Source organism: Musca autumnalis, unplaced genomic scaffold (assembly GCF_047663935.1).
Source record: "Musca autumnalis isolate F117 unplaced genomic scaffold, ASM4766393v1 scaffold_3, whole genome shotgun sequence".
Taxonomy (NCBI): Eukaryota; Metazoa; Arthropoda; class Insecta; order Diptera; family Muscidae; genus Musca; species Musca autumnalis.
The window spans coordinates 64,789,565-64,861,653 of record NW_027411866.1 but is presented as its reverse complement, the minus strand read 5'-3'; the positions used below and the strand labels follow the sequence as shown (position 1 = coordinate 64,861,653).

The following is a 72,089-nucleotide window of genomic DNA, read 5'->3' as shown; positions in this document are numbered from 1 at the left end:
CGAAACGATAGAGAAAATTCAAGAGGAGGAGGAGTCGCAATTTTTGTTCGAAGATGCGTCAAATATAAACTTTTACCAATTATTAACGCTGAATGAATTGAAAATCTAAGTATTGAAATTGCAATAAACAACAAACCGGTTATTATTTCAACTGCCTATTCGCCCAAATATTCATCGAGGTTTGGTAATGATGTAATAAACTTAACTAACCATGATAAGGATTTCATAATTATGGGAGATTTTAATGCCAAACACAGTTCGTGGAACTGTATCTCCAATAACTCTGCTGGGAATGTATTATACAATATCCAATTGAATAACAACTTTTTGTCTATTACCCTAATAGTCCTACGTATTATCCCTTCCAACGTGATCGTAATTCTTCTGTTATTGATATAATACTAAGCAACTCAACATTAGATTTCACTGTAGATGTTCTCGAGTTCGAAATACCTTCTGATCACCGACCACTGCTGTGTTCTATTACAAATTCTGCCGTTAATCCTTCGGAAAATAATCAATACAACTACAAATTAACCAATTGACCTTTATTTAAAAGTATCATTGATGACAGCATATCCATCACCCGCGAATTATACCACAGTAAAAACGAAATTGATACTGAACTTAAAAAATTCGTTGAACTAATATCGTCAGCTTGTCGTCAAACTACTCCAAAAACCGAATTATCAAACAGCTTTCAATTTCCTGAGGTTTTAGTAAAATTAATAAGAGAACGTAGAGCATATAAGAGAAGAAGCCAGAGGGCAACTAACGTATCAGAAGCTAATTTCTACGAGCAGTGCACTAAACTATTATCTAACATGATTGACATAAAAATCAAAAACGAACATATCTCGAGATTGAACAAAATGCTCTCCAAGCTAAAGCCAGGTGACAAATCCTTCTGGAGAATAAGCAGAAGATTAAGAGGCAAATCTCAAAACCAAGTATCTTACCTCTTGAAGGATGGCCGAAAAATTAATTCAGATAACGAAAAGGTTGAGTTGCTAGCAGAAACGTTTGTGAACTCAAACAATCTCACAAACAACTTTAAGCATAGCATTGACCAGACTGTTAATTCAAAATACAAACGCTTCATGAATGATTTCAGTATACCCATGGATCCCGTTTTAACCACGGTGGAAGAAGTTTCAACGTTAACCAACAATTAAAGGCAACAAAATCTACTGGTTTATACAATATTTCGAATAGCCTCATCAAAAATTTACCACGTAAAGCTATAAAATTATTGGTAATTTTGTTTAACAGTTGTTTAAATATTCAATATTTCCCTGAACACTTTAAAATCGCAAAAGTCTTAGCAATATCCAAACCAAAGAAATCAAAAACTGACCCCAGTAGCTACAGACCAATTAGTCTACTGAGCAACATAGGGAAAATTGTGGAAAAAATTTTATACAGCAGACTCAATGAATTCGCAATGGATAATTCAATAATATCCGATGAACAATTCGGATTTAAAACTGAACATAGCGCAGTACACCAGGTTCATCGTATTCGAAACCACGTTATAAAAAATAGGAGACGCAGATATTCAACCGGCTTAGTACTCTTGGATATCGGAAAGGCTTTCGACACCATCTGGCACAAAGGTTTAATCTACAAACTTATAAATTCAAACGTACCAACATATTTATGTAAAATTATCGCAGATTTTTTATCGAATCGTTCGTTTGTGGTATCTATGAATGGAATATCATCGTCCCCGAAATCAATCATCAACGGTTTACCTCAAGGATTAATATTATCCCGTTTATTATATTCCATATATACATCGGATTTTAAACCACCTTCGTATATTACAACGGCGTACTATACTGATGATACAGCACTTATTGCAGTCAGCAAAACTACAAAGTCACTTCTTAAAAAAATGGAAAAAGGTTACTTGCAAGAAGCATTTTCATAAATGGAAAATCAAGATAAACGCAGCTAAAACTCAAGCAATTTTTTTTCCTATATAACAATTCGCCAAAGAGAAACCCTAATCGAAATCTCCAGTTAGGAACTGATAGTGTTCCAATACTAGATAGTGTAAAATATCTAGGAGTTACCTTGGATAAGAAATTAAATTACGGTAAACACATTGAAGAAACACGCAAAAAGGGTTTGAATGTATTGCGAACTTTATGGCCCATGCTCAATAAGAAGTCATCTCTCAATATACTCAATAAAAATTTACTATACAAAAGTGTTATCAGGCCTACATTAACATATGCCTGTCCGATCTGGTACAAAGCAGCTAAAACGCATATTAAAAAAACTACAGATCATTCAAAACAAATGCCTTAAAATAATCAACAACAAGCACTGGAGATACTCCACTGATCTTCTTCACCAATTAAATGAAATACGAAAAAGTCAACGGCTACATAAATAGAATTAGCAACAAATATTTTGAAAGCATTGAAAATTCCACATATCCGCTGATATGGGAATGCCGAGATATATCATAACTTCATATTCTCCTAAATATCATCAAATTGAAAATCATATGGTTATGATAATATTATAGTCATATAATAATGTCATATTCATATAAATTTTCAATAGATTTGAAATAACCAAAAATTTATACATAAAAAGATTTTACCTATTTTTCCTTTAATCTGAATTATTTAATTAAAACTCAAAATTTAAGTTATCAATGATACCTCCGAAATAAATTGTTGTAGTATATATATATATATATATAATATCTCAAACCATGTTTATATTTGTAAATATTAACAATTAATAAAGATGAAATTTTAAATTGAAATTGAAAATTTGTAGGTTTGAAACATTATAAGATACTATTATAAATTACTATTGTGCTAATGAATTTGAGTTGGCAATACTTGGATTAACGGGTTGCCTACTAAATACTTGGAAAGAACTATCCCCTTCAGCAAGAATATAGTTGAGGAATTCAGCATCATGTTAAGAGGGGGCAAGTATTTTCTCATCTAGCCAAGAATATTTCACCAAAACAAACTTTAATATTGTTTTTGCAACTTTCTAATGCTTTGGAGAGGTTTCTTAATTTGTATCTACTCAACTGCTGTGTTTAAATTTTTCGTTCAGTCAATAACACGCTAAGCTTGGCTTTGTATATCTAAAGAGAAAATTAATGATTTGCCAGATGAAAGCAATCTTGTTTTAACAATATCACCTTCTACTTTTTATTCATCTCTACATATTCTCTCAAATGTCGTCTTAGCGGATAAAGTGTTATTACACGTCAACCCACTCACCACTACATTGGAAGACCTGCTTCGTCTCTCAATGAGTTGGATACGGCTAGATAGCTTCTCTAGTTCACTTTTCAATTTAACCTTTTCAACGTTCAGCTATTCTACCTCCTGCTTTATCCCGCAACATCTTCTTTCTTTGCGACATCCTTCAATTTCTTATCCAGCATACGCCCAACTTCCTACATGAGAACACATCTTGTTTGCTGTCCGAGTTCGTTGCTTGAGAAGGTGAAAATTTTTTCAATGTACGATTTGCCGGATCTGGTGATGTCGATAAGAACGTTCGTCGAGTTTGATATTGCGTTTTTATTTTATTTATGTATGCATTAATTTAATCAGCCAACGCCCTTACGGACAACCCCTTGATAAGAATTTATGAGTAACAGAATTCAATATGTATATAATAAATTAAAAAAATAACTTACATTCTAAACCTAACGCACAATATTTTATAACTAACTGTAATTATGATAATGATATGAGAAAAAGTCAGTTGGAATGAGATTACAAAAAAAAATTTATATTATAGCTCGACAAAAGAAGTGCAAATAATGAAGTAATCGCCTTTGGAAAGTATTCGGTTGCAATGAAAAGTTTTTTAGAGAATTTGGCAAACCATTCCAAATCCTGACACGAACAGTGAATGATTTCTCCATTACTGTGTGTGAAAAGAATCTAATAATATTTGCGTATTCCTACTTGAATGCAAAAATGTTATTGAGTTACCCAGTATGATGGTCAATTGCACTTAAAGAAGCAATACAAGAAATAGACACATCTTAAGTTAATAAAAGCATCCAAAGTACAGTCCAACAATTGTGAGCTAAAATAATCACAATTATTTCTCGCATTACAGCCATATATGAACCTTAAGATACAATTAAAACAATAATGCAACTTTCCAATATTTGCAGCCGTTGTATTAGAGTAAATCTCGAGACCATATAGGATGTTAGGCATTAAAATAGTTAGGGCCAACCTGCGCCTTATACTCAAAGGTAAAATTACGTCAAGGCTGTACAGCCGCCTTAATGTATAAGTCACCTTTGAACATACACGCGAAGTGTGGCCTGTAAAGTTGAGGCCAAGATCAATCTCAAACCCCAAACAATTAACAGATTCCAGAATTATTTTGAATTATAATGGACGAAGGAAAGTCACCACGACAAACTTGAAATAGAGTGTAATTAGTTTTTGTTATGTTAACACGTGTTTACGCCGGATTTCGCCAACTGGCAACCCTATTTCTGTTTTTCAGTATTCCGAAATATTTCTATTCGGCATCCCTAATTGTACCTTGTATGCTCTCATTCTTTCTCTGAATTTCCTTACTAAACATACATTGTATTATTCTTCATAATAAACACATGTCAACTAAGCATCAACCAATACTGTTGTTCTTGGTAAGAAGTCGCTCCATTTCAACGTATTCAATAAAGAACCATTACCGTTCTTATATCCAAAATCCTAAAACATTGCATTTTCTTTCCTTTTTTAAATTTAATTATTCCTTGGTGGATGAATCTTAAGGAAAATATTTCCACCATTGAAATATTTTCGAGGCTCACGGCAAGAAACCAACCACCCTTCTTTCTGGTGAAAATCCCCACAATTGGCGTTTTCAACACTGATTTTATTGAGATCGCACCAGCTAAAGATTCTTCCGATGTCAGTATGTAGAGCGTTTATACAGTTTGCAATTGCGTTACCCGAAGTAGTGCAAAATAACACTGTGCAGCACTGGAAATGCAAACAGCTTCTAATGGGCATTTTCTGAAAGTACATATTGAGACTACAAAAACCTTAGTTGGGTTTTGTGTTCTTAAATCGGGATTAGATTTTATGGCCACATCTAAACCGACCTAAAATGAGCCGTTGTTCCAGTGATCGGACCTTTATCTCCGAAACAAATAAGAATTTTGCTTTGCAGTCTTCAGCAATATTGTAGCACTTAAGTAGTAGAACTTATGTGTCAATCATATGAACTAGGAAAATCTGCATCTAGCGCATCAAACTCGTTAAAATATAGAACAATTTGCATAATTTCTGAAATTCTGGTCAGTAACAACTAAACTGTTGGGAGTTGAAACAAGTAAACATTCTAAAAATTTTCCAAATAAAGTGACCATCAAGTCTTCAGAACATTCTGAAACTCTAAAATGGTTATTTCACGTTGCTTAAGGGGTATTTCATAACATACCTTTTACAAAACTTATTTCAAACAATGTTCACACAGGCTGTTTATTCTCATGTTGGGGATTTCAATGAATTATTGAAATATTTACCAAAATGTTGTTGAAAAATTTGCTATAAACATGGCATTTTACAAGAATATAATGTCCTGAAGAGTTGTGTATTACATTCCCGTGAATATTTTCTCAAAAGTTAGCATTAAGAAGAATTTAACATTTTGGGAGATACGCTGCGAAATATACACAACTTATAGAATTTTTAGATATAGTATAAAATTTGAGGCAATAAATGTAGTTTTTCGAGTTCACTATTCCTCCAAATATTTTTTTCTTGCTCTTATCTACTAGTTTGCTGCAGATGTCAAAACAAGATTCGTATTGGTTTCAGAGATACAGCCCCGATTTATTTTAAAAAATCGAGTTTTAAAACATTTACGAGTGAATTTAACATTATAATGTATTATTTTAATTTTAGTAATTTGGGTGAATTAACAAAATGATATTATGGTAAAAGTAATATTTTAGTTATTAATTATCGTATCAATAACTAAATTATGCTTGCTCCCGGCATCCGCCTAACTAACCTCTGTGTTTACCAGGAATCGTGGATGCATAAAAGGAACTGCTAGGAATGTTGTTTTGATCCACCAAAATACCAATGGGGGTGACAAATAATTTGTATTTGTCCTGCATTTAAAATATTTTGTACAACGTTCCTTCAAAATTTTGGACTGTGTACAAATTTAGGAGTAAAATTTTCTGCGTAATCTGCAATGCGCACGACTGATGACTTTTCATAAATATATTTTTTTGAAAATCTCCTGTTTTCCGATTTATAGTTCTTCCCAATAAATTTCCGAATAATATTTCTTTCAAAAACTTCCATTTGTTTCATAACGGTTGCTGAAATGGTGAACCAAATCGGAAAAGCATAGATAAGGACTGGTGTTATACTAACCTTGTATAGGAGTAATTTCGTTTCAGCCGAAAAGAATTTGTTATGAAACAATATAGCAAACAACGCCTTCATTCTATTAGCTTTTCTTATGTTTTCCCTCGCGTGATTATTAAATTTTAACAATATATTGAAGTTAACTCCAGAATATTAAAATGAGTTTTCAAATTTAATTTCGTTCCCCTGAAGAAATAATTTCAAATTCTTGATTTGTGGAACCACGAACCGTTTGCATTTTCCGTATGCGTTTCGTAAGCATAACGCTTTACTTTTCGCCACATTTATTTTAATTCCCCAATCAAAATAAAAATTATTCACTTGCTCAAGGTAATGGTGAATATCGTAAAGTGTAGGTCTATTGTTATGAAGAACCTCAAAGTTACACCTTGTAAGATATGGTCTTTTCCAGTACTGCAAGAATCTACTAATTTTTACTATTTTTTTCGATAACAGAATGGATAAAATGTTATCGTAGTAAAAAGTAGTAGCTTCTTGCAGGTTCTGGAACAGAGCAATAATAGAAATCACCAACAAGAAGAATATCGTTGTATCACTAGACCATGGCACAATAATAAAGGTACAACGGCAAAAACAGCTGATTATCACATTAGTTGTCAAAATGTATTATTGTTATTCATTATGGTGGAAGACCTGCTTCGTCTCTCAATGAGTTGGATACGGCTAGATAGCTTCTCTAGTTCACTTTTCAATTTAACCTTTTCAACGTTCAGCTATTCTACTTCCTGCTTTATCGCCGCAACATCTTCTTTCTTTGCGACATCCTTCAATTTCTTATCCAGCATACGCCCAACTTCCTACATGAGAACACATCTTGTTTGCTGTCCGAGTTCGTTGCTTGAGATGGTGAAAATTTTTTCAATGTACGATTTGCCGGATCTGGTGATGTCGATAAGAACGTTCGTCGAGTTTGATATTGCGTTTTTATTTTATTTATGTATGCATTTATTTAATCAGCCAACGCCCTTACGGACAACCCCTTGATAGGAATTTATGAGTAACAGAATTCAATATGTATATAATAAATTAAAAAAAATAACTTACATTCAAAACCTAACGCACAATATTTTATAACTAACTGTAATTATGATAATGATATGAGAAAAAGTCAGTAGGAATGCGATTACAAAAAAAAAAATTATATTATAGCTCGACAAAAGAAGTGCAAATAATGAAGTAATCGCCTTTGGAAAGTATTCGGTTGCAATGAAAAGTTTTTCAGAGAATTTGGCAAACCATTCCAAATCCTGACACGAACAGTGAATGATTTCTCCATTACTGTGTGTGAAAAGAATCTAATAATATTTGCGTATTCCTACTTGAATGCAAAAATGTTATTGAGTTACCCAGTATGATGGGCAATTGCACTTAATGAAGCAATACAAGAAATAGACACATCTTAAGTTAATAAAAGCATCCAAAGTACAGTCCAACAATTGTGAGCTAAAATAATCACAATTATTTCTCGCATTACAGCCATATATGAACCTTAAGATACAATTAAAACAATAATGCAACTTTCCAATATTTGCAGCCGTTGTATTAGAGTAAATCTCGAGACCATATAGGATGTTAGGCATTAAAATAGTTAGGGCCAACCTGCGCCTTATACTCAAAGGAAAATTACGTCAAGGCTGTACAGCCGCCTTAATGTATAAGTCACCTTTGAACATACACGCGAAGTGTGGCCTGTAAAGTTGAGGCCAAGATCAATCCCAAAACCCCAAACAATTAACAGATTCCAGAATTATTTTGAATTATAATGGACGAAGGAAAGTCACCACGACAAATATGAAATAGAGTGTAATTAGTTTTTGTTATGTTAACACTTGTTTACGCCGGATTTCCCCAACTGGCAACCCTATTTCTGTTTTTCAGTATTCCGAAATATTTCTATTCGGCATCCCTAATTGTACCTTGTATGCTCTCATTCTTTCTCTGAATTTCCTTACTAAACATACATTGTAATATTCTTCATAATAAACACTTGTCAACTAAGCATCAACCAATACTGTTGTTCTTGGTAAGAAGTCGCTCCATTTCAACGTATTCAATAAAGAACCATTACCGTTCCTATATCCAAAATCCTAAAACATTGCATTTTCTTTCCTTTTTTAAATTTAATTATTCCTTGGTGGATGAATCTTAAGGAAAATATTTCCACCATTGAAATATTTTCGAGGCTCACGGCAAGAAACCAACCACCCTTCTTTCTGGTGAAAATCCCCACAATTGGCGTTTTCAACACTGATTTTATTGAGATCGCACCAGCTAAAGATTCTTCCGATGTCAGTATGTAGAGCGTTTATACAGTTGTCAATTGAGTTACCCGAACTAGTGCAAAATAACACTGTGCAGCACTGGAAATGCAAACAGCTTCTAATGGGCATTTTCTGAAAGTACATATTGAGACTACAAAAACCTTAGTTGGGTTTTGTGTTCTTAGATCGGGATTAGATTTTATGGCCACATCTAAACCGACCTAAAATGAGCCGTTGTTCCAGTGATCGGACCTTTATCTCCGAAACAAATAAGAATTTTGCTTTGCAGTCTTCAGCAATATTGTAGCACTTAAGTAGTAGAACTTATGTGTCAATCATATGAACTAGGAAAATCTGCATCTAGCGCATCAAACTTGTTAAAATATAGAAAATTTGCATAATTTCTGAAATTCTGGTCAGTAACAACTAAACTGTTGGGAGTTGAAACAAGTAACCATTCTAAAAATTTTCCAAATAAAGTGAACATCAAGTCTTCAGAACATTCTGAAACTCTAAAATGGTTATTTCACGTTGCTTAAGGGGTATTTCATAACATACCTTTTACAAAACTTATTTCAAACAATATTCACACAGGCTGTTTATTCTCATGTTGTGGATTTCAATGAATTATTGAAATATTTACCAAAATGTTGTTGAAAAATTTGCTATAAACATGGCAATAGAGGCATTTTACAAGAATATAATGTCCTGAAGAGTTGTGTATTACATTCCCGTGAATATTTTCTCAAAAGTTAGCATTAAGAAGAATTTAACATTTTGGGAGATACGCTGCGAAATATACACAACTTATAGAATTTTTAGATATAGTATAAAATTTGAGGCAATAAATGTAGTTTTTCGAGTTCACTATTCCTCCAAATATTTTTTCTTGCTCTTGTCTACTAGTTTGCTGCAGATGTCAAAACAAGATTCGTATTGGTTTCAGAGATACAGCCCCGATTTATTTTAAAAAATCGAGTTTTAAAACATTTACGAGTGAATTTAACATTATAATGTATTATTTTAATTTTAGTAATTTGGGTGAATTAACAAAATGATATTATGGTAAAAGTAATATTTTAGTTATTAATTATCGTATCAATAACTAAATTATGCTTGCTCCCGGCATCCGCCTAACTAACCTCTGTGTTTACCAGGAATCGTGGATGCATAAAAGGAACTGCTAGGAATGTTGTTTTGATCCACCAAAATACCAATGGGTGACAAATAATTTGTATTTGTCCTACATTTAAAATATTTTGTACAACGTTCCTTCAAAATTTTGGACTGTGTACAAATTTAGGAGTACAATTTTCTGCGTAATCTGCAATGCGCACGACTGATGACTTTTCATAAATATATTTTTTTGAAAATCTCCTGTTTTCCGATTTATAGTTCTTCCCAATAAATTTCCGAATATTATTTCTTTCAAAAACTTCCATTTGTTTCATAACGGTTGCTGAAATGGTGAACCAAATCGGAAAAGCATAGATAAGGACTGGTGTTATACTAACCTTGTATAGGAGTAATTTCGTTTCAGCCGAAAAGAATTTGTTATGAAACAATATAGCGAACGACGCCTTCATTCTATTAGCTTTTCTTATGTTTTCCCTAGCGTGATTATTAAATTTTAACAATATATTGAAGTTAACTCCAGAATATTAAAATGAGTTTTCAAATTTAATTTCGTTCCCCTGAAGAAATAATTTCAAATTCTTGATTTGTGGAACCACGAACCGTTTGCATTTTCCGAAAGCGTTTCGTAAGCATAACGCTTTACTTTTCGCCACATTTATTTTAATTCCCCAATCAAAATAAAAATTATTCACTTGCTCAAGGTGATGGTGAATATCGTAAAGTGTAGGTCTATTGTTATGATGAACCTCAAAGTTACACCTTGTAAGATTATGACGGAAATTCATATAATTCCGAGAGATGGGTATATCATATGGTCTTTTCCAGTACTGCAAGAATCTACTAATTTTTACTATTTTTTTTCGATAACAGAATGGATAAAATGTTATCGTAGTAAAAAGTAGTAGCTTCTTGCAGGTTCTGGAACAGAGCAATAATAGAAATCACCAACAAGAAGAATATCGTTGTATCACTAGACCATGGCACAATAATAAAGGTACAACGGCAAAAACAGCTGATTATCACATTAGTTGTCAAAATGTATTATTGTGAATAATTCATTATGGTGGATATCATCATATTTACATGACAGATCTCAGTCAGTCTTATTGGAAGGCTGTCACTCAAAATCATTAATCGTTCCATCCGGTATTTCTCAAGGAAGTCAACTCGGACCAATTTTATTTATTGTTTTTGTTAATGACCTTCTACCATATTAAAAATAATGTATGCATACGATGTCAAGTTATTTATGACACATAAGTCTCAATATCAATATAAGTGGATTTGCTTAAAAACGATTTAGATAGTCTTTTTCAGTGGTGTAGTATAAACTGTATGAATTTGAACCTAAAAAGTGTAAGCTTTTTTCGATCGGCTCCTTTATTTTATCAGTATTGTATTAATGGACATGCATTATCATCAGTAGAATCATACGTTGATCTTGGACTTTTGATGGATCCGAAGTTGAATTTTAATAACCACATTATTACTATGGTTAATAAAGCTAATATGTTTCAAAAAACGTTGGGCGAAAGAATTTTCTGATCCATATGTAACTAAACAATTATACACATCTCTTGTTAGGCCAATTTTAGAGTATGGTACTGTGGTGTGGAATCCTCATTATGCAATCTATGATAAAATTGAATCTGTACAGAAACAGTTATTACTTTTTGCATTACGAAATCTACATTGGAGTAGTGATTCCAATTCAAGCCTTCTTTTACTAATAGACTAAAACATATCCGCTTACCTACGTTAAAAAGTAGACGTATAATATTTAATGCTATTACAACTCTGAAAATATTAAATGGCTCTGTACCTTCTGACTTTTTAATATCGTTTTTAGAAAAAAACATACCTTTTAGATCCAGTAGATACTACCAATTTTTATATTTACATTTTCGCCGTTCAGACTATGCAATGTGTGATCCCCTCTATAGAATGAGTGTTGACTTTAATTCCTTGTATAGTATTATAGATTTTGGAATGAGCACAGGCATTATTAAATCTAGAATAATTATGTTGTTGAATGAGTAGTAAATTATACAATATAGATATAGTTATATAGCTGATGAATTAATTTTTTGTAGCTGGTCTTTAAACGAAATAAACAAATAAACCACTATGTGTTCACGGTCCCTACGTATGGGAATGGTCACCTTCTCGGTCGGAAGGGGTGGTTGTGAGTGGCTTTTGGAACGTTCGTAAAAAAAGCCGCCAAAAAGTCAACAAAATATGCGTAAGTTCCTTTGTTTTTGGCTTGATTTAGATTAACTACGCTGACCAGGTTGAAAATATTACCCATTGTAGAATAATCTTTTCTGAACACAGCCTGAAACACATTTAATATATTATGTGTTGAAAGACAATCTGATATCCTATTTAAAGGAATAACGCATTTAAGTTGCTTGGTATGTTTATATCTCCCTTTTTATGAAGTGGCATCATAATGGATTCTGCAAATGATTTTGGTGTAACTTCTTTTAGAAAAATTTTATTGAATAAGTGTAGATGTTGCTGTAGGAAACTTCTAGGAGCATGTCTGTAAAATTCAAACGGGATGCCATCTTATCATGGAGATTTGTTAGGATTCAATTTCTGTATTACGTTATGCAATTCATAGTACTCGAAAGGTGAATCTAAGAACGGGTCCACCGAGCAGGGAATACACCAACATATTTCTTGAGCTAGTTCAGTTCTTTCTAGAAGAGAGCTAAAGTAAAGTTTAGGGTCTTCTGAATCGAGATTGCCTCTGGAGATGTTTGATTTGTTTTTAATAGAATTAGATAACTTTCACCACTCTTTGCTACAAGTTACTTTATCTGACTTCTTCATGTTATTTTTAAAATATTCTAGTTTTTTTTAATTCCACACAATTTTTTTAAACTTTTTCTTGAGGTGTAGTAGAGTTTTCTATTATATTCAGAGTTTACACTTCTGCAGAGTTTAAGTCTTCTGTACATAACTGATCGAGAACGATAACAAGACCATTTTTCCGCTTTATGGACGAGCTTTGTTTATTTTATTTGAAATGTTCTCAACCATTTTGTTCCCAATTTTATTTTGTTGAAACAACAACGAGTTAAGATTGTGTATATATAGTGTTTGTATCTGTTGTTCGAAAAAAGTCGATATTTCGAGCTTTTGATGTGTTCTATAGTTATAGGATGTGGGGTTTTAATTTGAAGACAAGTAGGAATGTGATCGGAATATGGTTTAGAGGGCATTACCAGTTTCTCAACATAATGCAAAAAGGCAATAGAGCAAATACAGTAATCAATAACAAGTTTCCCATTATTCACCATTTATCCTGCCGTTCAAGATAATGCCACCAATGTTTTCTACAATGTCCAAAAGTTGATTTCCACGAGAGTTTACAATCATATCTTTGGATTGTCTATTAAGACAAATATCCGGAATGTCAGTCGCCATGCTGTCGTCTAAAATTTGAATATTCCACATTCTGGCATTCATATCACCTACTAAACAAAAGTTCGTTAAGTTAAAATCCGCTTAAAAGGAATAACTTTTTTCAGCGTCATGCTTCCATCTATTCAATGGTCATACGCGCAAAATTTGCTGTAAAGAAAATTGGCAAATTTTGCGCGTGTGACTACTGATATATCGTAATTTAAGTAAATTGGAATTATATAAATTGTATTACCACCAAATTTGACCGACAATAATGGATACGTGCATGACGTTATAAATTGCATTCGAAATTTATTTTTAATATCATTTTGGAAGCCATATATACAGTCTCAACAACCAAAAGCGTAGTTGTTGTAAAGTGGCGCTCAATGCATTAGTTACTCGTTAGAAGTTTGACAGTACTACTTTGGGCCGTAAGCACAAAGTTGTACTTCAAAGTAGCAAAGAAATTCTAACGTATGCAAATTTATGAAAATTAGTAAAACGAAAACGAAACAAAAGTTTGATTTTTAAATTAAACATTGCTGCCAGCATTGCAACATCTAGCCATGTTGCAACAAGATAGAATTATATAAATCTAAAACTATCTATTGCTTCAAAACTATATACTTAAGCGAGCTCGTGAAGCACGCAGGTCGCGGGACACCGTATGGCTGCGATCAAAATAGGGGTCACATGGGACAAGTGCCGGAGACGACCCAACCAAAGATGGTGAGTTGTGCCCATGGGAAACCCGGACTCGAATAGGTTTGAGGTTTCATTATTCGGGGATACACGTCAGGACCCAGAATCATAGCCACACGTCCAGCCCTGAAAAATTGAGGATCAGCCAACATCATGCCACCGTAGTGGTCCTTGATAGTCTCCGAAGCTGTTGCTGATGGAGTTATGATGTGCTGCAAGTCGGAGACCCTTGCAGACACTAACAGTCTCTCACCTCGACTGTAAAATGACTCCAAGTTGAGGGGACAGTACTGGTCCTGCTCAACGTGAATGGAGGACAGCCGCATGGACTCTACCAAGGATCGACAGATACGACTGTTACCCGCACACGGATCCAACAGGGCCCGTACTGGATAACGCCTGTCATCCAACACCAAGTTAAACACTAAGGTTGGACCTAATGTTATAATGGGCTGGACACTGAATGTGTGTACAGGGTTGTACCGCACAACGGACGGACCAGGTGTTGGTTGCGGACGCGTAGAGACGGACAGACTAGAAGATGGACGCGTCTGTTGAATCTTCTTTGATTCCTCTTGGGATGAGCAGGGGTGCAGAGGAGTACGGTGCTTCTCGTTGCATTCTCGACACTTCTGCTCACTGGTGCACTCTCGAAAGGAGTGGGATGCGCAAAGGCAGTTGGAGCAGATGTGCCGAGAGACCAACGTCCGGACCTTTTTTTCCAAGGACATGCCTCGGAATCTTCTGCACCTCCTTAATGGATGCGCCTTTTGCCAAAGTGGACATCCGGTTGCCTTTAAACCGCCACTTGAGCCAGAGCTTCTTGGTTTTGTACCCTGTGTTGACCCTTGATGTGCGCCATCAGGTATTACACCAGAACCCACGATCTCCTCTGAGGGAGGAACGGATTCAGTGCTCTCGGCCTGCATCGGCTCTTCTAATTTCTGCGAAGTCGGTGCTGGTGGAATCTCCTGCATGGGAGTATCAGCTTCCGTAGCCTCAGTCGTAGAACCTGGTTCTGTTGAGGTCGTTTCCGCCTTAGGGTCTGACATTACCTCCTGAGATGGTGCCAATTTTCCTCGTCAGACATGGGGTTGAGACCCTCATAGTTGGGAAGAGTAGCAGCCATCTTACCAATATTTTCCATTCTGTGAAAAGATAGAGAGGCCGCGAAGTGAAGAAAATGAAACAATTTATTTATTTTAATTGGTCAAAATGAACAATTTGACTACTTGTCGTCTTACAATTCCGTTTTCGGTTCGTACATCGGCGACTCGAACGTGACCGTCGCTACCGGGATAAACGTTAATTATGCGAGCTAATGTCCACGATGTGGGAGGTAATTGTTCGTGACGAATTACTACGATATCATCCGTTTGTATATCGCGCTGTGGATACTGCCATTTATACCGCTTATGGAGGCTTTTTAGGTACTCTTCTTTCCACCTTTTGCAGAATTGTTGAGTAAGCGCTTTTATTTTACGATACCGATTCACGATATGCAACGGAGCTTCGTCAATTAATGGCTCTACAGGAGCAAGTATTGGCGACCCTATTAGACAATCACCGGTGTTAGCGCTACCGCGTTTTCCGGACTATCATTCATCGAACATCGAGGGCGAGAGTTTAGGCACGCTTCAATTCGAGCGTGTATCGTTGATAATTCTTGAAAGTATACTTTTGGTTGCTAGCGTGTCTCCTAAAGTGCAACTTAAAACTTTTAACCGCAGCTTCCCAGAGCCCACCCATATGTGGTGCTCCAGCTGGGATAAATTCCCATGCGAGTTCCTGATAGCTATACTGTGAACAAACCCTATCACGACCTTCATGAAGTACAGTCTTAAAATCACGCTCTAACTATCTAGAAGCGCCAACGAAATTGGTGCCGTTGTCCGAGAAAATTGTTCTTGGGCAACCACGGCGTGAAATAAATCTATGAAATGCCTCTAAAAATGTTGTCGTCGACAAATCTGAGTTGACTTTAAGATGTATAGTAGGCAGGGGCGATTTGAAAACCTTAATGGGCCCTTCGCGTTTCTGATTCCTGGGGTTGAACTGAGCAAAAAAGTCTACTGGACCATATGTCTACGATGAAAATCGAGCCTCCCGATTTTGACTTTAAGTTTTTTATTGACGTTTTTTGGATAATTTGGCATATAACAGCCAAACCATTGAGATTTTCGATCCAACACAAAGACAAACATTGTAGCCAAGACATTAATTGAAAACTCTCTAATACATCGCAAAAGCATAGGAATGCTCCTTCAGGCAGTTTTGGCCTTAAGAATGTGGAAACTTGTCGGAAAATGTCGACAAATGACATTGTGCTACAAAATTTGACCCGAAAAATATTCAAGTGTTCTGATGCAAAATTATATCGTGTTGGGATCCATCGACAACGACAATGCCTTTATTTCGTTTGGGTCACTTCGTTTTATTTTTTTATAACGGTAAAAGTAGTGAAAATCTGAGTTTCTTACATTTTCAAATTGAAGCGGACATATCTTCTTTTTTTCACAACGGATTTCTAGTGATCCTTCTTCCTTTTAAAGGGGTGAATAATATCTTTAGAACAAGTTATTATTTGTTTAAATTGGTTAACAAATGGCTAAGTTATAGTGGTTTATGTCTGAAACCCCCCACAAAAAACCTATAAAGGAATTTCTCATAATTTTCAAAAATATAATGTTTTTTTGTTTTGTTCAATATTTATTTTGAAAATTATGAGAAATTCCTTTATAGGTTTTTTGTGGGGTTTTTCAGACATAAACCACTATAACTTAGCCATTTGTTAACCGATTTAAAACAATAATAGCTTATTAAAAAGACATTATTCACCCCTTTAAAAGGAAGAAGGATCAAAGGAAATCCGTTGTGGAAAAAATAAGATGTGCCCGTTTAAATTTGAAAATGTAAGAAACCCAGATTTTCACTACTTTTACCGTTATAAAAAAATAAAACGAAGTGACCCAAACGAAATAAAGGCATTGTCGTTGTCCATGGATCCCAACACGATATAATTTTGCATCAGAACGCTTGAATATTTTTCGGGTCAAATTTTGTAGCACAATGTCATTTATCGACATTTTCCGAAAAGTTTCCACATTCTTAAGGCCAAAACTGCCTGTAGGAGCATTCCTATGCTTTTGCAATGTATTAGAGAGTTTTCAATTAATGTCTTGGCCACAATGTTTGTCTTTGTGTTGGATCGAAAATCTCAATGGTTTGGCTGTTATATGCCAAATTATCCAAAAAACGTCAATAAAAAACTTAAAGTCAAAATCGGGAGGCTCGATTTTCACGGTAGATATATGGTCCAGTGGACTTTTTTGCTCAGTTCAGTCCCAGGAATCAGAAACGCGAAGGGCTCGTTAAGGTTTTTTTGCTTCCACACTAATCGCCCCACCCTAATGTATAGCTTTCGTAGAAAAGCCAACAAGTACACAAACGTAGCCTTGAGATCGAAAGGACCAGCAAAATCTATACCTGTAGTGGCAAATGGTCTGGTAATGACAGTTCTTTCCGGAGTTAAAGATGCCATAATTTGAGAACATGACCTTTTCTTTTCTAAAATGCAAGGTTTGGATTTTCTTGTAACCTTACGAATCAACGATGCTGCTCTAGGTATCCAATATTGCATGCGTAAGATAAGTAAAACTAATTGAATTCCTCCGTGAAAGGAAATACGGTGGAAGTATTCTAAACAGAAGAGAAAATCTGCAATTGTAGGGTAATACAATTGGATGTTTCTCTGCGAGAGGCAATGTTGGGCATTGCGCTAAGCGTCCATTGAACCGCATAACTCCATTATCATCTAACATAGGATTTAGAGGGAGCAGAGAGCTTTTGGAATTCAATGTCCTTTTATTTAGTAGACAATCGTACTCATCCGGAAAATGAACTTTCTGAGCTACTATAGCAAGATGCAATCTTGCATTTTTTATTTCAGTGGCTGTATGATATTTCCTATCGAAATTATATCGACCTCTATGCGAAGGATAAACTTTATGGAAGTAACGGTAGACCATTGCAACAGCGCGTAGCGCCCTATCTAGATCTGAAAAATCGTCCAATATATCCATATGTTCCGGAAATGAAAGAAACATGGCACCTTATTTGGCGCATTTCAATGTTCGTATCAGGAACAGGAGTAGACTGAATATGCCACAGAGAAAAGTCTTGACGAAGCCATTGTGGTCCATGCCACCAAATTTCTGACAATGACAACTCCGACGGTGAAAGTCCTCGGCTGCCTAAGTCAGCACAATTGTCTTCAGATCGTACGTGATACCAATTACTTTGACCAACGTTTTCATGTATTCTACATACCCTATTTGCAACGAAAGTGGACCATGTCGAAGGGGTTTTCTTTAACCATGAAAGGACGATCGTAGAATCGGTCCAACAGTAAACTTTTCGAAAAGATATATCAATTTCAGCTACAATCGATTTATACAGTTCTGAAGCTAAAACTGCACCACATAATTCTAATTGAGGCAGTGAAATTGATTTGATCGGTGCTACTTTTGTTTTGCTAGAAAGCAAAAATGTAAAAAGTTCACCATTGGAAGCAATGATACGGATGTACACCACCCCGCGTATGCCTTTTCTGAGGCATCAGAAAATAAATGAAGTTCGGCTACACAATCAGGCACATATTTGACCCAACGAGGTATTTGAATCGAATTAACGCCATGATAAGTTTCAACAAAGCTATGCCATTCATGTACCGTCGTAGACGCAAGCGAATCGTCCCAATCAATCTTATCTAACCAAATCCACTGCAAAATAATCATTGCTACTACAATTACTGGACTCAACCAACCTATAGGATCGAATAACTTAGCAATTGCAGACAAAACTTCCCTTTTCGTATAATTATCTTTAATGGCAAGGGGCTTGACACTAAAATAGAACATATCCAGCTGAGCATTCCATCTAATACCCACAGGCTTAGAGCTACTAGCATCCACGAAGATAAGAAGTTTAGAGTCTATCAAATGTTCAACGGGAAGGGGGTCTAGGATGGAGCGATCGTTAGATGTCCATTTTCTCAACTCAAATTTGGCGTAACCTAATGCATTAATAAGTTGGTACCTAGACCTATGCGCAGTCTCGAAATCATGATATCCCGTCAGGACATCGTCAACGTACATGCACTCACGTAATATGTGTGCCGCCAGCGGAAAATCGGATCCAGTATCTTGAGCTAACTGTAACAAAGTCCGAATGGCTAAGTCAGGGGCACAGTTAACTCCGAAAGTTACAGTTTGTAACTCATAATCCTGTATAGGATTATTGGAAGAAAACATATTTATATAATCTCCATCGAATTATGAGGAGGACCAAGTCCAGTTGTAAAGTCGGACCGACGTGAAGAATGTCGTTGAGGCTTTTTCCATTAGATGTTTTATTGGAGGTGTTTAATACTACCCGTAATTTAGTTGTTTGTTTATCGGGATTGATAACAGGGTGATGAGGCAGATAACAAACCGAATAGTTTGTCGACGTTGTCGAAACTGTCCTCATATGATCTAACTCTAAATATTCACGAACCACCCCATCGTATATTTCCTTAACTTCCGGTTTTCTAAGGAGTGATGCCTCATTACGAAGAAATTGTCTTGTCCGAGGTCGATTTGGCCTATGAATTCTTGTTTAAAGGGAAGTTATACGACGTATCTTCCGTTAGAATCCCTATATGTGGTTCATTTAAAGTTATCCTCACAAAATTGGTCTGAAGGAGACAATAATTTGCGCTTTGGGACTTCTTCTAGTTCCCAGAAACGAAGTAGAGTCTTGTTGAGCTTCTCTTCGTGGGAATATTTCACATTTTTTGAAAATGTTGTGACGTTACTAGAAGAAGCGATATTACTATTAGGGACTGGACCTGCCGAAAACGGTGTTCTGTGCAACTAATGAACCTAATATATTGGATTCTATTCCCTGTAGAAGTATTTTTGGATATAAATCTGCAGCAAGCTCTGTTTTTTGTTTTGCAAAGTATGGAATACCTGCCTATTGGAGCTCGAAATCTGACCTGATGACGTTGTAGCGATATTTGGGCTAGCTTGATTGGATTGGGAAGTGGTTGGAACAAATTCTGATTGCAATGGGGGTTGTGACGTCGTCGTTTTATTATTGGAACTGTTATTTTTTACCGTATCATGATGGAGTAAAGTATGATGACGTTTGTTGTACCTTGAACAACTGTGGGAGCTAGTACAAATCCTAACGTCATGACCTCGAGAAAGACGATTAATGCAAAGCTTGTGTCGCTTTGCTAGTGAGAATCGGTCGGCCGAAGAGCGCTTTCTAAATTCTGGACATAATCTTAAATGATAAAATTGCCTGGGACACAGTATACAACACTTTTCACCAGAGGATTGTGATGATTTGGGTGGAGCCGCATTCGTAAAATGGGTCCTAACTTTCTTCTGCTCTGATTTGTTCGAATCGATTCCTTTTATATCCCTAAGACAAGTAAGTGTTTGAATTCTTTCCGTTAGAAAGACATCCAAATCTTTCCATGAAGACAACGCAGATTTATCTTTTATGCTTTGCTCACACAGCGTAACTGTAAATATGGGAAGCCGTTGCAGACAAAGGAAAACTAATATTGGGTCCCAATTTTCAGTAGCAACTTCATAAATTGCCATGGCAGAAATGCACCCATTTATACCTCGTTGTAGACCTTTCAAACCTGCGCTCGTTTCGTTGTCAAGAACTGAAAGATCAAAAAGAACCTTGAGTTGGTTGTTAACCAGAATGCGAACATTATCATAGATTTCTTTTAAGGATTTTCAGGCTAAACTAAAATTTTTATGAGTTAGAGGGAATTTTGATACAATATCTCGCGCATCGCCACTCGTTTTCTTTAGCAGATGACACAATTTTTCAATATCGCTAAGACGAGAATTATCAACATAAATACCCGAAAAGAAGTCCCTTAATGTTGGCCAAGTAAGAATGACACCGTTAAAGACATCGATGTCACGGAAGATTAATACTATGGCGGAAGATTAATACTATGCAAGCAACTATCAGCATTGGAAACAAAAGAACCTTCACCAAATATACCACTTTGACGCGAAACGTTCAGACCAGAAGCAATGTCTTCTTCTAGAGGCTGTGCTGCACGTGGAGTGCTTGCTTGATTAGATACCCTAGCTGGAGTTTGATTCTTCAAAGAAGGACGCAATTTGTCTATTTTCTTATTGACAGCCGATAATATTCTAACATAGGACTTAAATGCAACATCATACTTGCTATTAAGGGACGTGAGTTCATTAGCCGAAGGCTGGTCACTTGACTGAATCTCATTTAGGCAGTTGTCAAAGAGATCTTTAACCTTATTCCAAAGTATCTTAGCTTCATCCCCATGAATTTTCAAGGAATACGTGTCAAGCTCTTCATCTGGAAGAGTTTCAAAGTTCGTAACGAACTGTACCAGAGAATCAGTGGCTCTGATAAAGGAGGAGAGAACTCAAACGCATTTTGATGGGTTAATTGATTTTCAAAACCAAATCAAAGATTAAACCACAAGTATGCAATAAATTTCCAACAAAATTTGTCGAAAATTCAATAATTGACCAAAAAACTGTAATTGAGACAAGCTTGCGAAAAAAATAAACTTGAATTAAAGAGTAAAATATAAAAATCAATGTGATTTGTATCTCAAACAAAGAAGAATTGGACAAAAATTCTATTAAAAACCAACAGAAATATTTAATAAGCAGCAAAAACCAATAAACTGCACGGTAAATATGAAATGGAAGAATTTTTTCCTTAAAATGTAGCGAAAACTACACCAATTCGAGACAAAAGTAAAAAAATAAAATTTCACTTTTTTCAGTGTGTGAAAAAACTATAATTTTCTCTCAGTGTATGCGGAACATACAATCACTGATTAAAAACACCAAAAATTTTCAAAAAATTCAACACTTTTTCAAAAAAACCGAAAATTTCGTAGAAAATTCAAATAATCACCAAAAACACTAATTGATGTAGTATGCACGGATTGTAAGATGCACATGACCAAAACATATTTAAAATGTTTCAAAAAAGTATCAAATTCAATAAAAAATCAAAAGCAAAATATATAAAATTATAATTTATGAAATGAAAAATAATATAATATATATTCGTAAATATCGAAGACCGACTGTACAGTAAACCACGATTTTCCAACAATTTTTTATTCGCGTACGTATTCGTAAAAATAAAATATTTTACATTTTTTTTTTAATTTTATTTGACAAAAAATTATAACCAAAAAATTAATCACGCCGTGTGCATACAAAGGTTCAATGTGGGAACAGTGAGAACACCATCCAGCATTAACAACAACAACAGTACTGGCTAATGCAGTCAATGTGGTTATGTGGTTCACTGAGTGCCTGTATATTTTGTTTTTGTATTTTTCTAATTTCTTTTTATTCTTTAGCCTTTATTTTTTGTGGTAAAACACTATGTAGGCTTTTTGTATATGGATAAAAAAGTATTAATAACCACTGAACGATATTTAGGCACTTTTTCACTGTTCTCACTTGTTTTAAATTATTTATTTTGTTATTCTCTTAAGGGAATATCACTTTGTATGCGACCGATTAGGTTTGACGGGAAAATAAAACAACAACAAGCCGCGTATTGTAAGACGACCGACTCGCGATTGCACTCTTATATGCCATTTAGATATGACATCATTAGCCGGATTTAACACATTATCAGGTTTTATTTGCTAAATCCAGCAAAAATCTACCAGATTTCCCATACAAAAATAAATCCTCGTATTGAGTGGATTTGTTTTAAATCTGGCATAAATCCTCGTATACAACTCTGTTTTTTGCAACATGTTGCTAGAAAATACAAAAAGTTGCAAGTAGAGTTGTATAGTTCATGAATCAATGTGAAGTGTCAACCCCCATTGTAATAAAAGTAATTTCTACATAAAGAACATTGTTGACATAACACATCCCAATATATCGAATCCATTATCATTCAATGTGCCTTTTTTGGATAGAAAAAAAGAAACATACATACATAAAGCTTTTTCGCAGTTATAATTTGTACAAACACACAACATAAGATTTTTTGCCAGCCACGTAAATGAAATTCTAATTACAATTTTTTTCCGAAGGACGTTTTCTTCTAAACTTAATACAAACTTAATCTTTATTTATGAATGGTGTTCATAATTATCCGAAAATTATTAAAAAATGTGTGCTATGTTGTCGAGTTAAATAGTGTGCTATTTATTTGGTACACTACTGTATCATAGCGGGATGCGTTAAGACATACACACATACATATATGCTAGTTAGAATATTTTTTGCATTCTTCTTTATGCATTTCCAACAAAATTGGAATGCCAAACTGGTTTTGTGTGACGATGAAAATTAGAAGATCGTCATTCGAAGTTTAATGTTTGCAACGATCAACACGCAGTACCCCCGCCGCGACGAAGTGAAAGTTAAGAAAGTGTTAACTTAAAAATACTAAATTATAGTTAAAGTACCCTAAAAATCATAGACTTGAATTTACCTAAAAAGAATAAAACTGAATTTGCATATCTTTGGTGTAAATAGAAATTTGTACATAATCACATGAAAAGAAGAAAACATAAAAATACTCACCTTGTTTAAAAACTCATACCTTGAATACTTACCTTGTGAAATTCTTATACTTACCATTGTACATAAACACTCTACTTACCTTAAAAAACCAACCCCTTGTACTTACCTTTGAAAGCCTAAACAAAAAAAACCAGTGTAAATACTTACCTTGAACTTCAATAAAATTGTGAAATAAAATTAAAATAAAAATAGAGTCTTTTGGTGGCAAAATAAAAAGTGTAAGTTTAAAACATTGGTCCTAGTCGAGCCGAATATGTGTGGTTAAGAAAAATCTTAACATTTACAAAAACAAACATAACATAAAAGTGGAATCTCTTAAAAAGTTTTTTTCTTTCGTAAAAAGTTTTTTTTTACTGTGAAACAAGTGGCATTGAAAAAAAAAAGAAAGAAAAATCGAGAACAGTGAATAATTTTGGAAAAAAAAGGAACAGTGTAATTTGAAAAATAAAAAACACAAAAAGTAAAAAATACAGTGAAACCTAGAACGGAACAACAAACAAAAAATTTCAAAAATATATATTTTTTAAATAAAGCAATAAATTTACAAACTACACAGTGGACACAAAAACAACATATTTAAACAAAATTATTACAAAAAAAAATTTCAAAACTACAAAAACAAAAGTGAACATTTAAACACCAAAACAATTTTTACAACACACAACAATATCTACAAAACGATAAAACCTAAACGCGATCACGGTACGCGTAAATAACAAAACAAAAACTTACCTTGGAGGAGCCTGGAGCTAAGGAATTGAAAAGGCGGACGGACGGACGTAAGCCAAACTCCCTTATACTTACCCTAGACCCTTTGTAAGCAGATCAAAGTTTTTCCTCGCAATTGGAGAACTTTGTCAAACTCTTGGTCAACAAAAATTTGAATAAAGTCAGACCCAATTAACCATAAAGATGGATAAACTTAATCGAGAAAAATTTAAAAATTGCCTCAATGATTTACAAGATTACGTGTCGATTTTGACGATTGCAAACACAGAGGACGACATCCATAGGCTGGAAAAATCGAGAGTACAGTTGGATTCTGTTTTTGATCAAGTCAAAAAAGCATATGTGGAATGCAGGGATTATGTTCCAGAAGAAGGAGAAAAGGCAGTGGACCAAAACAAGCTGAGAACTCATTATTTGGAGGCTATTGAGTCATATAAAAATGCAGCCGGAGCCATTAATGGACAAATCCAGACTGTTAAACTGAAAGAAACAGAAATGAAAACCAAAAGAGAGACGGAATTAGGGTTAAAAATGAACACTGAATCAGATTTCACACCAGCATCCAGATTACCACCGTGCGACACGGATATATTCAAGGGAGGATATAGCGAGTGGCCTACGTTCCGAGACCTCTTTACAGCGATATATATCAAAAGTTCCAAACTAAGTAAGGTGGAAAAACTTTTCCATTTGACACAGAAGACGACAGGAGAAGCGAGAGAGATTGTCAGCAATGTGCCTCTAACAAATGACGGTTTTGATTTGGCGTGGAAGAATCTCACCGACCGTTATGAAAACCAAAGAATGCAAGTCAACGAGCAGATAAAAATTCTCTTTAACTTACCCAATGTAACGTTTGACTCGAGTAGTACAATACAAAAACTTCAAAGAACTATAAATAGTTGTATTCAGACTCTTGAGACTCTAGATGTTGATGTAAAGGGTTGGGACCCGATTCTTATTTATCTTTGCTCCTCAAAACTTCCTCGATCCTTCTTAGAAGAATTTGAAAATTCGTTAAAGGATGTCAAAACTTTGCCCACGTGGGAACAAGTAAACTCCTATTTGACTCACAAATTTAAAACGCTAGAATCTGTTGGGAATATTAAGCCGACAAACCCAAAATTCACTCATCAAAAACCAGATTTTGGTAGAAAATCAAAATTTACCAGTAGCTTTCAGACCAATACATGGTCTAATTCTCAATCACAAGGGGGTAGACCAAATAAGCAAACTTTGAATCAATCGTCAAAGACTCAAAATACGCAAAATTGTCCACTTTGTAAGGCAAATCATTTTATTCGAGATTGTTCTCAGTTCCTAGGAAAGTCAGTAAATGACAGAATTCATTTAGTCAAGATCTCACACCTTTGCTACAATTGTCTTTCGTCGAATCACGGCGTCAAAGAATGTAAAAGTCGGTTTGGTTGTCGTACGTGCAATATGAGACACCATTCCACGTTACATAAGGGAACAGACACCCAACAACAAACCCAAAATTACAACTTAGCAAGAGATGAAGTGCGCCCTAGTACTAGTGCTTCAGCTCTCACAACCACAATACAGTCCACAGAACCACAAAACGTTACAACCTTGACTCTACAAGAGCATAGTGTTTTCGAACATAACCCTAGTGCAACTTTGCTTTTCACTGCTATAGTACAGGTCGAAAATAGAGGACAATCATATGATGCCAGAGCAATTATTGACCCTGGATCACAATCTACTTTTATCTCTGAAAAACTTCGAAACAAATTAAAATTGCCTATCAAGAAAAACCTTGTTCATGTTACAGGACTTAGCCAAATCGTCTCAGAAACTTCTACAAAATCTTGTCTTTTCACTTTGCGTTCTCGTTTAGACCCCAGCTTTGAATTAGATGTATGGGCACCAGTTTTGAAGACCCTTCCTTCTAATTTGCCTTCACAAAATATTGAAAAGAGTAAACTTACAGATATTATTGGTCTTAACTTAGCAGACCCGAAATTCCACATAAGTCAACCTGTCGATCTTCTCATAGGAATGGATATAGGACCCTTAATCTTCGAAATAGGGACACCCATAAAATCTTTTGGCTCATTCTTAGCGCAAAAAACAGTATTCGGTTGGATAGTAGGCGGTCCAATACCCGAAACCACTAGAAATCCACATAACATTTCTTTGTTTAACACCACTTCAATCGAAAAGATTATTACACGTTTTTGGGAGGTGGAAGAGCCCCCAAAAAGAGTTTTGAGGTCAGAAGAAGACTCATTCTGCGAACAAAACTACCTAGAAACAACAAAACGAAATAAAGATGGGAGGTATATTGTTACCCTGCCCTTTAAAAATTGTGAGGAGCTCGGCAATTCTCGTAATATAGCCCTCGCACAGTTTTATAGAATGGAGAAAAAACTTTCAAAGACTCCAGAAATCAAAGACTCATATGACAAAGCGATATTAGAATACTTAGAGCTGGGACATATGAGAAAACTTTCACCTGAGGAAATAGATCAGAACCCAAATTACTATTTGCCGCACCATGCGGTCATCAAACCCGATCGGTTAACTACTAAACTTAGAGTAGTATTTAATGCTTCAAGCCCAACTTCCAATAAAAGAAGTCTAAATGATAATCTTTTCGCCGGACCAATACTCCAACAAGATCTTGTACTACAAATATTAAAATGGAGGTTCTTTAAATATGTTTATAACGCTGATGTCACTCAAATGTATCGACAGATTCTTTTGGATAAAAATCAGACTCGATATCAAAGAATTCTGTTTAGAAAATCCCCTTCGGACCCTGTTGAAGATTTCGAACTTTTAACCGTCACTTTCGGAGTGAATTGCGCTCCTTTTTTAGCACTTCGAACTTTAATGCAACTCGCAGAAGACATCAAAGAAACATACCCCAGAGCAGCTAAAATTATCTTAAACAATTTATATGTTGACGACGTCCTAGCGGGAGGTCACTCCATACAAGAAGCGCTAGACTCTCGCAAAGAATTAGTTTCTGCCTTTGACTCGGCAGGTTTCCAACTTAGAAAATGGACTTCAAATGAGCCCAAAATAATTAAAGATTTGCCAGATGATCACCTTTTGCCCCTCAATTGGCTACATTTGTCTGAAAACGATTCTACTAAAACTCTCGGTATTAGATGGAATATCTCAGGAGACTGTTTCTCATTCACGTCGCCTTCTATCGAAAACAAACTCAATTATACCAAAAGAGAAGTCCTGTCTACCATAGCTAAATTGTTCGACCCGTGTGGGTGGTTGGCACCCATAATCGTCGTTGCAAAACTAATTATGCAACAAATATGGTTAGATAAGGTCGAATGGGACGACACTCTCAAACCCATGACATTGATGAATTGGGAAAATTTTGTGAAAAACTCTACCTCCATTGAAAGTTTGACTATTCCAAGATGGGTAAAGTTCACTCCAACAAATCACGTTGAGATTCATGGATTTTGTGACGCGTCAGAAAGCGCATACGGCGCAGCTTTGTATATTCGAGTAGAAGATCCCAATAATTGTGTTGACACATTTCTTTTAGCAGCGAAAACCAGGGTAGCGCCGATAAAAAAGATTTCGTTACCACGGCTTGAACTGTGTGGAGCTGTACTTCTGTCCAAATTAGCCTCTTCCATAATAATAAATCTTCAAATTTCGAACATTGACTCATATTATTGGACAGACTCCACAATCGTTTTAGCTTGGCTCAAAAAACCACCATGCCATTGGAGCACATTTGTAGGCAACAGAATAACTGAAATTATTGAAAACGTTGGTAATGAAAGATGGCGTCATGTTGACTCGGAAGCAAATCCAGCGGACGTAGCAAGTCGTGGATGTTCACCGATAGATTTGAAAACTCACAATTTGTGGTGGCATGGACCACATTTTTTGAAACACCCAAAATCCAGTTGGCCATCAAATAATATAACAGAAGACACTAACTTAGAAAAGAAATCAGTGAAGTTGTTGACCCTAACTACCCTAACAGCAGATGTCATGAACGAACTCATAAAGAATGATCCCCTGAAAAACTTCTCTATCTTGTCGAGAGCTTATAGAGCCTATGCGTACGCTAGACGATTTTATAAAAGAGAGTTAAGAACTTCTTCCGAATTTTCACTTAATGAGATTCAGCATGCTAAAAGACTAGTTATAATGGTTACTCAAAAGTATTACTTCGAAAATGAATACAAATTGTTGCAAACAAATACAAAACTTCCACCAAGTAGCAGTCTGTTGACACTAAATCCCTTCATCGATTCTAGCGGCATCATAAGAGCAAATGGCCGTCTTGTACAATCCCCAGCCTTAACATACAATGAAAGGCACCCTATCCTGTTACCCTACATATCGAAATTATCTCAACTTTTAGTTGAATTTACTCACAAAATAACTTTGCATGGGGGAAATCAACTACTGACCCGTGTTTTACGTTCCGAATTCTGGATATTCAAACTCAAAGTTCTAGTAAAAAAGTCTATTCACAATTGCAAAATATGCACTTTGTATAGAAAACATAACCAACATCAAATTATGGCTTCTCTGCCGCCTGAAAGAACTTCTCTTACAAGACCCTTTTGCAACACCGGGGTTGATTTTGCGGGCCCTTTCAACATTAAAAGCTTCACAGGTCGTGCTTGTCTCATTACAAAAGGTTATGTTTGCGTTTTTATATGTTTCGCAACCAAGGCGATTCACTTAGAGGCAACTAGCGATCTTTCCACACAATCCTTTTTAGCAGCTTTCGCCCGCTTTATAGGCCGCCGAGGGTGTCCTGCATGTGTATATTCAGACAATGGAACAAATTTTGTCGGTGCGTCCGAATTACTCAAAAAAGACAGAGCAGAATTTATGAAAAATCTTACGACTCAAGTCGTTCATCAAAATTCTAATCAACATTTAGAATGGAAATTCATACCTCCTGGCGCTCCCCACATGGGTGGATTGTGGGAGGCCGGCGTTAAGTCTTTCAAGACACATTTACGTAAAAGCTTTCCAAATCTTAACTTTACTTTCGAAGAATTCACTACCATATTGATTCGTATTGAAGCCTGTCTGAATTCAAGACCCCTGAGTCCTGCTAGTGACGACCCTAACGAAATAGCTCCTTTAACACCAGCTCATTTTCTCATCGGGGCGCCTATGTTAGAGCCAGCCGAACCTGATATTTCCGACTCCGATATTTCATTCGTAAATCGTTGGAAGAGACTTAAAATCATTTCCCAACATTTTTGCCATAGATGGAAAAATGAATACTTGACTGAACTTCATAGAAGACACAAATGGAAATATCAAAAAGATAATTTGAAGGAGGGGGATCTAGTTGTCATAAAAGATGATCGTTTGTCATCAACTGAATGGAAATTGGGCCGTATCATCCGAACATACAAGGGGGTTGATCAAAACATTAGAGTCGTAGACATTAAAACTTCAATTGGCATAACGAGTCGACCCATTACAAAAGTCGTCAAACTATTTACCGACTGACTAGTCGGACCCCATTTCCTTACAAAACTTGGTACTCCTCTCTCGCTTTTAATTACAGATATGGCGGCCTACCTCCCAAATAGAGATTGGGAAGAAGAGGAAGAGGAGAGACCCCCAAACAGGCGCCAACAGCAAGAGCGCCAACAACAACCACAACAACTAGCACTTCAACAGCAACCACAACACCAACCCCGTCAACAACAGCAGCAGCAAATTCAACAGGTCCAAAGAAGACAGCAATCGAGGAGCAGGTCTGGTCAGCGGGAGAACAGAGGAGAGCGGCCCAGTTTTTGGCAATTTTCTTGTGGGCTATGCCAAGACGACCACGCCATCAACACTTGTCCCAAGTTCCGAGAACAAACCCCATACCAACGATATGAAACGGTCGAACGAAGAGGTTACTGCCGAAATTGCTTGGCAAGAAGTCACTTGGCGCCTGATTGCACAAGTTTGACGGGCTGTAGAAGGTGCGACCACCGACATCATACCCTATTACACGGGGCCCCTCAGCTGGGGAATACTCTACAACCAGCCCCAATTGTGGTACCACCATTTGCCTGGGACTTAGTTTTTGTACCCACGGCTCTGGTGAGGGTCGCAGCTGACAGTGTAGATGAATGGAAGACGGTTCGCGCGTTGGTCTGCCAGTCGGCAACAATGTCAAAAATTGCATACTCAACATTCCAGAGGCTGGGGCTCAGGTCTGTCATCTACCAGAATCGCCGATTCGCCACTTTCAAAATTATGGCTAGGCGCATGAACAACTCCTGGGCTTTGAAGGTTAATGCGCTAATCACAGATGAGTTGCCGCGAAGACCATATTCCGACCCACTTTTAGAAGACCCCACATCGTATTTTACGCCGCAAGCTCTCGCTGATCCAGACCCACGCAGCAACATCCCTATTGACTTAGAACTGGGGGCAGATACCTACTCAGCAATCCACCAGGAGGGCTGTACATCGGCAGGAGTTGGAGATGTGAAGGCGTTTAATTCAAAATTAGGATACGTATTTTCAGGCCCTATCAGAAATATGCCTACTAATTAACTTTCTTTTTTTCTTTATTCACAGATGTCACGGCGGGGGAGGCATGTTCATAATTATCCGGAAATTATTAAAAAATGTGTGCTATGTTGTCGAGTTAAATAGTGTGCTATTTATTTGGTACACTACTGTATCATAGCGGGATGCGTTAAGACATACACACATACATATATGCTAGTTAGAATATTTTTTGCATTCTTCTTTATGCATTTCCAACAAAATTGGAATGCCAAACTGGTTTTGTGTGACGATGAAAATTAGAAGATCGTCATTCGAAGTTTAATGTTTGCAACGATCAACACGCAGTACCCCCGCCGCGACGAAGTGAAAGTTAAGAAAGTGTTAACTTAAAAATACTAAATTATAGTTAAAGTACCCTAAAAATCATAGACTTGAATTTACCTAAAAAGAATAAAACTGAATTTGCATATCTTTGGTGTAAATAGAAATTTGTACATAATCACCTGAAAAGAAGAAAACATAAAAATACTCACCTTGTTTAAAAACTCATACCTTGAATACTTACCTTGTGAAATTCTTATACTTACCATTGTACATAAACACTCTACTTACCTTAAAAAACCAACCCCTTGTACTTACCTTTGAAAGCCTAAACAAAAAAAACCAGTGTAAATACTTACCTTGAACTTCAATAAAATTGTGAAATAAAATTAAAATAAAAATAGAGTCCATGATACAATGATACAAGGTAATCTCATTTCAAAAAACCGTCCTTGAGCTGTCACATACAACCCTGTGTCGAGTATACATAAATGTTGTTTTTGTAATTGTATGCCAATGACAACAAGACTGTTTGTTTACATTTTATTTATTGTACATAATTGAATGATGATTGTGGAAATAAAAAGTCAAGTGATATCGCGAAAATATGGTCGTAATTGGGGAAAATTTGTGTTAAGTTTTCATTTTCGATCTTTTATTGGTAAATGGTGGACGTTTCTGTGGTTGCAAAATGATACGTTTGGAAGGACTTGCCAAGAAAAATGGTGAACAGCATGCCCAAAACGGTCTGTGAAAATATAGGTAGAAATTAAGAAATTGTGTGGAAATTCGCTAAAATTAAAGCTAAATGTAAACTCAGATCGACATTTCGTCCTGACGACACGAAAGTAAATTGTGGAACACAACATTAAACAACATTTATTTTGTTATTCTAGCTAAGCTATTGCAGAGTTTAGCAAACGCAAGCAAGGTCAGTTTTCCGTATATTCGGAAAACAAGCAAATCAAGGAAGACAAACACTGTCAAGTAACCCATTCCCCCTGATATCATCAACAACAAGAAGCCGGTAAGTAATTATGCCGAAGAGATGATAAATGGATTTATATTTATAAATTTATTGAATGTGTGCTGCTGCATAATGGTGTACTGCTCGTGTTGTTGCACGTATTACCCGTTTCCGTGGCATGTTCTGCGGCGGTCGTATGCTTGCCCCATTCATGCCCCAACATTCATGTAACAACGCGAAATATTCGTCGTAATTCATATCTCGACGAGATAAAGCGATTTCAGGAAGTGTGTCCGTCCGTCCGTTAAAAATTGTACGCACGCTACAGGCCGCAATTATGAACCAATCTTCACAAAATTTTGTATGGAGGTCGGGTTCAGACAGGAATGGACCCCTAAAGTTTCTGCCGATGATCGTGGAATATTTAGGTGGTGAAAGTGACCAAAAACAAATTTTTATCCAATTTTGTTTTGACTATGCCGCCATGGTAGTATGATCGGCGCGAAATTTTAAGTAATGTTTGAATTTACGATAAAGAATATGCCTGATAATGGTCAGATTATATTTAACATGTTAAATGGACCAAAACGTTTGTGTTAAAATTGGTAAAATTGTTAATATAATGACTATATCTTTATTTTCACCCACGGAAGTTATATTTGAAAGTGGAACTCTTGACCTTTCCATTGATACAAATTAGGTGATGTATGTGGTCAGATAACAGTGTTTTTAATGCTGGGACCCCACAGTTTTAATTGTGCAGTGGAATAATAATCACGGTAAATATCGCAGTTATAGCTCAATGCTGAAACATTTTTGCACGAGGTAAGAGCTTTGGTCAATGAAAATGCCAATCATCTTGGATAATAATAGGTCAGTAGTTAGCGGGTGAAATTGACCCTCATTTTGGTGGAAAAATATTTAAATTTAGTTTTTGTTCAATATTTTGAATTCTTGGGGCCATATTCCAACAAAATAAGGTACGCGAAACTTAATTTCGAAATCATTATGATTGTCCTTCTTTCCGGCGGTACAAGTTAAGGCCATACTTCCTGAGATAATGCCCTAAAAGCATCAAGAAACCTTGACGACACCAACTAAAATGACTAATCAGCATGATAACTCTAGCAAAGAGTTTCTGATTTTTGCAAACTTTGTATAATTTATTTGCCGAAGGTTGTTTCACGGTTCATATTACAACCGTACATTTTTTTCCGGAGTAATTTCATAATTCCTGACTGATGCTCTCTTTGGTCAATTCGGCAAAAGTCACATAATGCTATTTTTAAATGCTTTTAGTTTCGTTTTGAATACAAATTTTAAAACAAAATATTACGTGACGCAATAATATAAAATAAATTCCGTGCAAATATAATGTTCAGGCAAGTGGTGTAGGGTACAACATGGTCGGCCCCATTCGACTATAGCCCTCTCTTACTTGTTATACCCTACACCACTATGTGGTAAGGGGTATTATGTGTTAGTGCATTTGTATGTAACATACAAAAGGAAGCGAGATAGACCCATAGTTCCTTCTAGGGATATACATAGAATCACTTTCTGAGTCGATTTATGCATGTCCGTCCGTCCGTTCGCAACATACAGGTCGCATTTGTTGACCGATTTCGCTGAAAATTGGGGAATACCATTTTTTTAGCCGTCGGAAGATCAAGTTCGGAGATGGGTCCACGTTTTGGTATAGCCCCCATATAACGGTACCCCCCGATTTACGGTATTTTGACGTTTTCAGCTACATTTTCAGACCGATTTGGCTATAATTTGACATTTAGGGTTCTTAAGTGCAAGTAAACTTATATAAAAAAAGTTGTGGACCTAGGTCCACGTTTTGGTATAGCCCCCATATAACGGTACACCCGATTTACCCCATTTCGACGTTTTTATCTACATTTTCAGACCGATTTAGCTATCAATTGACATTTAGGGTTCTTAAATGTCAATAAACTTATATAACTAGTGGACATAGGTCCATGTTTTGGAATAGCCCCCATATAACGTTACCGCTCGATTTCAGTTATTTTGAGAATTTTACCAACAAGTTTTAACCGAATTATCTGTAATTTGAACATTTGACATTTGAAGTTCTTAGTGGTCACAACACCTCTCCATCAAAAATTGTCAACATAGGTCCATGTTCGGATATAGCTCCCATGTAACGGTACCTCCCAATTTTCAGTAATTTGGCAATTTTAGCTAAAATTTTTAACAGAACTAACTGTAATTTGACATTTGAAGGTTGTAGTGGTCACCACACATCTGCATCAACAATTTTCAACATAGCCCCAATATAACGATACTTCCCGATTTTAGATACTTTGTGGAGTTTACTTAAAATGTTAACCGAACGTAGGTCCATGTTTTTGTATAGCCCCAAAATTAACCGCCCGATTTTCCGTACCTTAGCTTTATTTTTTGGACGAACTTTCTGTAATTTGAAATTTAAAAGTCAACAAAAATTGTTCATTTAAGTTCATATTTTCGTATAGCCCAGATACCTCCGAACTAGCTGTTAATAACATTTGAAGTTCCCACGTTATGTACCGATTTTTGATATTTTGAGGATTCTTGCTAAATTTTTTAACCGAATTAGGAGTTATTTGACATTAAAGGCTCCCATCAAAAACTGTCAACATAGGCCCATGTTTTATTATAACCCCTATATAACAGTACCTCCTAATTTCTAGCCCACCAAAAATTGTCAACAGTTAGATATAGGCACCATAAAAAAGGGCCTCCCGAATGAAGCATTTTATGTACATTTTCTGACATTTTAACGTACTCACTTAAAGTTGGGGACAGGAATGAATATTTTATGGTGGAGGGTATGAAAAGTTCGGCCCGGCCGAACTTAACGCTTTTTTACTCGTTTTTATTTAGGATTGATTGTTGCTTGCGATTGAACGATCAATGATTTATTTGTACCGGATTGTCAAATGTTTTACGGTCATCGGCAACACTGCATCAAATCTATGCTGCCTCAACAACAACAACCGAGTCCATCTACACGTTATTTTCACGCTACACTGATTTTCGACAGTAATAAAATATAAAACATATAACAAAAGGCATCAAGTTATAGCTATATTTAATTTTTGGACTTTCATTGATTGTTTGGTTCCATTAGCATTTGTTAGTGTCTCCTAAAATAAATGTTTACCAGTGAAAAGCTTATACACTGTGGTCGTGGTATATGTTATTACATAGCCTTTTCCCACTCGGTTTATGAAGACGTTCCTTTATAAAATAATTTTTTTTGAAATTCAGTTTTGGAAATTATTTATTCATTTTCAAACGATCTCTTTGTTAGGTGTACAAATTTGGACGTCTCCGTGCTGGCCGTGGTACCATACGCGATTATAGCCGAAGACGTTGGCGCCTTACCGTATACCACGACGGTGAAGATTTGCTTTGTGCTTTCCGTAACATCCCCGGCATTGAAGTTATAAGCGTTTACAAGATGAGCTTGTTCATATTCGTGGCCTTGTTACTTTGTCATTTCAACCTAATCTACATTCACTCGCCTCAACAATCCCAGATGACCAACACAAGTTTGTGTGCGAGGCGATCCGAACATTGTACATTGTTCGTCAATCATCTGCTTTGTTGCTGACAAGCGTACCAAGACTCTCGCTAAGAAAAACAACATTGAATTGGATAAGAAATACCTTGCTGTTATTATCAATAAAGGTGCTGCCAACCGTTCTAAAATGCTGCAGAAGGCCTTTGAATATTTAGGAAGTTTTTAAGTTAATTGTGAGAATATTTTCGCCATAATGCAACAATACTATAAAATCAACATAATCTCTTTGTCTAATAAAACAACTTTTATTGACAGAAATAAAAATTCAAATCTCAGTCCTTTTTATGGTGGTCTAATATAAAAGAGATTCACATTGCTGAAGCAGTGTAAAAAATTAAAAAGATTACATTATTTGGGCACCAACAAAAGTCAGAACTATCCCTCCTTGGTCGTTTTTATTTTTTTTAGTAAAATGAGCTGTTTTTATTAGATGCGAGTCTTTAAGAAACCATGTAGATATTCTATACGACGATATTTACCTTTTATATCTGAAAGCAGTTAGCAGATATGTATGCCTACAAAATGTAAAAATGAAAAACGATTAAACTGTATTATATTATTAGCAATTATTTAATATGCCATTATAGAAGAGATGAGAACGAATGTTGAAATACAAATTAAATTAACAGTAGTATATTTTTAAGATGGAAAAATATTATTATTATAAAATGAATGTAGATTAAGTTTTAAGGTAATAAAGATAATACATTTGAAAATTAAATTTACAATGGTTTTGGTTAAATTTGAAAATTAAATTTACAATGGTTTTGATATGCAAAAAAATGTGTATAACTATAGCTATAGAGTACGAAAATCTACAACATCTTTTCAAAGTTTTATTTTTTTAAGTTTTGACTGACTTATTAATCTATTTTTTGCTTTAGTAGTTTTTATATTTTGATTGAGATGTTTTATCCTGAAGTACATTCGGCATTTAAAGAAGTACTTCTTAATTTTATCTGACAAATTAACATTATGACTCAAATTTAAAAGCCGGCTTTGGAGATTAAAATTATGATCTATGGTAGAGCCGTTTATAGAGATGAAGACACGTTCAAGACTCCGTATATTATTTAAAAAAAATTGGGATGGTTTCTTCAATGATCCTTTTGAAAGTGTGTCAACGAACGAATTTGTATTAATATTTTCTTCGTAGTCAACTAAATGCAGTTGTTTAATTATGTAGCCTGCCACATTTTCAAGAGCGTCCCCTTGGGTTAGCCCAATGTCATTAATCTGAGATGATACTTCTTCAAAATTTTCATCTTCAAATTCTTCTTTTTCAAATGGTGCCGGTGTTTCGAGATGCAATGGATCATTTACTGTATCGTTCCAAGTGGCGCTTGAGCATGAAAGTAGTTCTATACAATCTTCAAAATTGCCATCTTCAAAATCTTCGTTGTCTAATGGTGCCGGGGTGTCGAGATGTAATGGATCATTTACTGTATCGTTCCTACTGGCGCTTGAGCATGAAGGTAGTTCTATACAATCTTCGAATTGAAATATTTCCTTCTGAGAGCTTCGAAGATCCAGATGATCGTCAACGGTTTTGAAAAAATTTACATTTGCTTCAGGCGATAGGGGTACACAATCTGTCGAATCATTTGCTACATTCTTACCTTCCTTCAGAATTTCCGTATTGCGTGCTGAAATATATTAATAATATCGTATCAACATATTAAAAGTTAATGAGTTTCAGTAAGATTTGCCGACAGAGATATACCCTGTAAAAAACAACATATTCCAAGCGATACGAGACTTGTCTTTAAAATCACTTGTGCGACAAATTTCGAGTGGGAGAAGGTTCGATATAGTTCATATTGGAAGAAATCAGTTCATCCGTTTGAGAGTTTTCCTGCGCTCCAGCTGGACGGACGGAAACAGGTTTCTTCCAATCATACTTGAGGTTTGCAACCATTATATCGAAGATGCATATAGCCTGAGGGCATAAAAAGAATGATTTAAAACTTGCCTAAAATATATTTTCTCATCCTATATTTAAATTGTTTTGGAGATGGATGATCATCCATACCTCCTTTGCTTCGTATAGCACCAAAAAAATTTTCCAATACATCCTGATTGAGGCGGTACGTCAATATATATTGCATATTGTATTTTTCTTTTAGGTATCCGTAAAGCATTTCTATTGCATTACTTGACATTATTATTCCCTTTTGAAAAAATTCGAGTGAGTTCCTGTTTGGTAATATCGGCTGTGCCATTATATCTTTCATTTTTTTCAATATTTCGGTTTGTTGTTCAATTTTAAGTCCAAACGGTTCCTGAAAGGGTATTTAGAATGCCACAAGGGAATATGTATATGTTTTTGTTATATACCTTTCCGGGATAATTGAAAGTGTTAATGTTGGAATTCATCAAGTCAAACCAGTCATTAACCAACTCAAAAAATTCGGCTGTCTCTTTGGGTTTATATATGTCAAATCCATGAAAATCGCAGCGTCTAATTGCTTTTGCGGTCGTGTTTGAGAAGAGTTGCGCTGCCAGCTTCACTTTTTGGCGCGCTACCAAAAGTAGAATAAAATTACAAATTCTAATAACACAATGAAACAATATACTAACTTGCTAAAATTACAGAGAAACAAAACAGATTATACATATCGCTCATTTACTAATAAAGTGGCACATCTCAAAAAATCCTGTTTCGAGAAAAACGCTTTTTAAGTTGGCGATTGAAATTTGACTTCCCTACCTAAAAACATTATTATTACACAAAAAGTAAAATAACTACTTGGCCCTTAATTTTCAACCTGATAGCCAGATATCGTTTCTGTGCAAGATCAAGCATGATTTGAAGTGTTTTAGTGCTTCATAACCTCAAAAACGTTTGTGTTGAAACTCGTAGTAAAAGAGCTGCAACTCGTCGAGTTTTAGAGATATCGGAAGTGGTAGAAAGAATAGAAATACTGAAAACGCATTTTTTGAGTTACGTCACTCTTTGAGTAAATGAGCGACTGTATGTAAATGGTGATTTGAGTATAATTACGAAAGGAAAATAGTACGTTTAGATTTACGAAATCCACTCGATTTCAAAATGTGTAGCGTATACGTCAAATATGATCTTCTGGGTTTATAAATTGATGATTACACTAGTACTTGGCGAAAACTTTGTTTTGACCACTAAATTACGGTACAAATTTCGTAAACGTTTTAATACTGCTGATTTTTGACGGTAACCAAAAAATGAGTAAGAGATTGTTACTACAGAGAAGTTTGCCTCTATCGGCCGAACTTTAACCCTTTTTCTTCTTTTACATAATCGTTTTGTGTTTCATTAAATAATTTTTAAAAATGTGTACATACCAGTACCAGACACAGTAATGTGTTCCTTATTTATTTTGTATGCTATTGACATATCGCTACAGGATGTATGTTTTAACAAATCTACAATAGTCCTTGTAGTTATGAAATCATCATTGATTATGAATCCTTCATCAATGTAATGATTCCTTATCAATTTAAGGAGGTGGGGAGCATCGGCAAATACAAATATCCTTTCCTGGATATTTATTGGATTTTGGAAATATGGACGATCTGCAGGATATATTATTATATAATGAATACAAACACTTAAAAGAATGACCATACCTTTATTGACACCTATCTCATTCCAAAAAGCTCTATTTGATGAGCCCATATCAGAAACTATACCCACTACAATATATCCAGCGTCACGAAGTTCTTTCAAAATACACTTTAGAATGTCAGCTTTCATTGGTCTGTCAAAATCATAATAAACGGGTTGTTTCCACGATTTCCACAGACCTCTGGCCATGACGACTTGGACCGTTTCACAAGGTTTTCTCACGAAATCACCAACATTGTCATACTCGTGCGTTTCTAATATTTTCATTTCATCAAAGGCGAGTATACAAATTTTATCCTCTTGGCTCATATTTGTTGCATGGGCCATAAATTTCACTGCAACTTTTAAAATACCTTCATTTATATTAATTTTTGAGCACCAACGATGTAATGTGGCAATTGATGGCAATGGAAATCCTTTTTGATATAAATGATTATAAGCTCTTGGTCCCGCTGCATGCAGACAAATTGCATTTGAAATATCGTCCAAGGTATAATGAATCGCCTTAGGTGTGATAATTTTTTTAATTTGGCCTTCGGTGAAAACTGATCGCATACATTCAACAACTTTATTGGCTTGTTCTAGTTGAATCTTAACTTCTGTTAACTCCCTTTGCAACGAAGTTGCCAAGTCCTTATACTTTTTCAACTCCTCGTTCATTTCACAATAAAGGTGAATGGGTCTAAATGGACATTGGTAAATAATAATATGCAACAAAATATAGCTCAAGTTCTGAGATGGAAAATTCCTTTTGGTGGTCAAAGTGCTTGGTGGGTATATTATGAATTGGTATGCACGCAGAACGTCGGGGGTTCGATTCCCCGGCCAGGCAACATCAAACATTTTTTAACGGTGGCAAAATACTACTGAGTAATGTTGACGACATTTCCTGAGTATTTCAGCCATGTAAACCTTCTCTACAAAAGTGGTGTCTTAGACACGCCGTTCGGACTCGGCGATAAACAGTAGGTCACATATCATTGAGCTAAATACGAAACGGGGTGCACTCATTGATATGAGAGAAGAGTCCCTTGTCCCGTATGGGATGTTGTGGAACAATGTTTTTGTTATCTCTAATTTTGGTGAATATTTCAATGAAATTGGAAATGGATTTTAAAAATATTATTCAAATAAGTTGTGTTTGCGAATCAAAACTGTTTATATCATCAATGGTACTCCGATTATATACTATTTTCTTTTTTGAATATCAGTATATGTCTCCCAAAAAGAAGAAAAGAACAATGACGTTAACGTGTATCTTAAAAGAAATAGTGGAAAAGGACTACTAAATCAATAGTATATCGACTTCATTGATTGATTTGACTGAAGACATGTCCTTTCAGAAATCGCTAAAACAACAGCGATCAATAATATAACACTATGCAACACTGAAAATGCAAACAACTTCTAGTATGTATTTTTTGAAAGTACATATTTAGACTACAAAAACCCTAGTAGGGTTTTGTCCTGTCAGATCCAGTTCGGAGTTTATGGCCTCATCTAAACCGGGCTAAAACTGAACTTTTTGCATTTATCAGGCCTTTATCCCAGAAACGAATAGGAGTTTGACCTTTCACAACACGTATTTCAAACACCATTTAACCATGTTTAGATGGGGTCATAAAATCCGTGCTGGATCTGACACAACAAAACCCAACTAGCATTTCTTGTCGTTTGGATCTGTACTTTCAAAAAATCGTATCTTCGTATTGTTTGCACAAGGTTACCTTAAAAATGTTGCACAGTGTAATGCTAATAATTCCTGGTGCCTTATATGCACTATACAAAAAGTCAAAAGTTCGTCTCACGGCTGGTCTGTTCTTCGGATGTTCTTTATATACACGCCAAGGGCTTTTGTCCCCAAAAGCAAATTTCGTCCGTAATTTGCTTGTTATATAGTGGTTCTACTTACTCAGTTTGAACTTCCTTGCTTTCAACATTGATCCGATTTTCATAAGCAAAGATTCTAGAATTGCTTTCAACATTGATCCGATTTTCATAAGCAACGATTCTAGAATTAATTGTTATGGACGTATATAAATAGGTTTGTAAGTAAATATAGTGGAAAGTGAAAAGCTGTTAACGTATTTGTTGCCTAGATATGTATTAAGAAATATCAATAGAGTTTTTTTGCACTTTGAATTTGATGATCTGTGTAAGTAAAGTCGAATAGATCAAACGTGTGGACTTTAATCATATGTATTTTGCATTTTGTATGTTTTGAGTTAATCTTCTCACAAATTGTGTCACTTGTCACAACCTTAAGTTCCGCTGTAAGCGCTACAGTTATACTGAACTATCGGCCTTTTAACAGTATCGGACACGTTTCCCGTGTCCACAGTGTCTAATGTAATACTAATGTCTGATGAACTACTTCTAACTGATTCGTTTAGTTGTATTTTTGTCCTAAGTAAAGCGAACACAGCTTTTCAGAAGATTTTTGCACAATCGATGCGTTATAACTGCAGAGAAAGCTATCATATCCGTCTGTGGTGATGGAGTATCACTGTAGGGCTTACAACAGAACTTGAGATTCTCCTACTATTTATTTTTGTTGGGAATATGAAAAAGGACAATGGCCCTAAACGTATAGGTTTCCTTCAAGAAATTCCCAAACAGGGCAAGTTGAAACTCGATCAAGATCACCCCATATTGGCTTTAGAATTCATAAAAGGACATAACACATGGAATTTTGTCGCTACAGTTGTTGTATTTGTAGATTACCGATTTTTGTGGGTTTCACGATCCAGTGTAGGTTGGACTTGTCACTATAAGTACTATAACTGTCATTATCAACTGTCATTGATTATCTTAAATACAGATTTGGTTTCATTTTGTTAAAATATATCAAAAATATTTTTACAGTTTCACGAGGATTCTCTGTTGTATACCAATTTTTGCGATATAAATTTTGGTATTTTTGGGTTCGAAAAGTACATTTCCTAATGTATGCAAATATTGCGCACTTTTAATTGTTATTACCGAAGACAACCTTCGTGTCTATCAAAAAAAACTAATTGTTTGTTGTTTTCAATTAGTTATAGTGTTTTTATCCCTAATACATTTTGGTTTCAACGTCGTATACTAATTTTTGTGACAGACTGTAACTGCGGTCACATGACTGTCTCCATATCGAACAACTAAACCAGGAAGGAACTTCAGCCTATCAAGCAGGTTTAAATAGTATTCGCACTGATGTAGTCGCAGATGTCATCAACAACTCTCTATCGCAGCTGCCACGACCAAACAGAGTGGTTTTGGCTAAACTACGCTAGGGATAGTGAAGCCCCTTTAATTCCTGTAGGGCAAGGGTTGATGACACCGTGCAAAGCATATGCTCAGCATGTGGCACAGGCCCCCACAACACATTGCACTATTTCAACTGTCCTTTCAAACCTACTGAACTCAGGCAGATAAGCAGGAAATCGACTTAGAAACGTTAAATAAAAACCCGGTTACAACCACAGCAACAAGATCGTCCTGTGATAGACGGAAGGAGCTGAATACGTTTACCATTTTCTTTTACAGGCAAGGATCACAACAGAAGTGTGATATAACAAAAGATGGAAGCCGAACTTAGTAAAAGTGCAAAAAATGACAAGAGAACACTCTTGAAGGGACATTTTAGCAAGTAATTACCTGAAGTACAATGACATAGCAGAAATTGAACAGCGTATTAACAGAATTCATGCACTGGGTGGGAGGACGAATACATACGGATTGAAACCTCAGCCTGCTAGGTCTCTTGCAAGATGGCGAAGGTGTTGCATAAGCAGCTAAATACTTCAAAACATAATGGGGGTTATTCTGGATGTAAATTCCCCATGAGTGTTCCCACTCTCTTCTTTAAAGGAAGCGGCGGAAAGACAAAAAACATTTTTCATCATTATATTGACCCAATTATTTTAGATTTCGACAGCGAACATAAATTAATGTCTAATAAATAATAAAAAATATTCGATTTCGACGACTGGGCTAATTTCTTCCCATATATGGCTTCATATCTGGCAAAGATCTGTATTGGTAAACGAGCACTATTGCTTAAACAAACTTGTCTGACTCACACTGCCTTCTGTATGTGTACAGCACGTATGTATTGTATTATAAACTTAATAAAATCTTACTCAGATCTGCCAGGAATGGTCGGGATTTCAAATGGTTCATTATAATCATTGGAGCCCACAACATCTTCAATACTGCAAATACATTAAACAGTAACTGAAATAAAATATTTCCAAAAACTTACTATTGGACTTCGGATTCATCTGTCCTTGATACCACAAAGGGTAAGGCACCTGACTGCAAGCATTTCCGTTTTGGAAAATTCATAACATCCGAAGGTAAGAAGTGGTCTCCACATATATATTCTTTACCTGTGAACTTCATTCCACATGCCTCTGACCATTTCCTTTTTAGGTCTTCGCATTTCGGAATGGTAAAAAAAGAACCATTACCACCACATTTCTTTTTTTTACATAAAACACACGTCTTCATGTTATTTTTTGTGAATTTCCGTTCAAAATAAAAAAATCATACAAGAAAAAAATATTTTTGAATTTGAAAATTCAAATATAACTGTCATGCGTATGTATATTTTAACATATACATACAAAGTTTGTCAAAATCATTTTGTCAATGAAGGGACGGCATAGCGAATACAACTCTGTGAGTTGTGAGCGTAAGACTACCTTGTATCATTGTATCATGAATAGAGTCTTTTGGTGGCAAAATAAAAAGTGTAAGTTTAAAACAAATGGTATAAAATTATCTAAATGTAATATTTTGGCAGTAAGTGTGGTGTAAGTGTGTGTGTTTTCATCAAGCGAATGATAAGAGACCGTGAACGATTCTGATCCGAATGATTGAACTGGATAGTGAACTATGAACTAGATTACTGAACTAGTTCAGTTAAAAGAGCTGAGCTATTGAACTAGATCTTTCAAATGAACTAGATTGTACAACTCTAGTTGCAACCTGGCACAAGAAACAAGGTAGATGCATCGGTGAATTGCTACACTAAAAATAATTTAAAATGTAAAAATTTGTAAACAAGGTGGAAAAATTAAATTTGTTTTGATGTACAAAGTTGATTTTAATCAACCAAGACTAATATTTACGATGGCTAAACGATAAAATAATTCGTTTATTTATTTTAGATGGGCAAACTGTGATAAAATAATTCTTTATTTGCTCTTTACTAAGCATTAGTAGCATAATGTGTGACCATTTTCAGTATTAAACAATAAATTTTTAATTTGACGTATGTTTTTTGAGACGAATTCAATTTACAAAAATTTTTTTTTACGTTTCAAATTCGATCAGATGGGCTGATGCATCTACCTTGGTAATTGTGCTATGAACAAAAATCAGCTGACTGCCATTTAAATCCTCCAAAATGTATATCTAAATGCAATGAGATTTGTACTGGATTTATTAAATCCAGTCGAGGATTTATGGCTAGTCTAAATGAGCTATTAAATAGAGATACGTACCTTGATTTTTTACTGATTTTATGAGGGAAATGAGGGTGAATTGATGAGGTGATGGATTTGTTGTGGTTTGATTGCTTCTATGGAAATAGAAGAAGAGAAAACATTTTTTTAATGTCGAAAACAATTTTCTATGCGGCTCGAAGGACCAAATGTTTGCGTAGCAAATAAATATGAAAAAAAGAGAAATAAAACACAAAATTTTTGGCAGTAAATAATTCAAAATATAATTGGTTTTTATTGACAAAATTGGTTTGTAATATTATCGTAGATAATATTTACCTTTGTATAAACTGTTGCTTAAGCGAAACTCAAGAACGAAATAACAAGTGTCAACAACGAAAAGCGTAGATGTTGTAAAGTGGCGCTCAATGCATTAGTTACTCGTTAGAAGTTTGACAGTACTACTTTGTGCCGTAAGCGCAAAGTTGTACTTCAAAGTAGCAAAGAAATTCTAACGTATGCAAATCTATGAAAATTAGTAAAACGACAACGAAACAAAAGTTTGATTTTTAAATTTAACACACATCAAAACTATTTACAAAAGATATAAAATTTCCAGAGTAAAGGTAACTTTGTAGGTTTGAAACATTAGTTGTGTCTTTTTACTTTTTCAGTAATAATTTTTCAGTAACTTCTTTTCAGAGAGTAAGACAGATTTTACTCTTTGATACGAAAATAGAGAAAAACGTAAACAGACAGCATTTAGTAAACTTTAGCAAGATAACAGTTGATAACCAAAACAAAAATATTGGCACCAATACATGAACGAAAAAATAACTCCAAAGCAATGAAAAAGTTCTTCAATTTTAAGCAAAATAAATAAAAAATAATTAATATATTCTTAAAATAATCAATAAATAAACCTGAATCATAATATTTATAATATTTTTCCACCAAAATAAGATAAACATTGAGCAGCTGACCATTCGCAGATGATTAAAAAACAACTGATCGAACTTGCTAAATGTTGCTGGGAAAAATTCTTTCAGCAACTTTTAGCAATTTCTCAGCAAACATCTGTCAAAATTGTTCTCCCACTTCGCTCCCTTTTACTGAACTTTTGTATAAAAAGACCCCGCTTGGGCGATGGGCTGGTTCGGCATCGGAAACTCGTCGATTCTCAGCGTTACAGTAACTAGTTCCACTTCTGACCCCTCACAGTGCAATCAACTGTAAACTTTAACATGGGGATGTCATAGGAGGTAACCAATTGACACTCTATGCATTACCTGTAGGTGGTATTGTACTAGTTCCAGGTTTACAGTCATATACCAGTTTATTTATAAAAAAAGTGGTGGGAAATAGTCACACAACTGACGCTTCGTCGTTTACTTGGGGATATATAGGTGTCAATTGGTTCCCTTCACATTACTTATGGGTCAATTGTGAACTAGTACCACCTACCTCTAGTTTAGGACTATTTAAATTGCGACAATTGGAATTGCTAGCGGGTAGAGGGAAGAAGAGGGCGATTTGCATATTTCCGTCGTATTCCTTTTTTATACCAGAACAATATGAATAATATGAACGAAGATATCCATTCCATCAACACTAGCTTCTGTTATTGGATGCTTCATTTATATTAAAGTTATGAAGAAAATGTAAATGTGAATTATTTATACAACTCGTCGTTTAAGTTAAGTTAATTAAGTCGCAACTGACGCCTCCTCGTTTACTTGGGGATAAAAAGGTGACAATTGGTTCCCTTCGAATTACTTAGGGGCCAATATTTGTACTAGTACTGATTAGAACTAGTTCTGGACTACTTAAATTGCGACAATTGGAATTTTCGTCCCCACAGGGACAGCATTTAGTAACATTTCGTAATAATTATTAGAAATTATCACGTAAAAAGACACACCTATTATAAGGTAGTATACGACACGAATCAAATTACTACTGTGCTAATGAATTTGAGTTGGCAATACTTGGATTAACGGTTTGCCTACTAAATACTTGGAATGAACTATCCGCTTCAGCAAGAATATAGTTGAGGAATTCAGCATCATGTTAAGAGGGGGCAAGTATTTTCTCATCTAGCCAAGAATATTTCACCCAAACGAACTTTAATATTGTTTTTGCAACTTTCTAATGCTTTGGAGACTTTCTAATTTGTATCTACTCTACTGCTGTGTAATCATTTTGAATATAGATAGATTTTCCGTTTAAATTTTTCGTTCAGTCCATAACACGCTAAGCTTGGCTTTGTATATCTAAAGAGAAAATTAATGATTTGCCAGATGAAAGCAATCTTGTTTTAACAATATCAACTTCTACTCTTAATTCATCTATACATATTCTCTCAAATGTCGTCTTAGCGGGTAAAGTGTTATTACACGTCAACCCACTCACCACTACATTGGAAGACCGGCTACGTCTGTCAATGAGTTGGATACGGCTAGATAGCTTCTCTAGTTCACTTTTCAATTTAACCTTTTCAGCCTTCAGCTATTCTACTTCCTGCTTTATAGCCGCAACGTCTTCTTTCTTTGCGACGTCCTTCAATTTCTTATCCAGCATACGCCCAACTTGCTCCATGAGAACACATCTTGTTTGCTGTCCGAGTTCGTTGGTTGAGAAGGTGAAAATTTTTTCAATGTACGATTTGCCGGATCTGGTGATGTCGATAAGAACGTTCGTCGAGTTTGATATTGCGTTTTTATTTTATTTATGTATGCATTTATTTAATCAGCCAACGCCCTTACGGACAACACCTTGATAGGAATTTATGAGTAACAGAATTCAATATATAATAAATTAAAAAAATAACTTACATTCTAATGCATTGTTCAGACTGACGGTAATTCGCTCTCTATTCGTTGTTCGACCCCAAATTTCGATGTAATTACTTCATTTCCCATAAAAAATTTTGAGAACGAACAACGATTTTTGTACATTGTTCAATTTAAACTATTCTCAGAACGACGATAAAATATGTCCCATCTCTAACAAATGAGAGAATTTATCGAAATAAATTAATTATGTCAGGAAAAAACAAAATTTAAAAATTTATTAAAAACCCAAACATTTTTAGAAAAACTGCAAAATATGAATGAAAAGTAAACGGTTTAACAACTAGTATACCTTCAAATCATAGCAAATTGTGTCTTCTCTTTCATTGCACGTGCATTTCTTGTCCATCGTTTCAAATTCGCGTGCAAATTTAGAAACAAAAATCAAATGCCTGCCGGAAAGTCTGTATACCAAAAAGTTATTTTGGCAGGTTCCTCTCTCGTTAATTTTTAAAATAGAAAAATTTGAATATATTCTGAAAACACCAAAATTGTTAGAAAAAATAGAAAACATGAATGAAACTAATATAATTTAATATTAAATAGATATCTGAAAGAAGGACAAATATTTTTTCAGTTCACATCATTTAACTTTACTCGTCTTTTGGCGGAAACTTTCTTTAAAATCAGTAAACAAAAACTATGAAAATATGAATCATGTTGGTATGAATTGTGTACCATGTCGTTTGAACGGGTTAATTCGTGTACGTAATTATGAGAACGAACGACGTTATTCAAATGCTGGTATGAACATGGCATAAACCTAACGCACAATATTTTATAACTAACTGTAATTATGATAATGATATGAGAAAAAGTCAGAAGGAATGAGATTACAAAAAAATTATATTATAGCTCGACAAAAGAAGTGCAAATAATGAAGTAATCGCCTTTGGAAAGTATTCGGTTGCAATAAAAAGGTTTTCAGAGAATTTGGCAAACCATTCCAAATCCTGATTTGGAATGATTTCTCCATTACTGTGTGTGAAAAGAATCTAATAATATTTGCGTATTCCTACTTGAATGCAAAAATGTTATTGAGTTACCCAGTATGATGGGCAATTGCACTTAATGAAGCAATACAAGAAATAGACACATCTTAAGTTAATAAAAGCATCCAAAGTACAGTCCAACAATTGTGAGCTAAAATAATCACAATTATTTCTCGCATTACAGCCATATATGAACCTTAAGATACAATTAAAACAATAATGCAACTTTCCAATATTTGCAGCCGTTGTATTAGAGTAAATCTCGAGACCATATAGGATGTTAGGCATTAAAATAGTTAGGGCCAACCTGCGCCTTATACTCAAAGGAAAATTACGTCAAGGCTGTACAGCTGCCTTAATGTATAAGTCACCTTTGAACATACACGCGAAGTGTGGCGTGTAAAGTTGAGGCCAAGATCAATCTCAAACCCCAAACAATTAACAGATTCCAGAATTATTTTGAATTATAATGGACGAAGGAAAGTCACCACGACAAACATGAAATAGAGTGTAATTAGTTTTTGTTATGTTAACACTTGTTTACGCCGGATTTCCCCAACTGGCAACCCTATTTCTGTTTTTCAGTATTCCGAAATATTTCTATTCGGCATCCCTAATAGTACCTTGTATGCTCCCATTCTTTCTCTGAATTTCCTTACTAAACATACATTGTAATATTCTTCATAATAAACACTTGTCTACTAAGCATCAACCAATACTGTTGTTCCTGGTAAGAAGTCGCTCCATTTCGACGAATTCAATAAAGAACCATTACCGTTCTTATATCCAAAATCCTAAAACATTGCATTTTCTTTCCTTTTTTAAATTGAATTATTCCTTAGTGGATGAATCTTGAGGAAAATATTTCCACTATTGAAATATTTTCGAGGCTCACGACAAGAACCAACCGCTCTTCTTTCTGGTGAAAATCCCCACAATTGGCGTTTTCAACAATGATTTTATTGAGATCGCACCAGCTACAGATTCTTCCGATGTCAGTATGAAGAGCGTTTATACAGTTTGCAATTGAGTTACCCGAACTAGTGCAAAATAATTGTATATCATCAGCATATATACTCAGAATTGAAAACACAATCACAAATGTCATTAACATATAATATGAAAAGAATAGGACCCAAGATTGAACCCTGCGGAACCCCATAGCCTACACTTCTGGAAACAGAGCTTCGACTACAAGAGACCACAAACTGGAGAGAATCCATGTTAATACTGTTATACTCTCTAAACGTTACATGAGAGGGTTCAAGAACACGGCATAGATTATATTGAATTAACAGAAATGCATGGTGGGAGTTTACAGCAGGAAAATAAAACTGATTGCTCTTTAAAACAGAGTCCCGATTCGTTACTAAAGCGTAGTCAATGAGAGAATATGAATCATGGCGGAGATCGTAAAGTTAAGTTAAATTTTATTGGGACTTATAAAAAACATACAATGCAACAAAAGTTTTAAAACATTTACGAGTGAATTTAACATTATAATGTATTATTTTAATTTTATTATTTATTATTATTTTTTTTTTTTTTTAAAGAGTTTTCAAATTTAATTTAATTTCATATTCTTGATTTGTGGAACCACGAACCGTTTGCATATTCCGGATGCGTTTCGTAATCCCCAATCCAAATAAAAATTATTCACTTGCTCAAGGTGATGGTGGAGATCGTAAAGTGTAGGTCTATTGTTATGAAGAACCTCAAAGTTACACCTTGTAAGCATATGACGGAAATTCATATAATTCCGAGAGATGGGTATATCATATGGTCGGTTCCAGTACTGCAAGAATCTACTAATTTTTACTATTTTTTTTTTTCGATAACAGAAAGGATAAAATGTTATCGTAGTAGCTTCTTGCAGGTTCTGGGAACAGAGCAATAATAGAAATCACCAACAAGAAGAATATCGTTGTATCACTAGACCATGGCACAATAATAAAGGTACAACGGCAAAAACAGCTGATTATCACATAAGTTGTCAAAATGTATTATTGCGAATAAAATTACATACAAAAGATAAACAAGCAATCCACAGTAATGCGTTATTTTGACGTTTGGTGTGGTAAATGGCCCGATTATTGTTATCGATGTAACACCTTCTTATTTCGCCATGCACTAGACTCAAAAGATGCTAAATTGTGATGTGATTTTATTCACAATAATGTATCTTGCCAACTAGTGTGATAACCAGCTGTCTTTCCCGCTGTCCCTGTTTTATTGTGCCATGCACCTTTTTATTCCACCATGGGTACAACGCAAAAACAGCTGACTATCATAATAGTTGTCAAAATGCATTATTGTGAATAAAATCACAAAAAGGTAAACAAACAATTCACAGTAATGCGTTATTGTGGACAAATTTGACGTTTGGTATGATTAATGCCACAATTATTGTTAATGGTGTAACACCTTCTTGTACGGTACGAATCAAACAACATTTTCTAGTTGTCAGCGAGCAAGCCGGTAAGTACTTAGGTTGTAGCGAATAGGGATGCGTAATCGAAGTCAAAAGTCGACTTTTCGATCTTTCGATTTTTACCTTCAACTGAAAAGTCGACTTTTCGATCCTTCGATTTTCAACACTAACTAAAAACTCGACTTTTCGATCTTTCGATTATGATCAAAGTCGACTAAAGTCGATTTTTCGATTATGATCAAGGTCGACTAAATCGATTTTAGAGCTGTTTTGATAGATATTATTGTCAACAGAGGGTGTCATTTTAAAAGTTGTTGTGTTAAAAATCGTGTTAAGGAAAATCGAAAGTCGACCATGAAAAGTCGACTTTTCGATTTTCTCTACATTCAAAAGTCGAGATCGATTTTTAGATTTTTTAAACCGAAAAGTCGACTAATCGATTAATCGAAAGTCGACTTATCTACCCCTAGTAGCGAAGGTGAATGGGTTTATATTTATATATATTGAATGTGTGCTCTTATTACAGGTCACCAAACCCTATACTGAATCATGGAGTACTGGTCGTGATGTTGCATGTATTTTTCGTATCCGGTAACATTTGCGGTTAGACCCATTTTATCCTATGGTTCTCTTGTGAGGTGGCACTCACTGCGCCAAAAATCGACATCGGGTAGGCTCGACAAGGTACAAAGAGCAGCCTCGATCCTCATAACTGGAGCCACAAGGAGCACACCACAGGCTGCTCCGAACGCAATGCTGAACTTAAAACCGCTAAGTCTCAGCATTAAGTGTCAGGCAACTCGCAGTGCCCTACAGCTGCATGAACAGGATCTCTGGCGCAGTTGTGCCTATGGGCATGGTTGTATCCTGAATGAATCAGGCATAAATGTAAACCAACGCGGAAAACTGAGCGACTATATATCACCAGTCCTGAAATTTGACGGTATAGACGTCGTTATACCTAGTAGAGATGACTGGAACCGCAGTAACCCCCCTTTGGACGGTCTGGCTTTCTATACAGACTGCTACAAGATGGTGGAAGGTACCGGGGCTGGCGTCTACTGTGAAAGGCTATCTCTTGAGTACACCTACAGGCTAGACAGCAACTGTAGTGTCTTCTAGGCTGAAATCTTCGCGATTTGGAAGGCAGCGGAATTGATAAAAAGTTTGGATGCAGAAATCTTTGAACCGGTGACTATCTTTGTGGATAGCCAAGCGGCTCTTAAAGCCATCAAATCTTGCAACATCAAATCCGATGTCGTCCTTAAGTGTAGATCAGCCTTGGGAGCGCTAACTAACGGCTTCCGGCTATGCTGGGTACCAGGACACCGCGACTATCTGGGTAATGAAAGAGCAGACGAATTAGCTAGGCGAGGATCGCAGTCCACAGACCTAGCTATCGCTGACTCTATCAAACCACCCATTTGTCATTTCTTTCAAAATTTTAAAACGTTCTCTGGCGAAAGAGCCAGTGAATTGTGGCATAATGAACCTAGGTGCATTGTGGCAAGATCCATATGGCCGTCTCTGTCAGTCAAAAGAACGAACTCTCTGCTGAACCTGAGTAAAGCTGAAGTTAGAGTAACGACGGGAGTCATTACTTGACACTGCTACATCAGGGCCCATACCAACAAATGGGATGAGGATGTTACTGACTACTGCAGACTCTGTGAGGACGAGGAGGAGTTGGAGACGATCGAGCACATCTTGTGTCGTTGTCCAGCAATGGCTGGTAGACGGCATAGGTAAGTAGGTGCTCACTTCCCACCGTGTCTAACTTTCTACTCAACTGTGGAGCCTGCTGTGATCTACAACATTATCAAAAATCTGAAGTGGCTTGGACAGCGCAACCTGAACGCGTAAATAAATTCAACTATTCTGCCTACCATTAAAAATAAATTTTTCTTCTACTCTAAAACGATCACTCCACTCTTAAACATTCTTGTAATCTACTCGTTCTTTCACTGCGCTAACAACTTTCTCTTTTTATTTTTTCCCCTATCCTCCCTTTTTTTCACCTCCTTTTTCCTGTAGATCTTTTCTACTGGATGATCACAATGGACCGGAAGGTCTCCGAGTGACGCAGTCACAATTAGTGACTGCACATCCCCTAACCTAACCTAACATTTGCGGTGGAGGTGGCATGATCGGTCCTACTAATATTTTCGCCGTTGGCACCCATAGGTCAATGTAAACCAAAGCCGACACGCTTTGGACCGTGCCATTACTGCTTCTGGCATCCCAGCCCTTGTCCAATCTAAGGGTCCTACCAAGCAAGCTGTTATCTTTCTCAAACGCATACAGGTCTAAACAATAGCCCTACTTTTAGGTTTGAAAATGACGTATTAATTGCTTCTGTAATATAACCGGCATTGAAGCTACGCGTGTTAACAGGAAGAAGTTTTTGAAATGGTATCCTGGGGGCCATGTTGATTGTTTCGTCATCTTCTTTCGCTCGCCTTAATGAAGTCTTTCTCAAACCAAGACGGCAATCGCCGATTTGTCCCGCATTCTTAAATTTAAAGAAATCAGCGGGGCAATCCTTTGTCCACACAAGAAGGTCTTTAGCCTTGTCCGTCCTATGCATCCACTTTCCAAAGTGAAGTAAAAGTAAAGAAAATGAAGATTCCTCTGACGATGAAGCAAAAAAAGAAATAAAAAGGTATGTATGTTATAGGGTCAAGCTGGTTTCACAAAATGATATAATATGTTAATATTTCTTTTACAGACGCAAGTCACAGCAAATATGCCAATGCCCAGAAAACCGTCTTTTTCCACGCGAGGGATATGCAAATATCCGCCACTAAAATTGTAAGGGTCACATTCGACAGCATGTTCATGTCGTCCGCTGATGTCGACAATACTTGGGATGCAGATAATGAAACATTTTAGATCACAAATAACACCATGAATAACATCTGCACAGTCCTGCCAAACTTACTCTACTAACCCCACTAGATTTGTGGTTACACCCATCGAAGTAGCCACATTCCTTGAACTGGAGATAGACCGAGATCCAGAAAATGATAGTACAAACATAAATAAAAACACTGCTGCAGCCAATCCGGACACTAATCTAATATCAATATTATACAACAACCAATGACTGTCAAAAACGAGAAAATTTGAACCACACTTAGAAAAAGGAAATCTTTAGTAACGAACCCTCTTTGGGCAGTGAATCCCGACTCATGTCGCTTCCTCATTAATGCGTTCCTATGGAATACAGTAATAAAAGTAGGCGTTCCCATTAATGTTAAAACTTTAATTTTATAATTTCTTGTATTTTTGTGCTGTAAACATTTCCATGTACGTACGTACATATCGTCACCAAAAATGCCCGAAGACGAAACTCACACGCAAATTGAAATTCGTTTTTTGTTGGGATCTGATACATAAAGTTAAAATACATGCTATGGCAATTTCAAGCTTCTACATTCAAAAACAAGAAATGGCATTTAGAAATGGTAATATTGCAGAATTTGTTGTAATGACAGATCCAAAAACCAAGCGTTTCCGCTGTTTTGGTTTCATTTATTACTCCCATTCGTATAGGATTGATAATATCCCGAATACTCGCCCCCATAAGAATTATATTCCATAAAACAGTTTTCATTTTATAACGTTTTTTGCTTCTCCTGTAAAGTTTTGATTTTGTGGGTAACGCCTTCGGGCATTTATGGTGACGATATATAATTTAGAATACATTTCTAAGATACAAGTATACATATGTATGTGTATGATTTAAATGTTCCTTGGTCTAGTAAGAGGCATCTCCTTATAAAGTGGATTGTTACGAATGGGGTTGACATCGTTGAATATAGTGTTCGCGTTCGTCGACTTTGCGACTTTTGCGATGCATTTGCGATTTGAGTTCTGTAGTCTTCGCTAAGTTTTGAAAAGTTCCACAACGTGAGGTAATAGTCCAAACCTCCAACTGGAAGAAATGTGTCTTACTATTGAAGTGACAAGCTGGCCATGAGTAGTCTTCGCTAAGTTTTGAAAAGTTCCACAACGTGAGGTAATAGTCCAAACCTCCAACTGGAAGAAATGTGTCTTACTATTGAAGTGACAAGCTGGCCATGAGCCAACCTAAAACTTCAAGGTGTTTTCGAAGCTGCTCGGTAGTTTAAACAAATTCCAAGTTTCCAAATTTTTAAACAAAAAGCCAAAAAAAAAACATTGTTAAGAACGCTGTTGCACTAGTTACTTGAACGTGTCACCGTTGAACGTTTGGCCAAACAGGGTGCCCGTGTTGTCATGACCGATTTGGGCTCATCCAAGAGTAATGAAGTCGCCAAGGAATTAGGTGACAATGTTTTTTTTTTATACCCGTAGATGTTTGTTCTGAGAAGGATGTAACCACTGCTCTTGAATTTGCCAAGTATATATTTGGATTTGGCTGATTAGTGTGACGGTACTACCTCAGGCTACTGTTGTTGGTATGACTTTGCCAATTGCCCGTCATTTGAGCACTCAAGGTATTCGTGTTTGTACCATTTCTCCTGGTCTCTTCAACACTTCCATGTTGGCTGCTTTGTCCGAAAAAGTACAACCTTCCGAACCTTCCGAATATGCCCACTGAGCACACAAATATCAAAAAATTTATTTATTTTGGTTTTAAATGTAAATACAAGAACATATGTTTTGTTACTGTCATAACCTTCACCTTCTTATTCTGAAGGAGTTCGAATATGAATTTTTCCTCGACTCTGAGCGCCATCTACCATTTAATCATGGAACTGGTTAAAATATATTTTTGTTTCAGTTGGCGTGACACTATTACCTTGGTAATTGTGCTATGGTTTCATGTAAATTATTCTTAAATATTTCCCATCCAATGAACTAATGCACTTGTTTCTGCCATATATGCTATAAATACCGACTTTTTGTCATTTTTTGAGGGATGTTCGAATATGAGTTTTGCATACTGTATGTCAGCCACAGACAAGCTACATATGTATAGCTTCTTCGCTTGAAATTTGTAATTCATGAAAAATAAAATAATAAAAGAGTATAACATTTAATTTCTGAAAACTGATTGCTCTTTAAAACTGAGTCCCCATTCGTTACTAAAGCGTAGTCAGTGAGAGAAAATGAATCATGGTGGAGATCGTAAAGTTAAGTTAAAGTTTATTATTATTTTTTGTTTGATGTTATTTCTGCTTAAGGTCAGTAAAAAACGTTATTTATTTTTGTTTTCAAATTTTTATTCCAATATTTCTGTTGACATCGTCAACCATCTTCAGGGATAAACACAATAAAAACGCAAATTAACATTTGAAAAATAAAACAATTATAACACAAAAATTACATTTAATGAGAAAAGCAACAGCTTCAGATGCCGTTTTGAGCTAAACTAATTGCAACTTAGTTTTTTCTTTTTGTCGAGAGTGCTTGTGTATTAAATGTCTATATATTTGTGCACAGTGGTCGGTATCGGTTTTATAATTCATTTTGATATCACTGGGTGTATTTATTATGAGCAGCATTTCTGAAAAAAATGGCAATAAGGACTATATCAGAAAAATGGAATCTCATTAGCGAACACACAAAAATACCGAAAGATTTGTTCTTAGAAATATTGACTCTTTGTATAAAAGTTTCAAGATATTTTTTATATAATGACAAAATGTACGAGCAGAAAAAATGGATCGCCTGCGTCACCGATCATTGCGGACATCGTAATGGAGGAATTATTGGACGCTGTAATAGATAAACTGGCGGATAAGCCGAAATTAATAACGAAGTACGTAGACGATATTTTCTGCATAGTGAAAGAAACTGAAATTGACAACACGCTAAACAAACTGAATTCTTTTAACAAAAACATTCAATTTACCCACGAATTGGAAGAAAACCAAAAACTACCGTACTTGGATGCAGTTATAATTCGACAAGGAAACAAACTATCACTTGATTGGTATCAAAAACCGACAGCAAAAGGACGTCTAATAAATTTCTATTCTAAGCATCAACGACGAGTCAAAATAAACACAGCTACAAACTTTATTAATCGGGTATTAAGTATAAGCGACGAGAGTTTCCATGCAGTAAATGAGGAAAAAATATATCACATTTTATACAAAAACGATTTTCCCCACAAAACCATAGAAGAATTAATAAAATATGCAACAGAAAAACAAAAAGCTCAAAAAGAAGGCAAGAAAGAAAAAGTATACAAATCAATAACTTATATACCTGGCTTTTCGGAAAGGTTGAAGACCTCCAATATATACAATAAGGACACTACCAGTTAGCCCTAAAAACGAGCAACAACGTTAACAGTCTTTTCAGTAAAACAAAATCTAAAGTTAAAAAGGAAGATAAGTGCGACATTGTTTACAAAATCAAATGCAATGGAGACGGAACCAACATATGGCAGAAGGTATATGTTGGTACAACGAAAACAAAATTAAAAACAAGACTTTCCGGACATAAGTCGGATCAAAAAATGGACAAACCCTTGGAACAAAAGACGGCCTTATCAGCATCAAATGTTAATTTGCGTTTTTATTGTAGTTTATCCCTGAAGATGGTTGACGATGTCAACCGAAATATTGGAATAAAATTTTGAAAACAAAAATAAACAACGTTTTTTACTGACCTTAAGCCGGAAAACATCAAACAAAAATTAACCACCAACAGGTCAACAATAAGTACCAAGTTTATTATTATTATTATTTAATAGATTTAAAACATTTACAAGTGAACTTAAAACTATAAGGTATTATTTTAATTTTAGTAATTTGGGTGAATTACAAATTGAAATTATGTTAAAAGTCATATTTTAGTTATTAATTATCATAACTATTTTGACAATTATTGTTGACCTTTGGACTTTTCATCTTCTTATAGTTTATTTTGGCTCGAGGTCAGGCGAAGAAAATAAAAACAAAGTTTGTTTTTTATTTTTGATTTTTTTTTTTTTTTATTCTTCCGATATTTCGATCATAATCTATGATCATCATCAGGGAGTTGACTTTAAAAAAGAAACAATATCGAGAAATTTCTACATAAGTATATTAGCAAAAATAACAATTTTACAAAAATTACATTTATTTTTCTTTCTGATCACCACATTTCACGTTCTGATCTCGTTTGAGTTTGACTTTAAACTAAATTTTTCCGTGTTTTTCAATTATGTTTCTATAGATTTGCGCACAGTGTTCCGTATCTGTTTTATAGTTCATGCGCTTTTCACCAGGAATATTAATTATATGTAACATTTCTAACATGAATCTTCGTTTATAGTTATTTTCCTGTGTTAGAATGTCTACTTTTTCGAAATTAGGGGTATGTCCTGTTAAGGAACAATGAGCTGCTAAGGCTGTTTTTTGTTCAATGGGCTTGTTTCTTGCTTTTTGGTCGGATTTATGACCACTTATCCTGGTTTTAAGTTTGGTTTTTGTGGTGCCAACATATACCTTTTGGCATATGTTGGACTTGTCACCATTGCAACTTATTTTGTACACGACGTTTGATTTTTCTTCTAGTGGAGTCTTCGATTTTGTTCTACTGAAGAAAGCATTATTAGTGTTGCTGCTCTTTAAAGCTAATTGAAATTGATCCTTGTTGTAAAGATTGGATTTTGCAAAACGCTCTGAGAAACCAGGAACGTATGTGGATCTTTTATATACTTTTTCCGCCCTTGGTTTGATGCATTGAACTCTCTCGGACTTCACATGTTGTATGAGTTCAGTGATGGTTTTGTTGGGGAAATCGTTCATCTTCAGGATTCTTCTGACGTCATGTTCATTCTTGAAATGGAATTTTCTGTCGCTGATATTAAAAACTCTTCTTATGAAATTCGTTGCGGTATTTATTTTTATCCTTCGAGGGTGTTTTGAATGATAGTTGATTAGTCGCCCAGAGGCCATGGGTTTTTGATACCAATCTAATACTATATTGTTATTTTGTCTAATTACCTTAGAGTCAAGGTATGGGAGACAATTATTCGATTCACTTTCCATTGTAAACCGCAGTTGATTATTATAGGCGTTCAATGCCTTGAGGGTGTTGTCAATTTCGTCCTTTTTTATGATGCAAAATATGTCATCGACATATTTTGTCATTAGTCTAGGTTTAACCGTCAGATTTTTGCTTACTTCGTCAAGTAAATTTTCCATAACTATGTCGGCAATCACAGGTGAGATTGGTGAGCCCATTGGCATACCCTTTTGTTGCTCATATATCTTGTCTTTGTACAAAAAATATCGAGACTCCTTGATGCATATTGTTAAAATGTCAATAAATAAATTTAAAGGGATATTTGTACACTGCTTGATTGTGGTCCATTTTTCTTTAATTGTGTTGATTGCCAAATTTACGGGTACACTCGGAAATAGTGATACGACATCGAAGGATACGAGCATTTCCTCTTTGTCAATGTATTGGTTATTGATCCTCGATTTGAATTCAACAGCATCTTTAATGTTGTACTTGGAGTCTTTTGTCAAGGTTTTGAGTAGTGTGGCTATGTATTTCGATAACTCGTATGTGGGGGAGTTCATAAAGGAGCATATCGGTCTCAAGGGGGTTCCTTCTTTATGGATCTTTGGAAGTCCATAGATTTTAGGAGGTACTGATGTCTTGTTTATTAGCCTGTTTTTCTCCATGTCATTGATAATTTTTAAGTCAAATAGTTGCATTACTAACTTATTGCATTTGTCTTGCAATCTTGTCGTGGGATCCTTTTTTATCCTTTTATATGTGCATATATCTGAGAGTATTACATTCATTTTAGATTCGTAGGCAGTTTTTTGCATTGCCACTGTTTTACCACCCTTATCAGAATTGAGTATTAAAATATTTTTATTTTCTCTTAAGAATTTTGTCGTTTCTCCCACCGTATCTAATATGTAACGATCTCTCTTACCCAATTTTGCATTCCTCATATTGTCATTTATTAGTGTTACTAGGTTTATACGGGCGTTCTCTTGCCGTTCTCTATTTTCTAGTGTCTGAATACACTCTTCTCCTTCCGAGATAATGTTAAATAAGGGAAATGTAGTATTTGTTGTAGGTAGAGCAAATTTTGGCCCTAGAGAGAGGAGCCACTCTACGTTGGTTGGTATGTTGGTGTCTGTTTTGTTAACAAACCACTCATTGTTCTGTTGTAAATTGAGCTCGGATCGTTGTTGCCGTTTTAGTGAGTTTAACTTACTGATGTGTATTTGTTTTTGTTTTTTGCTCTCTGCTAGTAGGATGGTATTCTCACTCTCAATGAGTGAGGTTAAATCTTCTCTTTCTAAGAGGTTGTTAAGTCGAGTTTTAATGTTGTCTAACATCTCTTTTTTCTTATTTGACTGTTTGTGCTTTTCTTGTATTAGTAACTTGAGTATTTTCATATGAAAGTTGTATATGAGTGTGTCTAATGTCGTCCTTATGTTTGTTGGTATTATGTTCTTAATTTTGAATATGTTAAGTGTGTTTTTTGTTGTATTGGAAATGAAGTTTGGTATTGTACCTGTTTGCTTGCATTTGATGAGAAAAGTTGTCGTCGATTTTAGTTTTGCCGATTGCCTGTTACATTTTCCGTAATCCTTGATGACGTTTTGTGTATCCTTGTTATATTTTTGCTTAATATCTTTATATAGATGCATGGTAATTGTTTGATTTTTACTCGGCGTGCCTTCCGTGTTATGATTATTTTGACAATTATTGTTGACCTTTGGACTTTTCATCTTCTTATAGTTTATTTTGCAAGACAAATGCAATAAGTTAGTAATGCAACTATTTGACTTAAAAATTATCAATGACATGGAGAAAAACAGGCTAATAAACAAGACATCAGTACCTCCTAAAATCTATGGACTTCCAAAGATCCATAAAGAAGGAACCCCCTTGAGACCGATATGCTCCTTTATGAACTCCCCCACATACGAGTTATCGAAATACATAGCCACACTACTCAAAACCTTGACAAAAGACTCCAAGTACAACATTAAAGATGCTGTTGAATTCAAATCGAGGATCAATAACCAATACATTGACAAAGAGGAAATGCTCGTATCCTTCGATGTCGTATCACTATTTCCGAGTGTACCCGTAAATTTGGCAATCAACACAATTAAAGAAAAATGGACCACAATCAAGCAGTGTACAAATATCCCTTTAAATTTATTTATTGACATTTTAACAATATGCATCAAGGAGTCTCGATATTTTTTGTACAAAGACAAGATATATGAGCAACAAAAGGGTATGCCAATGGGCTCACCAATCTCACCTGTGATTGCCGACATAGTTATGGAAAATTTACTTGACGAAGTAAGCAAAAATCTGACGGTTAAACCTAGACTAATGACAAAATATGTCGATGACATATTTTGCATCATAAAAAAGGACGAAATTGACAACACCCTCAAGGCATTGAACGCCTATAATAATCAACTGCGGTTTACAATGGAAAGTGAATCGAATAATTGTCTCCCATACCTTGACTCTAAGGTAATTAGACAAAATAACAATATAGTATTAGATTGGTATCAAAAACCCATGGCCTCTGGGCGACTAATCAACTATCATTCAAAACACCCTCGAAGGATAAAAATAAATACCGCAACGAATTTCATAAGAAGAGTTTTTAATATCAGCGACAGAAAATTCCATTTCAAGAATGAACATGACGTCAGAAGAATCCTGAAGATGAACGATTTCCCCAACAAAACCATCACTGAACTCATACAACATGTGAAGTCCGAGAGAGTTCAATGCATCAAACCAAGGGCGGAAAAAGTATATAAAAGATCCACATACGTTCCTGGTTTCTCAGAGCGATTTGCAAAATCCAATCTTTACAACAAGGATCAATTTCAATTAGCTTTAAAGAGCAGCAACACTAATAATGCTTTCTTCAGTAGAACAAAATCGAAGACTCCACTAGAAGAAAAATCAAACGTCGTGTACAAAATAAGTTGCAATGGTGACAAGTCCAACATATGCCAAAAGGTATATGTTGGCACCACAAAAACCAAACTTAAAACCAGGATAAGTGGTCATAAATCCGACCAAAAAGCAAGAAACAAGCCCATTGAACAAAAAACAGCCTTAGCAGCTCATTGTTCCTTAACAGGACATACCCCTAATTTCGAAAAAGTAGACATTCTAACACAGGAAAATAACTATAAACGAAGATACATGTTAGAAATGTTACATATAATTAATATTCCTGGTGAAAAGCGCATGAACTATAAAACAGATACGGAACACTGTGCGCAAATCTATAGAAACATAATTGAAAAACACGGAAAAATTTAGTTTAAAGTCAAACTCAAACGAGATCAGAACGTGAAATGTGGTGATCAGAAAGAAAAATAAATGTAATTTTTGTAAAATTGTTATTTTTGCTAATATACTTATGTAGAAATTTCTCGATATTGTTTCTTTTTTAAAGTCAACTCCCTGATGATGATCATAGATTATGATCGAAATATCGGAAGAATAAAAAATCAAAAATAAAAAACAAACTTTGTTTTTATTTTCTTCACCTGACCTCGAGCCAAAATAAACTATAAGAAGATGAAAAGTCCAAAGGTCAACAATAATTGTCAAAATAATCATAACACGGAAGGCACGCCGAGTAAAAATCAAACAATTACCATGCATCTATATAAAGATATTAAGCAAAAATATAACAAGGATACACAAAACGTCATCAAGGATTACGGAAAATGTAACAGGCAATCAGCAAAACTAAAATCGACGACAACTTTTCTCATCAAATGCAAGCAAACAGGTACAATACCAAACTTCATTTCCAATACAACAAAAAACACACTTAACATATTCAAAATTAAGAACATAATACCAACAAACATAAGGACGACATTAGACACACTCATATACAACTTTCATATGAAAATACTCAAGTTACTAATACAAGAAAAGCACAAACAGTCAAATAAGAAAAAAGAGATGTTAGACAACATTAAAACTCGACTTAACAACCTCTTAGAAAGAGAAGATTTAACCTCACTCATTGAGAGTGAGAATACCATCCTACTAGCAGAGAGCAAAAAACAAAAACAAATACACATCAGTAAGTTAAACTCACTAAAACGGCAACAACGATCCGAGCTCAATTTACAACAGAACAATGAGTGGTTTGTTAACAAAACAGACACCAACATACCAACCAACGTAGAGTGGCTCCTCTCTCTAGGGCCAAAATTTGCTCTACCTACAACAAATACTACATTTCCCTTATTTAACATTATCTCGGAAGGAGAAGAGTGTATTCAGACACTAGAAAATAGAGAACGGCAAGAGAACGCCCGTATAAACCTAGTAACACTAATAAATGACCATATGAGGAATGCAAAATTGGGTAAGAGAGATCGTTACATATTAGATACGGTGGGAGAAACGACAAAATTCTTAAGAGAAAATAAAAATATTTTAATACTCAATTCTGATAAGGGTGGTAAAACAGTGGCAATGCAAAAAACTGCCTACGAATCTAAAATGAATGTAATACTCTCAGATATATGCACATATAAAAGGATAAAAAAGGATCCCACGACAAGATTGCAAGACAAATGCAATAAGTTAGTAATGCAACTATTTGACTTAAAAATTATCAATGACATGGAGAAAAACAGGCTAAAAAACAAGACATCAGTACCTCCTAAAATCTATGGACTTCCAAAGATCCATAAAGAAGGAACCCCCTTGAGACCGATATGCTCCTTTATGAACTCCCCCACATACGAGTTATCGAAATACATAGCCACACTACTCAAAACCTTGACAAAAGACTCCAAGTACAACATTAAAGATGCTGTTGAATTCAAATCGAGGATCAATAACCAATACATTGACAAAGAGGAAATGCTCGTATCCTTCGATGTCGTATCACTATTTCCGAGTGTACCCGTAAATTTGGCAATCAACACAATTAAAGAAAAATGGACCACAATCAAGCAGTGTACAAATATCCCTTTAAATTTATTTATTGACATTTTAACAATATGCATCAAGGAGTCTCGATATTTTTTGTACAAAGACAAGATATATGAGCAACAAAAGGGTATGCCAATGGGCTCACCAATCTCACCTGTGATTGCCGACATAGTTATGGAAAATTTACTTGACGAAGTAAGCAAAAATCTGACGGTTAAACCTAGACTAATGACAAAATATGTCGATGACATATTTTGCATCATAAAAAAGGACGAAATTGACAACACCCTCAAGGCATTGAACGCCTATAATAATCAACTGCGGTTTACAATGGAAAGTGAATCGAATAATTGTCTCCCATACCTTGACTCTAAGGTAATTAGACAAAATAACAATATAGTATTAGATTGGTATCAAAAACCCATGGCCTCTGGGCGACTAATCAACTATCATTCAAAACACCCTCGAAGGATAAAAATAAATACCGCAACGAATTTCATAAGAAGAGTTTTTAATATCAGCGACAGAAAATTCCATTTCAAGAATGAACATGACGTCAGAAGAATCCTGAAGATGAACGATTTCCCCAACAAAACCATCACTGAACTCATACAACATGTGAAGTCCGAGAGAGTTCAATGCATCAAACCAAGGGCGGAAAAAGTATATAAAAGATCCACATACGTTCCTGGTTTCTCAGAGCGTTTTGCAAAATCCAATCTTTACAACAAGGATCAATTTCAATTAGCTTTAAAGAGCAGCAACACTAATAATGCTTTCTTCAGTAGAACAAAATCGAAGACTCCACTAGAAGAAAAATCAAACGTCGTGTACAAAATAAGTTGCAATGGTGACAAGTCCAACATATGCCAAAAGGTATATGTTGGCACCACAAAAACCAAACTTAAAACCAGGATAAGTGGTCATAAATCCGACCAAAAAGCAAGAAACAAGCCCATTGAACAAAAAACAGCCTTAGCAGCTCATTGTTCCTTAACAGGACATACCCCTAATTTCGAAAAAGTAGACATTCTAACACAGGAAAATAACTATAAACGAAGATACATGTTAGAAATGTTACATATAATTAATATTCCTGGTGAAAAGCGCATGAACTATAAAACAGATACGGAACACTGTGCGCAAATCTATAGAAAAATAATTGAAAAACACGGAAAAATTTAGTTTAAAGTCAAACTCAAACGAGATCAGAACGTGAAATGTGGTGATCAGAAAGAAAAATAAATGTAATTTTTGTAAAATTGTTATTTTTGCTAATATACTTATGTAGAAATTTCTCGATATTGTTTCTTTTTTAAAGTCAACTCCCTGATGATGATCATAGATTATGATCGAAATATCGGAAGAATAAAAAATCAAAAATAAAAAACAAACTTTGTTTTTATTATCATAACAATAGCTAAACTATGCTTGCTCCCGGCATCCGCCATATTATGCAGAGCTTTTGGTCTACAAATGTGTTCCTTAAAATCTACATTTAAATGTTTACCTTACAAACTATCTTACAAACTAAAACTACAGAAAAACCTAGCCTCTGTTCTGTTTTGATCCACCAAAATACCAATGGGTGACAAGTAATTTGTATGTGTTCTGCACTTAAAATATTTTGTATAGCGTTCCCTTCGAAATTTTGGAAACTCACAATTTTGGGCGTAATCTGCAATGCGCACGACTGATGACTTTTCATAAATATATTTATTTATTATTTATATTATATTTATTTATTTATATCCTGGTTTCCAATTTATTGTTCTTCCCAATGCATTTCCGAATAATATTTTTTTTTCAAAAACTTCCATTTCTTTCATAACGGCTGATGAAATGTTGAACCAAATCGGAAAAGCATAGAAAAGGATTGGTCTTATACTAACCTTGTATATTAGTAATTTCCTTTCAGCCGATAAGAATTTGTTATGAAACAATCATTCTATTAGTTTTTCCCTAGCGTGATTATTCAATTTTAACAATTTTTTGAAGTTAACTCCAAAATATTTAAAAGAGTTTTCAAATTTAATTTAATTTCAAATTCTTGCTTTATGGAACCACGAACCGTTTGCATATTCCGGATACGTTTCGTAAGCATAACGCTTTACTTTTCGCCACATTTATTTTAATTCCCCAATCAAAATAAAAATTATTCACTTGCTCAAGGTGATGGTGGAGATCGTAATGTGTAGGTGTAATGTGTTATGAAGAACCTCAAAGCATATGACGGAAATTCATATAATTCCGAGAGATGGATATATCATATGGTCTGTTCCAGTACTGCAAAAATCTACTAATTTTTACTATTTTTTCGATAACTTAAAGGAAAAGTGTTATCGTAGTAAAAAGTAGTAGCTTCTTGCAGGTTCTGGGAACAGAGCAATAATTGAAATTGTCACAAGAAGAATATGGTTGTATCACTAGACCATGGCACAATAATACAGGTACATCGGCAAAAACAGCTAATCATCATAACAGTTGTCAAAATGCATTATTGTGAATAAAATCAGATACAAAATGTAAACAAGCAATTCACAGTAATGCATTATTTTTAGCAAATTTGACGTTTGGTATGATTTCATGTAACATCTTCTTATTCCACCATGGTACGACTCATGGCACAATAATACAGGTACAACGCAAAAACAGCTGGTGAATAAAATCAAAAAAGGTAAACAAGCAATTCACAGTAATGCGTTATTTTGAAGTGGTGTGGTAAATGGCCCGATTATTGTTATTGATGTAACACCTTTTTATTCCGCACATTAAGCTGAAAACACATACAGCGTTTGAGTAATGTTTTGTGTCGTTGTGGCCGTTTTTACACTTTTGAGCATGATGCCGAAAAATTCAAATTCATTTGAAATATATGCCGGCAAACACATCAACGCCGGACTTTGGTGTCGGCATCGCCTTGTTGTTGTTGTTTTTTTGCCAACGCCCAACGCAAAACTTTACTCGAACGTTGTATGTGTTTTCAGCTTGAAGCTTAAAACAGATACAACGTTTGATTAAAGTTTTGCGTTGGGCGTCGAGAAAAAAACAACAACAACAGGGCGACGACGATGACAAAGTCCTGCGTTTATCTGTTTGTCGGCATATATTTCAAATGAATTTGAATTTTTCGGCATCATGCCCAACAGTGTAAAAACGGCCAAAACGACACAAAACTTTAGTCAAACGTTGTATCTGTTTACAGCTTTAGGGTGTCCAAAAAACCGTGTTTTTCAAACTAAACGGTTTCCGGTTAATCGAAGTTTTCAATTTTGCGAAAAACCGGTTTTCAAAATTTTTCAAAACTGGTTTAAACCAGGTTTGTTAAATAGGTACACAATTGCTCATAATTGACAAATATTTGCTTAAAAATGTATGGCAAGGGGTAAATTAAGTATAACGACTTCGTTATGGCCCCGGCACATACGGTCCGTTGTTCGTCGCGTCACGCGTTGAGGACAACAACCACATGAAAAAAGTGTAAGTGATGCCAAGTTTGTTCTTAAAGTTTTCATGTGGTTGTTGTAACGCGACGCTCTACGCGCCGTATGTGCCGGGGCCATTATTATATAATTATCTCATAATATCCTTGGTTGAATGTCAAACCTCGAAGTGGGGACATACATGGAATAGTAAAGGCCTGGGTACATAAGCTGCCTCGCCTGGTTGCCTTGCTTTCCTGCTTCATTTCTGACATAACATAAAATAAAATAATAAAGAAGGCCGAGCCAATTTCGAACTTTGTTGCCCCTTTCTTATTTTTCTTTTCTTTTTTGCTCTGTTCCAGAACCTGCAAGAAGCTACTATTTTTTACTACGATAACATTTTTTCCTTTATGTTATCGGAGAAAATAGTAAAAATTAGTAGATTCTTGCAGTACTGGAACATACCATTTGTTATGTCAGAAATGAAGCAGGAAAGCAAGGCAAACCAGGCGAGGTAGCTTATGTACCCAGCCCTTAAAAGCCCGTACAAATATAAAATTGTGTACCAAAATAATTATCTTTACATTTTATTAAGCCCGAATTCTTCGTCTTGCTTTGTCAAAAATACATTTCGTTATCGTTACCATTTATAACCTGACATTCGAATAACGATCGTGTTAATTATGCACAGACTTCGCCTAATAAGGCTGATCGGAAAATTCGACGGTCTGTCAAATAATCTATGTTGGACCAAACATTCGTATACACCGTTTTTTTATTCAAATGTGGACCATTTTAGTTGCGTAGTGAACTAGATAGTTCAATTGGCACAACTCTACATTTTACACAAAATATTTTTCAAATTTAAAGATATCTGACATGTAAACCTTTGCAGTAGCTGGTATTAGTTAATTTTAGTTTACTTTCAAGAATACAATTGTAGTAAAATATTAACAATATTACTTTTTTCTAAAACCCGGTTAAACGACACAAAAAACGTTTTTTTTCGGTTAACCGAAAATGAGGTTATTGACGAAAACCGGTTTCGGTTTTGTATCTCAAACCGGGTAACCGGTTTCGGTTTTAGACACCCTATCCGCCATGCAACAAACATAACAATCCGGTCTGCGTACATAAGCTGCTCTGCCTGATTGCCTTGAAAGCAAGGTAAGGTATCAGAAGTAAGCAAGGTAAAGAAGTAAGCAAGGTAAGGTATCAGAAGTAAGCAAGGTAAGCAGGCAAGGCAGCTTATGTACGCAGGCCTTTAGTGTCCGACTGTACAGTGGTACGAATCATGCAACATTTTCCAGTTATATTGTGAATCATGCATCATTTTCTATTTATATTTTGATCATTCATAATTTCATGATTATATTTTGAATCATTCATATTTGCAAATATGAATGATCAAGCATCATTTCATTTTATTATGAAGTATCTAAAAATTTAAAAGTATCGCATAGTTTTATGCGAATTAAAAGGGTTCCTAACTATGAATAATGCAATTTATCTCACTGTTTTGAACCGCGACAAACCAATATTACTAAAGTACAAAAATTTGCTCTGAGATTAAAACCATGAAATTATTTCGGCTCTCAAAACAGAGTAGTAAAAACAAGTGTAGTTACAGAACTTTGCGGTTCCATATCTCGAATGGATTGTACTCATGGAAGAACACAAATACGTACAGTGGTGGTTGCACGTCTTAGAAAATTTCATTTAAAATATTCTTTTAAAGCAAAATTATGTATTTTTTTGCAGTTAAGAAAATAAAAAGTTTTGACAAGTTATGCAACAAAAAATAACGATTGAGTATGAAAATACATAACACGCCTTAAAATTGAATGGTGAAAACATATGCAACTGAACCAAATCCCATGTAGAAATTGTAAATATTCTGTAAAATATCGTTTTAAATATGATTCAAAAAATGGATCGCCCGCGTCACCGATCATTGCGGACATCGTAATGGAGGAATTATTGGACGCTGTAATAAACTGGCGTATAAGCCGAAATTAATAACGAAGTACGTAGACGATATTTTCTGCATAGTGAAAAAAACTGAAATTGACAACACGATAAACAAACTGAATTTTTTTTAACAAAAACATTCAATTTACCCACGAATTGGAAGAAAACCAAAAACTACCGTACTTGGATTCAGTTATAATTCGACAAGGAAACAAACTATCACTTGATTGGTATCAAAAACCGACAGCAAAAGGACGTCTAATAAATTTCTATTCTAAGCATCAACGACGAGTCAAAATAAACACAGCTACAAACTTTATTAATCGGGTATTAAGTATAAGCGACGAGAGTTTCCATGCAGTAAATGAGCAAAAAATATATCACATTTTATACAAAAACGATTTTCCCCACAAAACCATAGAAGAATTAATAAAATATGCAACAGGAAAACAAAAAGCTAAAAAAGAAGGCAAGAAAGAAAAAGTATACAAATCAATAACTTATATACCTGGCTTTTCGGAAAGGTTGAAGACCTCCAATATATACAATAACTACACTACCAGTTAGCCCTAAAAACGAGCAACAACGTTAACAGTCTTTTCAGTAAAACAAAATCTAAAGTTAAAAAGGAAGATAAGTGCGACATTGTTTACAAAATCAAATGCAATGGAGACGGAACCAACATATGGCAGAAGGTATATGTTGGTACAACGAAAACAAAATTAAAAACAAGACTTTCCGGACATAAGTCGGATCAAAAAATGGACAAACCCTTGGAACAAAAGACGGCCTTATCAGCATCAAATGTTAATTTGCGTTTTTATTGTAGTTTATCCCTGAAGATGGTTGACGATGTCAACCGAAATATTGGAATAAAATTTTGAAAACAAAAATAAACAACGTTTTTTACTGACCTTAAGCCGGAAAACATCAAACAAAAATTAACCACCAACAGGTCAACAATAAGTACCAAGTTTATTATTATTATTATTTAATAGATTTAAAACATTTACAAGTGAACTTAAAACTATAAGGTATTATTTTAATTTTAGTAATTTGGGTGAATTACAAATTGAAATTATGTTAAAAGTCATATTTTAGTTATTAATTATCATAACAATAGCTAAACTATGCTTGCTCCCGGCATCCGCCATATTATGCAGAGCTTTTGGTCTACAAATGTGTTCCTTAAAATCTACATTTAAATGTTTACCTTACAAACTATCTTACAAACTAAAACTACAGAAAAACCTAGCCTCTGTTCTTACCAGGAATAGTGGATGCATAAAAGGAACTGCCAGGAATGTTGTTTTGATCCACCAAAATACCAATGGGTGACAAGTAATTTGTATGTGTTCTGCACTTAAAATATTTTGTATAGCGTTCCCTTCGAAATTTTGGAAACTCGGGCGTAATCTGCAATGCGCACGACTGATGACTTTTCATAAATATATTTATTTATTATTTATATTATATTTATTTATATCCTGGTTTCCAATTTATTGTTCTTCCCAATGCATTTCCGAATAATATTTTTTTTCAAAAACTTCCATTTCTTTCATAACGGCTGATGAAATGTTGAACCAAATCGGAAAAGCATAGAAAAGGACTGGTCTTATACTAACCTTGTATATTAGTAATTTCCTTTCAGCCGATAAGAATTTGTTATGAAACAATCATTCTATTAGTTTTTCCCTAGCGTGATTATTCAATTTTAACAATTTATTGAAGTTAACTCCAAAATATTTAAAAGAGTTTTCAAATTTAATTTAATTTCAAATTCTTGCTTTGTGGAACCACGAACCGTTTGCATATTCCGGATACGTTTCGTAAGCATAACGCTTTACTTTTCGCCACATTTATTTTAATTCCCCAATCAAAATAAAAATTATTCACTTGCTCAAGGTGATGGTGGAGATCGTAATGTGTAGGTGTAATGTGTTATGAAGAACCTCAAAGCATATGACGGAAATTCATATAATTCCGAGAGATGGATATATCATATGGTCTGTTCCAGTACTGCAAAAATCTACTAATTTTTACTATTTTTTCGATAACTTAAAGGAAAAGTGTTATCGTAGTAAAAAGTAGTACCTTCTTGCAGGTTCTGGGAACAGAGCAATAATTGAAGTTGCAACAAGAAGAATATGGTTGTATCACTAGACCATAGCACAATAATACAGGTACATCGGCAAAAACAGCTAATCATCATAACAGTTGTCAAAATGCATTATTGTGAATAAAATCAGATACAAAATGTAAAAAAGCAATTCTAAGTAATACATTATTGTGAGCAAATTTGACGTTTTGTATGACTTGATGTAACACTTTCTTATTCCACCATGCACTACACTCAAATATGTTAAATTGTGAATCATGCATCATTCACTGTTCGTATTGTGAATCATCCATAATTTCATGGTTTTAGTGCGCATCATGGCACAATAATACAGGCATGGTGGAATAAGAAGGTGTTACATCAAATCATGTCAAACGTCAAATTTGCTCACAATAATGCATTACTGTGAATTGCTTGTTTACATTTTGTATGTGATTTTATTCACAATAACGCATTTTGACAACTGGTATGAAGATCAGCTGTTTTTGGCGCTACACCTTTTTATTCCACCATGAATACAGGTACAGCGGTAAAAACAGCTGATCTTCATACCAGTTGTCAAAATGCATTATTGTTAGCAAATTTGACGTTTGGTATGATTTCATGTAACATCTTCTTATTCCACCATGGTACGACTCATGGCACAATAATACAGGTACAACGCAAAAAC

The 72,089-nt window shown here is 35.2% G+C and overlaps 1 long non-coding RNA gene across 1 annotated transcript; it reads left to right on the top strand.

Annotated features, from left to right (window-relative positions):
- The first annotated feature begins 50,934 nt into the window (after positions 1–50,934).
- Positions 50,935–54,266, top strand: LOC141398001 (uncharacterized). The gene is made up of 3 exons (XR_012411584.1): positions 50,935–51,045; positions 51,525–53,660; positions 53,727–54,266. It is a non-coding gene; the product is annotated as an uncharacterized lncRNA (long non-coding RNA).
- Positions 54,267–72,089: the final 17,823 nt, after the last annotated feature.